The sequence below is a fragment of the Spinacia oleracea genome, chromosome 1 (genome assembly GCF_020520425.1).
Source record: "Spinacia oleracea cultivar Varoflay chromosome 1, BTI_SOV_V1, whole genome shotgun sequence".
NCBI classification, from domain to species: domain Eukaryota; kingdom Viridiplantae; phylum Streptophyta; class Magnoliopsida; order Caryophyllales; family Amaranthaceae; genus Spinacia; species Spinacia oleracea.
In genome coordinates, this window is record NC_079487.1 from 120,928,100 (window position 1) to 121,000,188 (window position 72,089).

A 72,089-nucleotide genomic window follows, 5' to 3' on the forward strand; every position below is an offset into this window, starting at 1 on the left:
ATTCGTAGCATATATGGTGTGCACTTAGGTTCTATTCTGTTCGGCTTATTGTATGCACTAAGAAAAAATAAGTTCAGATAAATTCAGTTAAGTTCAGATAAATTCAGATAATATAAGTTTGACAAAAGTAAGTTTTTTTTCCAAGATATTTTCACACACAAATAATTTTATTTCAGATAAGTTCTATTAAATTCAGATAAATTCAAATAATATAAATTCAGTCAAAATAAGTCTAACAGAAAAAGTTTTAAATCTAGCACTCACCGTCCATTATTTTATACGCAGTACTATTATTTTATACGGAGTATACAATAGTATGATTACGATCCGTGTCTAAACGGTACTACTTTTCAACAAAATTAATTATCAATACTAGTCCTAGTCTAATCTTGTTAACCTTATACGGGGTACCATGTAATGACGTAATAGTTACTCCAGCCTCCAGGCATCATTAGTTTCATTTCTTGCATATAATAGTCCAATCATACTCTAAAATACCTATCTCTAGGTATGTATAATGGTTATTTGGTTATGGAAGTTTCGAAGATATATACTCCCTCCGTCCCGAAATACTCGACCCGGTTTGACCGGCACAGAGTTTAAGGGACTTGAATTGACTTATTTAATTTAATAGGTAGTAATTGATAGTGGGGTATTATTTTAATGTAGTTAGTGGGAAACTAGTATAATATCCGTGCGATGCACGGTTTATAAAGCTCACATATTAATCTTATACTAATCTAAATATTAAGAGTGATGATATTAACTTCTCAATCTATAGTTTAAAAAAAATGAAATAGAGCTGATTGATTAAAATTTAATGATTTAGTATTGACCTACTCGTCAGTCACCACAATACAAAATTTCACATCATAAATTTACTTTACTGTTCCGTATAATATAAACTACGATATTCATTATTAGAACGTATTTGTTTTCGTGACATATTGTACACCATTAGAAGAATTTTATTGCGTATGAATTCAATCTTTATTTAGTATTTACTCCCTCTGTATTTATTTAAGGGATACACTTGTCTTTTCAGGCCGTATTTATTTAAGAGGCACACTTGCCATTTTTAGTAACTTATCAACCCCACCATCTAATTAAATAATATATCTACACCCCGCCCCAACCTCCACCCCCCACTCCCTAAAATGACATGGTCCTCACTTGTTTTTCTTATTAAAATACCTACTCAACCCCACTTGTTTTATTACTTTATTTCATTCAATTTTTTTTCTTAATACGCGTGCCCGACCAAATGTATCTCTTAAATAAATACGGGAGGAGTAGCATTATACTCCCAATTTGTAGTATAGTGATATTTTGAATTGTAGGGTGGAGCAAAGTTAAAAGAAAAATGATAAATTTATTATTCAAAATATAAAAAGTCGGCAAAAGCCTTTATGTATTGATGTGTCGTAAAGTGCTCGTTCTTCACCAGCCATTTTCTCTCTCTCTTCTCTTTTCCTTCTCATTTTAGGGGTTGCATAAATTAGGATTTCTTAGGCGAAAATAGCCAAATTTCTTCAAAATTTTGGCTAATTTTTTTTACCCCTTCTCTGCAATCTTGTCTTGTTTTTGGCGTTTGCTCTTTATAAAACTACATATTTTCAATGTAATAAGTCGTACCACAATGGTGAGTTTGATTCTAATTCAGTTTTGTGTGTTTAGTTTAGTCTAGGTTGTATTTTGGTAAAGATTTGTGTGGGGTCAAAAAGGAGGTCAATATTTCGATTACAATCAGACGAATCAGACGAAAATCATATCTATCACGACTACAACGTATCTATATGCAAGTTTATAGTATAAGAGAAGTAGGCATATTATTTCCCATCACTCGTGGCGAGAAAAATAATATTGTTATTCGGTTGAACATGTTGGAATAAAGTTCATTCAAGTCTAATATTTAGTTGGGCCTTTTATGTATGGAATATCATGCCAAGGGGTTTCTAAATCCATTTCAACCATCTAAAATCTCATACCACCTTCCCTCTTAGATTTTTAGTAGGCATATTACTTCCCATCACTCGTGGCGAGAAAGATAACATTATTATTTGATTGGACATGTTGGAATAAAGTTCATTCAAGTCTAATGTTTAGTTGGGATTTTAGTTATGGGATATCATGCTAAGGGGTTTCTAAATCCATTTCAATCCTCTAAAGTCTCATACCACCTCCCCTCTTAGATTCTAAATTCACCCCCTTTGATTGTACAATCCATTATATGATTGAACCACAGACATATATAGAGTGGCATATCGTTTTACATACGTACAATACATACCAAGATCTATAGTACGAAACAGAGCAATCCAGACACTCTACTTTGACTTCAGATGAAGCAAATGTATTATACGTATCATCTATTAAAAATGAAAGGTCATGAACATCAGATTATAAAAAGTTACTTTAGCTTCCATCATACAACGTATTAGCAATTCTTCTAATGATATGATCTCATACACTAAACAGATGAATACCTTAACACATTTATTAACATCTAAGATCATCTATCTTTAAATCACTAATAATGTGTACCAAGAAGCTCTTGTTCAGGTTTCTTCAATACGTAAACATCGTAGAAAAAGTTATATTACAAAGTATTAAACCTTTCTAAGCTTAATTGTAGACTCATTAGTCATCATCCAAAGCATATTGTGAATCCATCACATCAAGTGAGTTGCATATTTTTGTTGGCTGCAAGACACCAATATTTTGTAACAATGTGTATATTCCAGCACTTCCTTCATCTTTATTTCGATCCCGTAAATCAAATTGATTAGAGTAAGTGCATTAAGATACTAAGAAATGTACAGTAATAATCATCAACTAAAAAAACAAAAATTATTAAATGATTTAGATCACCACAGCAATGTCCATATTGCATCGCTTCCTTCTTCTTTCTTTCTATCCTTACAAATCAAATTGATTGAGTATAATACAAAGATTGTTCTTATGTCATGTTAATAAACAAATATCTTCAAAATACACGGCATGATAATATCTTCCAAATGGTACATATATGTCGTGTATTTGATAATATGACAAATAAGGAAATATCATTTGCGCAGTTATATTACCATTCATGATAATGATACATTTATTAACATCAAGGTTTTCAAAAAGTCTGGACACGTACAAGGTATACAATAAATTTATTGTACATCGGGATAAGTTTTGGCTAGTTTTTGTAACTTTAATAAGTTTTGGTTAACTTTTATATCATGAAAAAAAATATTGATGCTTAAATATTTTGAGGGGTTAATAGTTACCAGAATTTATTAGTGATTTTGAAACAATAATTTTTATTAAAATGACAAAATTTAGTAAAGTACTCCGTATACTACGTAATAGATCACTTTCACATATATTGGGGCAACTTTTACATATATTGTAATCTATGTAAGGGTCTTCCATGGCCTTAGTTTAGTTTTTGTTTGTACTTTTAGTTTGTAATCTTTTTAATTTTATGAAAATTAAGCTTATGTCAAAAAAAAAAAAAAACATATATTGGGGTTATTTTTATACACTTGGAGTTAACTTTTACTCTGATGTACAATATTTATGTACACCACTTTTAAATAAGAATTTTTGCAAGGTTTTTTTACTTGCACCATTACAATTATAAATTTATATTTATGTTCTATTATATTTAGATGATAATTAGGTTTTGGCCCATCATGCACGGTTTAGTTATCTAAATATTAATTTTATGAAAAGTTAAAAATTATTTTAACTTAATTAAAAATAATAGGCACTCTTAGGATAATAGCTTAATCATTATTCGTTACTCCCTTTGTGTTTTTTAAAGTTATACTCACATTTCGTTTTGATGTGTTTTTCCAAGTTCTATTCACTTTTACTTGCTTCTTTTATGTCAGTCTTTTATTCATATTTTATCATCTCTCACCATATAGTTTGGTATGCTAATTAAATTAAAATCACAATATAGCATCTCGATAATGTATTTTTTTTAGAATACCATTGATTATTTTTATTGTAACCTAATTTTTAAATCACCGGTAGCAGCTTGTAGTTAGAGAATGTTTATTCTTACCCCTCAAATGTTGTACCACCCTCTTTACCATAGCTAATATAATTTTTTTTTATTCCTAACCCTATCCATCAAGACCATCACCACTCATCCCCTTATTGTAAAAGAAAATCTACAACCATCACCGTAATCCACTCGATTCGAGCTCGTATTAGCCAGTCTATGGTCATGCATTTCCAAACAAATTCATGCACGGTGTATCTCTTAGCTAGATCTTTTTTAACATAATTAGTCAAATAACGCTAGTAGTATATGATTATACGTTTGGCCTAAAACCTTACGAATCGGCTATAATTTTGTCTTAACTTTCATCATCAAGTTCCTGATATTTAAAGGAATACTTTACAAAATACATGATCTGGACTTAGCGATTTAAACTATAATGTTACTATATCATGAACTTACCCGTGTAGTATAATTTTCTTATGATAAGTAGTGTTAGCGGTTTTGTATTATACATTAAAAAGTCTCTAAAAAAATGGCCTAATCATATCCAAATAACAAATCTATAAGTTAAGACAAATCCGTTAAGACAACTAACTATAAAGAAGAGAATGTATATCACTTATCAAAATAACGAATCATAAATGTTAAGATATATTATTAAGCGTATAATTATATACATATGTATATATTTCTCAAAATAGCGAATCATAAATGTTAAAAGATAAATTCATAAGTGTATAATTATATATAAATATGTATATATGTGTATGTAATTCGTTATTGTTACCATAAATACAATAAGTTAAATATGATAAAAAAATATTTATAATTAATTTATATATTAAAAGAGAGGCCAATCAATGGATGACATTTGTCATCACCACATTGATTTCCTCTCTTTTAGTATAATATATAGATATGTAAAGGGGTGGGGTTGGGAGAGTAGGGGTTGAATTTTTAATTATTTTTTGTATGGAGTAGGGGGTAGGTGGGTTAGTAGGGGTGGAGTGAGAAATAATATAATATTGTTAGAATATTTCCATTTTTAGAAACAGGTCAAGTATTAAGGGACGGCCCGATAAGGAAAACAGGTCAAGTATTCCGGGACGGAGGGAGTATATTTTTTAAAGGTGAATTAATAATTTGATGATTTTAAAAAAGTCAGTGAAAGTGTTTGGTTATGAGAGGTTTGTAAGTTAGTTTTATGATGAAAAAGTTAATTTTAAAAATACTCAATATAAGAGCTTATCTGTATTAGAGGAGGTTTACATGAAACTTCTGGAAGGTATTCCGAGAAATGGGGGTAAAAATGACATGTGTGTCATAATATCGTCTAAAATTACAACTGTTACCAACCTACATCATTTTATTTTAATGTCGTAATTTCGTAAATGATAATTTTACATTAAAAAACAACTCCGTAACAATTAACTTATAATTTTCCAAATACTTCGCAAACAACTAATTCAACCGACTAGGTAAGCAAACCAGCTAATGCAAATAACTACTCAGCTAATAACTAGTCAAAACAAAAACTAATTGTCAAACAGACCAGACCATAGAGTAAATTGTGATGCATCCAGGTACATGGAGCACACAATTGCACAATAATCACCTATTCACTTATTCAGTTGTCAATTGTCACTCACTCACGATCTCAAAACATTACATTGACAAAACGAGGATATGAATGTGTATGATTAGTGTCTTAGACTATTAAGTACTGTTCCGGTGTTGTAAAGATGGAAACAATGGGCTTCGAATGAAGGCTCTTTTGTATGTGTTGAAGATCTTGCTTGTTTGAATGAGTAGAGTCCGAATTCACCTGCACAAGAGCAAAGTCACTAGCCTCGGGGGTGTTTCCGAGGAAAGCCCCTCCGATGCCTAAGTAAGAACGATGCTCGGATTCTAGAGAGAAGTTCTCTAGAAGAGTAGTCTTAAGGCGATAAATTGGACGTACCTTGAGGTGTGAGCCTTGGCGGCCTATTTATAATGTTTGCATAATAAATGCCCATAGGTCATTTATTGCTATTGGGCCTTGGGCCTTAATGGATGGCTGAATAGCCATTGGTAGGTTTGATGTTGTTGTTTAGAGCCATTGGGCTTTGGACTTAGTGGCCCAATTGAGAGTCAATTGGGAGCCCAAACAACATGCCCCCCAGACCCGGTCCATTTAGAATTAAATGGGTGGGTTTCCAGCTGTCAGAAGTCCGAAAGTTCCCTCTCTTTTTTGAAAAGGGATGATTTGCATTGATGACAAGTGTTGGGAGTTGTATTGTGTTGTGGAGATCGTGGGTTGAGGAAGTTGATGCGCCCCTTTTCTTTTCTATAAATACGGGGTGCTTTGCTCTTTTCGAACTTTTTACTCCTTCTTTCAAACCCATTCTCTCTCTAAATTCCGGCGATCGCAGTGCAATTTGTTTCTTCAGATCTACGAAATTCGGCCAACTTTAGACTTCGGGAACTTGTGTTGTTCGTTTTATCGGCGAATTCCGCTTCGGAAAAAGGTAATTTGTTTCTGAATTCTCCTTTTTTCTTCGTTTTTCCTTCTACCCCTCAATCTCAACCCTAGACCGAGAATTCGCGGCCATGGCAAAGAATAGGGGCAAGAGCAAGTTCGTCGTTGGCTCCTCTAGTGAGAGGGAGAACGTGCCTTCGGGAAGGTTACCGAAAACTTCGAGGGGTCGGCCTTCGGAGAGGCCGGTGGAGAGGCGTTCGACTGGTTGGGATGCTTCAAAAGATGATGTTGTCGGCGGGTCTAGCGTGTCTGAACGCGCAACTTCTGGTAAGAAAGCTGGTTCTTCGGGTGTGCGCCGCTCTTACCCTGAGTTTCCAGTTCATTGGACTGAAGCTGATCCGCAGGGCAAGTATGCCCCGATTCTGCATGAGACCACTAAGATCGATGGTCCCTTGGAAAAATCGGTCAGTGGTGACTGGTTGGTGGAGGCGAAGCTGGGGAACTACCATCGGAGAGCCGAAGAGTTATACGGAATCCAGCACGCCTTGGGGTACTGGTGCGAGCTTCCCGACCAGGAGCGTCCTCGGGTGACTCATCCGCCGAGGGGGTTCATCTCTGTGTATACTCATCATTTGGAGAACGGTCTCCGCTTTCCTTTGGATCCCTTCGTTTCCGAGCTCCTGGTGTCGTACAACATCAGTTTGGCCCAGCTTACCCCCAAATCTATGAGGCACATCATCGAATTTAGATGGGTATGCGATTTTATTAACTTTCCATGTTCTGTTGCCGTGTTTCGGGATCTGCACGATCTGTCTTTCAACCACGCTTCCAAGGGGGATGGGTATGGTTGGTGGACCATCATCAACAAAAGATCCCGAAGGAAGGGGGAGCCGAACTACATTACGGCCTACCCTTACCTCAGCTCTGATCATAATTGGAAGACGGAGTGGTTGTTCGTTCGTGTGCCGACAGATCCGAAGCATCCACATTTTTACCGCCCTCCGAAGTGGTTTGTGACTCCTGATCCTGATATGCGAAGCGTGGCTGCTCCGGATCGGAACCATCACCACTACGTGGATCTCCTCCAGTGGTTTTTGGCTCGGGAGGACAACTACAAACTGCCGTCCAACTGGCTCCCGAACCTCAATTATATCTTGCGGGAGGACATTCTTGCTGTTGCCGGTCTCAGCAGGATTTTTGACAGGGGTAGGCGTCTTTCGGCTGGGACCGTGCTTTAGTAAGTTTGTCCTCCTCCTTTTTGTCTCGTTTTATTGACTTTGTTTTGTGCTTTGTTTCTGCAGAGTACGGCTTTAGCTGCGTTGATCCTGTGGTCTTGGGCATTTCTTTGGATCTGAAGACCATTCACGACTCGGCCCCTGATTACAAGTTCGGGAAGGAGAATCCTCGTAATCCTCGCTTGAAGGATTACGTGCTGTCTCCGTCGGGTGTCGCTCGGATATCTGAAGTTCGAGCTGATCCGTGGGATTCTGCCTCTTCTCCCGAAGCTGTTCCAGTGAAAGTCGTACTCCCTGATTTGAGGACAACCTCGGATCCGGTGAGTGTTTCTATATCTCGAAGTCTTTTGTTTGTCTTTCTTTCTGGTTGGCCGTCGGCTAACGTCTTGGTCCTGGACCATCTTTTTAGGGTCCTGGGACTGACGCTGTGCCGCGTGCCGTTCCTTCGGTTTCATCTCCGGCTCGGATAGATATCTCTTTATCTAGGAACCGGGTACTTCGCGATTTTTCTTTATTCCTTCCTTTGTCTTCTTTTACATTTATTGACCCTTGGTCTCCTCTGTTTAGGATCAGCGCAAAAGGAAGGGCAGCACTCTTTTGAGGCCTTCTGCGCATCCGAAGAAAGCGAAAGCTTCTCAGTCTTCGGAGAAGGTATTTGTTCTGACTTGGAGTTTTTTGTGGTCCGTTCTCTCTTTTTCTGAAACTGACCTTTGAGCGTTTGCCCTGTAGGAAGCGGTTTCGGAAGTCATGCCTCCTCCCAAAAATCTCCTTCACTTCATGCCCTTGCCAGGGCAGAAGTTGAAGAGTGTGGTGGTTGCGGAACCGCCGCCCGTGGACCAACCGTTGGCTGAGGAAGATACCATCCCCTCTCCGCTGAAGCCGTCTGCTGCTTTAGGGATCGAGATCCAGGATATAACCAAGGTGATGGAGGCAATTGAAGCCGACCTTGTTCCTGGCTCGGATGTCCCTATTGTGGCCGAGCAGAAGGAAGAATCTGCTAACGTTTGTCTCGAAAGGGAGAAAAATCTAGATAAGGAGATGGTGGATCTCACCGAAGCTCACATACAGGTTCCCGAAGCTGAGAAGGAGGTCCCTTCTGCTGAGGAGGAGCAACCCGAGCAGGGTCTGACGAGGAAGAGGCGCCACTCGACCTTGGGCTCTACTTCGACCTCGGCCCTGGATAGACTGATCCACGCTGACCCTTGCTCGGATGTTCCGCTGAAACGGATCCCCGAGGAGGTAAGGGAGGCGATGGCTCGCTATGCTAGAGCTCCGGTTTTGGGGGAGAACCCCATGGCTCACGTGGGATCTTTGGTGGGTCCCGAAGCTGCACGGGAGAATCTTCTTCGGGCCAACCCGCAGTGGAGGGTTCCTGGAGCTGAGGAGAGGAACCCAGCTATGATGGCCCAATATTATCTGAATGAGGTAAGTGTTGGAAATTTTGTTTTGAGTTCCGTTTTAGGTTTGTTGTTTTCTCCTTTCCTCATCTTTTCTCGTCTTTTCTTCTTTCCCAGGCTGTTTTCTGGTCCTCGTTCGCTTCCGAGTGCAGCTCGGTTGAGGAGAGGCAACTGAGGAGGTATCAGGAGGCTTATGCTCGTGATATCCCTGTCTTGGACCAGAAGGCTGGGCAGCTCTTCGCCGAGATGGTGGACCTCAAGCAACTGTACCTTCAGTACAGTCGTGAGGCTAGGGAATCGGCGGAGCAGATCGGGGCCGAAGTTGGGAAGCTTATTTTTCGAGTCGAGGAGGATGCTGAAAAGATAGCTTCCTTCGACAAGGAGAGGAAAGAAATGGCCGCCAAGTTTGCGAGCGAACTTGAAGAAAAGGACAGTCTTCTCACGGAGATGACTTCTAAATTTGAGGCGGCCATTAAGCAGAGCCAGGAAGCGGAGGCGAGGCTTCAGCAGTTTGTCAAGCATCGGGAGATTGTTCAGAACCAAGCTGACAAGGTGCCCGTTCTTCAGCTGAAGATCCGAGAGAAGGATGCTGCCATTCGGAAATTGGAGCAAGAGAGAGTTGACCTCTACACTGCTGATCAGTGTAGGGAGCAATACTGGAATGGCATCCTGGGTGCTCGGCGGATGTTCGCGAAGCATATGCCTCATTTCCCTTGGAATGAGAAGGTTCCGCTCTGGATGAGGGCCCAGGATCACTTGGTGGAGTGCCAGGCCGATCGAGACGAAGCTGAAGCTGAGCGCCAAGCTGCTCTTGCAGAGGCTCGGGCCCAGAAAGCGACTTCCGAAGGTGATACTACTGCTGGGGGTTCTTCGAAGGATGCTCCCCTGGGGGATGCTCCTGAGACTCCCAAGAGTTAGGGATTCGGGCAGTCGTCTTCTTCAGAGTCGGTCGGTTCCAGTTGAGGACTTCCGAACATGTGCTTGCCTTTCCCCCTTTTGCCTCGGCGCTGCGTTGTACTCATTTCTTTTTGTTTTCTTTAGTACTTCGGTAGGCCGGTATTGTCTGTTGATGGCTGCCGATTTTAACTGTTTCATTTTGTTTTCAATTTTTGAGGCTTTCAATGTATTTGTACTCCCCCCAAATATTGAATAAAAAATGAATGTTTGTTACTTGGCTGCTTCTTTTCAACTTGTACTTTCGCAATTTTAGGTCTTTAAATCCGTAGATTTCTCGAGCTCCTCTTTCTGTAGACTTGCTAAAAACCTTTTGATCTTGCGAGCTCTTTAAATCCGTAGATCTGTTAAGAGACTTTTTAACTTTGCGAGTTCTTCAAATCCGTAGATCTGCTAAGAGACTCTTTGATTTTGTGAGTTCTTCAAATCCGTAGATCTGCTAAGAGACTCTTTAGTTTTGCGAGTTCTTCAAATCCGTAGATCTGCTAAGAGACTCTTTAGTTTTGCGAGTTCTTCAAATCCGTAGATCTGCTAAGAGACTCTTTAGTTTTGCGAGTTCTTCAAATCCGTAGATCTGCTAAAAGACTCTTTAGTTTTGCGAGTTCTTCAAATCCGTAGATCTGCTAAGAGACTCTTTAGTTTCCAGACTCTTCAAATCCGTCGATCTGCTCAGAGGTTTGGATTGTTCTTCCGATCTCTTGTGGTTCGGAAACCTGGGCAAGAGATCGCTAGTCTGCCTCTTAGTTATGCCTTCGGCGATCCGTGGATCTGAGCCGGAGTTTTATAACTTGATTCGAGCGACTGTTTGTTGCGAACAAATTTTATTAGGGTACCGCGAATCCGAGGATTCTGGACGATTCCCTGAAGTGTATGATTTGGTCATTTCTTGCATTTTATCAAGGAATGGGCAAAGTCAATCCTGTTTTTAGTCTCGGATTGATCAGATCCGAGGCTGCATGTATATATAACGGGACAATAAATATAGAGATAAGTTTAATGAAACTCATGGTGCCAATGGCTTTCCTCTTCTCATTAAACAACTTACTTGGTTTACAGACAGAGATCATACAAAATATTTCTTGAGAACATCGGCATTCCAATGGTTCTTCAAAATTGTTCCATCTAACTGTTTCAGCATAAACGTGCCTGGCCTTTTTTCGGAATGGATGATGTATGGTCCTTCCCAAGTGGCTGAGAGTTTGCCATGGATCCGTCCTTTCTGAACCGAGGCGGCGTTTCTGAGTACTAGATCACCGACTTTTAGGGGTCTGGCGTTGACTCTTCGGTTGTAATGCTTGTTGACCCTCTGCAAATAGGCTGTGTTGAGTGTCCTTGCATCGTTCCGAGCTTCGTCCAGTAGATCGAGAGCTTCGGATAGAAGTTGGTTGTTGCTCTCTCCTTGGAGCCCATCATACCTGTTGTATGCCTGGATCCTCAGGCTTTCTGTTCCGATTTCCACAGGGATTACAGCTTCGGATCCGTATACAAGGTGGAACGGTGTTTGCCCGGTAGCTTCTTTCTCAGTGGTCCGAAGGGACCATAGCGTTCCGGGTAGCTCTTCTAACCATTTGTTTTTGTCATCCTCGACTCTTTTCTTGAGTGCATTGAGGATGAGTTTGTTAGCAGCTTCGGCTTGCCCGTTGCTTTGTGGGTGACAGACTGCCGAGTACGCTAGGTGTATGCCGAACTGTTTGCACCATTTTTGCAACGGGGTGTTGTCGAACTGTTTCCCGTGGTTGAAGACCATCAGTCTTGGTATGCCGAACCTTGTGATGATGTTCTGCCATATGAACTTGCGGACCTGAGGTTCGGTGATGGAGGAGACAGCTTCGGCTTCGATCCATTTGCTAAAATAGTCGACTCCTACAATCAACCACTTTTTCTGGTTCGTCGCTGAGGGGAAGGGACCAATGATGTCTAACCCCCACTGTGCGAATGGTAAGGGATACAGTGTTGATTGTAGGGTTTGAGCTGGTTGATGGATGGCTGGTGCGAACTTTTGGCATTTCTCGCATTTCCTTGCCATCTGCTTTGCCTCGGAAACCATAGTGGGCCACCAGTACCCAGCCCGAAGAGCTTTATGTGCCAATGTCCTGCCTCCGATGTGGTTTCCGCATATCCCGAGGTGGATTTCCCTTAGGATGTAGTCAGCGTCTGTTGGACCCACACATTTTAGCAGCGGAGCAGAGAATGATTTCTTCATGAGCTCTCCTTCGGCGCTGATGATGAACCACTTGTTGAATCTTTTCAGTTTTCTTGCCTGCAGCTTATCCTCGGGAAGTTCTCCCCTTTCTTTGTATGCAACTACTGCGTCCATCCAGCTGGGTTCGGTACGTAAGCTGCATACTGTGGTGGGTGGCAAGTCAATGCTTCTCTCTTGGTGAACCTCCACGTGGACCGACCTGTTTAGGTCGATGAGTGTTGAGCTTGCGAGTTTTGACAGTGCGTCTGCTTGCGTGTTTTGTCCTCGGGGGATGAGAATGACTTCAAAGGATCTTAACTTTGACGTTAAGGATTTAATTTTTGCTAAGTAAGCTGTCATGCTGGGCCATTTGGCCTCATACTCCCCTCGGATCTGGTTGGCTACAAGCTGGGAATCAGTTTTGAGGCAAACATGCTCGGCCTCCAGGGATAAACAAAGCTCTATCCCTGCGATTGCGGCCTCATATTCGGCCTCGTTGTTAGTTGCTTTGAAGCCGAACTTCAATGCATACTCTATGCTTTTCCCCGTCGGGGGGATTAGTACAACTCCTGCTCCTGAGCCGTTTATTGTGGAAGATCCGTCAGTGAAGACCTCCCAAGTGCTTTTCGTATCATCCAGCATTTCCTGGTATGAGCACTCGGCCAAGAAGTCTGCCAATGCTTGTGCTTTGATTGCTGTCCTCGGCTGATATTTGATGCCGAACTCTGATAGTTCGAAGGCCCAGGCAGCCAATCTTCCTGACCTCTCTATTTTGTCGAGTACTTTTTCGAGCGGTTGGTCAGTTAGCACTGTGATCTGGTGGGAGTCGAAGTATGGCCTCAGTTTTCGTGCAGCTACCACTACTGCATATGCGACTTTCTCGATGAGTGGGTACCGGGTTTCGGCCCCTGTGAGTGTTCGGCTGGTGAAGTAGATTGGCTGTTGCTTCTTTTCTTCTTCCCGAAGAAGCACTGCGCTGACGGTTCCAGGGCTAACTGCGACATATAGGTACAGGGTTTCCCCCTCCTTTGGTCTGGCCAGTGTCGGCAGTTGAGCTAGGTGGGCTCTGAGTTGCTGAAAAGCTTCTTTTTGCTCCTGTTCCCATATCAGTTCGGGATCCACTTTCCTCGGGACCCCCTTTTTCTTGACTGGTTCTGCTTCTCCTCCGGGGAGGTTCTTTGGTTTCAGTGCTTTGAAGAAGGGGGCTCCCTTGTCCGAGGCTTTTGATATGAACCTTGTTAGTGCGGCTAACCTGCCGGTTAGCCTCTGCACATCTCTCTTGGTCTTCGGCTCGGGTAAATCCAATGCCGCTTGGACTTTGTCTGGGTTCGCATCAATTCCTCTTTCGCTCACCATGAATCCGAGGAATTTCCCTGACTTCACCCCGAAGACGCATTTTTTTGGGTTCAGCTTCATGCTGTATTTCCTCAGATTTCCGAAGGTCTCTGCCAAGTCTTTGACGTGGTCTTCCTCCTTGATGCTTTTTACGATGGATTCATCCACATAGACCTCCACATTCCTCCCTTTCTGGTCGGCGAAGACGTGATCAACTAGCCTCTGGTAGGTGGCTCCGGCATTTTTCAAGCCGAAAGGCATCATTTTGTAGTTGAACACTCCTGCGCTTGTGATGAACGCCGTCTTTGCTCTGTCATCGGGGTGCATGAATACTTGGTGGTAGCCTGAAAAGGCATCCATGAAGCTGAGCAGTGCATGGCCGCTGGTGGAGTCAACCAATTGATCTATCCTTGGCAGGGGATAGCAGTCTTTGGGGCAGGCTCGGTTCAGGTCTGTGAAATCCACGCACATTCGCCAGGAGCCGTTCGCTTTTTTGACCATCACCACGTTGGCCAGCCATTTCGGATACATGCATGGTTCAATGAATCCGGCCTCCTGCAACTTTTTCACCTCCTCGGCGATGGCTTTGTTTTTCTCCGAGGAGTAGTTCCTCTTTTTTTGCTTGACTGGCCGAGCTTCAGCGTTGACGTCCAGCTTGTGACAAATCAGCTTCGGATTTATCCCTGGCATATCTGCTGCTGACCATGCAAAGATGTCTTTATGATCCCTGAGTAATCGGATCAAATCGATTCGGAGCCCCGAGCTTAGGCCCTTGCCTATTCGGACGCTCCTGTCTGAATCCTCTTCGAGGAAGATATCCTCCATTTCTTGATCTGGTTCGGGAGATAGGGTTTCGGGGCGGGCATCAACTTTTGCGGGAGACAAGCTGCTCGTGCTTGCTCTTCTCCTTTTTGCCTCGCTTTCCTCTCCCGTAGCTCCTTTTTCTTCCTCGGGGCCGTCCCCTAGTTTGGGCTTTCGGACAGCAGTGTGGCAGGTTCTTCTCGCCACTTCTTGATCACCTCTGATTCGTTCGGCGAATCCTGCATCCGAGACGTATATCATCAGCTGGTGGTATGTGGAGGGGACTGCTTGCATCTTGTGAATCATGGTTCTCCCCATGATTACGTTGTATACGGAGTCGCAGTCCATCACCAAAAATTCGTCCCGAAGGGTTTTTGCTGCCTGGCCTTCACCCATTGTGACTGGCAGGGTGATCTTTCCTCGAGGGATAGCTGCGGATCCGTTGAATCCGATCAGAGGATAACTGACTTTCGTCAGTGCTTCCTCTGGGTCTTCGAGGATCAGCTGCTCGAAGCAGTTTCTGAAGATGATATTGACGGCACTTCCTCCGTCGACTAACACTCGATGTACGTTGTGGTTGTTGAGGTCCATGGAAATGACCAGAGGATCGTCATGTTTGTACTGGACTCCGAAGCAATCATCAGCAGTGAAGGTCATGTTCGGGGGGTGTGGCTGGTTGTCTCCCACCGCGCTGAAGTTGACCCGATGGGAGAGGGCTCTTAGGTGTTTTTTGCTGGCCTGGCCGGACTTCTGTCCCCCGAACACCACTAGGATGTCATTCTTCTTGTGCCCTGTTGCTTCGTAGACCCTTTTCTGGGGTTGCTCGTGTTGTTTGCCGCTTGCGGCCTTTTCTTTTTCCTCCCTTCGGTCTAACAAGTACTGTTTCAGGTAGCCTCGGCGAATGAGGTCCTCTATGTTGTCTTTCAGCGAGTTGCATTCTTCGGTGTGGTGACCGAAGTCATCATGAAACTCGCACCATTTGTTCTTGTTTCTCCGAGCTGGGTTGGACTTGAGCTTCCCAGGTAGTTTCCACTTTTCGTCATTTCTGTTGAGGCTAAATATCTCTTTTCGGGGCAGAGCTAGTGGAGTGTAGTTGGTGTACTTGGGTTGAAGTTCACCCCTTCTCCCGTCTTTCTTCGGGCTCATCTCTCTAGCTCCTACTTTCTCTTTCCCCTTCCTTGAGCTGCCCTCGGGCTTGCTCTGGGTATTCTTTATGTCTCTCGGGTCCGACGATCCTTTCAATCTTGCAGCGGCCTTGTTGAACTCTTCGGTTCTGATGAACGCATCAGCCATTTGGAGCACGTCAGCTATTCTGGAGGGGTTCTTCATTGAGAGTTCGTCACGGAACTTCCCTTCCTGGAGCGCGTGCTTCAAGGCGAAGATGGCCACGTCTGGCTGCAAGTTTGGTATGTTTGTTGATTCCTTCATGAATCTGGCCATGAATTCTCTCAGACTTTCGTCTCTTTCTTGTTGGATTGAGGTCAGTTCTGCTGTGGTTCGCTCGGGGCGATTGTTGCTCACGAACTGTGTGCAGAATCTCTTTTTCAGCTTTTTCCAGCTCTTGATCGATCCCTTCGGCAGCGATCTAAACCACTCTCCCGCCACTCCGGTTAGCGTGGTTGGGAAATATTTACACCAACATGCTTCGGAGTAGGGACTCAAGAACATTTGCTGCTCGTAGGAGATGACATGATCCCTCGGATCTGTGATTCCGCTGTAGGTCAGGTGCGCTGGCAGTCTTACCTTCGGTATTTCTTCCATGATCAGCTCGTCCGAGAAAGGGGATGACGTGGGAGTCATGATTCTTTTCCCGAGTCTAGCCCTGATGCCTTCGTTTGCCGAGGTTCTGTGATTAGAACGTTCGGGCGTACGATGGGGGCTAGGGGTTCGATCATGCCTCCTGTCTCTTCTTCTCTCTCGGCTACTGACCTCGGGTCGTTCGCCAGATCTGCTTGGCTCGCCCACCCCGAGTCTCGTATGGATCGAGGGTCTTAACCTTGAGTGGACCGAGGGCCTCAACCTGCTGAGCACCGAGCTTCGGACCCGAGTGTTACGAGTAGTCGATTCGCTTTGGAGAGCTGTTGGAGTAGGCGATGGTCTCGCAAACCAATCTGGTTGCTGTTGTGCCCTTTTTTGGGTGTCCCACGTGCTTTCCATCCACCTCGACGTCAAGTGTGTACCTGTCAAGGGAAGGAGTTCTCGTTCGGGTCTGGACACTTCCGCACTGGGTGGCTCGTTCAGCCTTCGCCTGGTCCTCCTCTCTTCTCTGCGGTCATTTGCCAGTCCTTGCTGCTTCTCATTGAAGAGGAAGTTTTGCATGATGGTCATGGCCGCAGTGAGCTCTTCCCTAGTTGGAATCGGAGGTCCTGCATTTGTGGCGGTCGTAGCTCTGCTTGGCTGTGACCTCGCCATCGATCGAGGGTGCTCCTCTTGGTCAGATTCTGAATCTGACCGCACCATCATATCGTCGTCATTGTTGTTAACAACATCATTCACCATTTTCGCGGAAAGAGGTGATTGATGTCTTTCAAAGGCTTTGAAGTGTTCTTCCCCACAGACGGCGCCAAATTGTTCCGGTGTTGTAAAGATGGAAACAATGGGCTTCGAATGAAGGCCCTTTTGTATGTGTTGAAGATCTTGCTTGTTTGAATGAGTAGAGTCCGAATTCACCTGCACAAGAGCAAAGTCACTAGCCTCGGGGGTGTTTCCGAGGAAAGCCCCTCCGATGCCTAAGTAAGAACGGTGCTCGGATTCTAGAGAGAAGTTCTCTAGAAGAGTAGTCTTAAGGCGATAAATTGGACGTACCTTGAGGTGTGAGCCTTGGCGGCCTATTTATAATGTTTGCATAATAAATGCCCATAGGTCATTTATTGCTATTGGGCCTTGGGCCTTAATGGATGGCTGAATAGCCATTGGTAGGTTTGATGCTGTTGTTTAGAGCCATTGGGCTTTGGACTTAGTGGCCCAATTGAGAGTCAATTGGGAGCCCAAACAAGTACAAAGTACTACGTATCAACCAACAAACTCAGTTGCAAGCAGTTTCAAAACCTTTGATGATCGATCACATTCATACACAGCACGTGGACAAGCATCGTAAAAGAAGAGCAAACGCACATACGAAACGGAAAAAGCACAAAAGAAAATGACAAATTATTACACAACCGAATAAAACTTACACCTCAAAATCTCAAATAGTACGTGTTCAGCTCCTGCAGTATATAAATAAAATAAAATAAAATAAAAAGTGAAATAAATTAAAAACTTAAAGAGGAGAGAGAAAAACAAAACCAAAAAAAAGATGAGGAAAAAATGTCGACATGATCGTGCTCATTCTCCCCTAAAAAAGTCATCTTGTTGGTTGAACTTTTCTCAATTCCCAAACCTTCTTCTTCATAAATGTCGACATTTTCATACCACCATCTTTCTCCCTCTTCTCTATCATTCCCTGCTACAATCAACTTCACATAGAGAGAAACTGAGAAAAAACTATCCCCTTCTCTTTTTCTCTCTCTTAACTATCCTTAATTTCCAATTGAATTACGCAAATTTTCCGTAATTCGAGAATCGTGATTCGTGTCCACCCTTTTATAAAACCCCCTTTTTATCCCCTCTCTTATTTTCCCACCCATGTCATCCTTCTTCCAGGTTTGTTGTTTTTCCCTCTCTCTCCCTTAAATACAGAAAATACTTCGCAGTTCAGTAGCAGTAGAAAATCAAGTAATTACTGTAGTGATATTTTGGGTTATTTTAATTAATCAATGGATTTTATTTTTGAAACAGGATTTCTTGTTCCCATTACTCGGCCTCATACCCTTCACAGAGCACTTTAATGTGTTTTCAGGTATTTTTTTTTACTTATATGTTCACATTTGTGAGTATTTTTCTGGATTGTTTAAAATGTTTGCCCGTACCCTGTTATTATTCTTTTTCTTTGGTATAAAAATCTATGTTTTGTGTCTTGTATACCAGTATCTATCATGGGTTTGGGCCCATTTCAGTGCGAATTTAACTCCAACTAGAACACCTCGACAAGCCAAATTCCCCATAACAAAATAATTGATACTCCATAAATGAGCACTATATTATATATACGGAGTATTTTCTTGCCACTTTGATGGAAGAACAATAACAGCACTCTGTTTTCTGTCTAACTAAGTAAGGAAATAGAAGATTCTAACTGTATTTTTTTTACTACAATTAGGTACCCTTTTGAGGCAATTTCAAGAAACAATGTCGAATTCCACCTGCAAATTAAGAGATTCAAGTTTATGCCGTGACGAAACGGCGGCATTGACTCTGAAACTAGTGGCAATAGGGTCAATTCTGGTGGCAGGAGCGACGGGTATTGCGATCCCATTGCTCGGTCGCAGGAAGAGTTTTCTTGCAACGGATGGGAATCTATTTATAGCAGCAAAAGCATTTGCTGCGGGTGTTATACTTGCTACTGGGTTTGTACATATGTTGCCTGATGCAGGAAACAATCTTACTAACTCGTGTTTACCAACTCACCCGTGGTCCGATTTTCCATTCTCTGGGTTTATTGCTATGATGGCTGCTTTGCTGACTTTGCTGGTGGATTTTGTGGGGACACAGGTGTATGAGAGGAGAGCGGAGAGTATGAAGAGGAAAGGGGATGGACTCGGTCTGGATGGGTCACTTGACTCGGTTTCCGCTGCTGGGGTTTTGCCCGCGGATCGGTTGGTGGTTAGTGGTGGTGGAGGGGGTATTGTGGGGATTCATTCTCATGATGATCATGGTCATGGTCATGATGGACATGTTGTTGAAGTCTATGATGATGGACATGGACATGGACATGGTCATTCTCATAGCTTTGGTGGAGATAGTAATGCCCGGAATGTGGTCATTTCTCAGGTAATTTTACTGCCTTTTCTGTACAATTGTACATTGAGAGCCATTTTTTTCCTTTAATCAGTTTGATGGTGAATTATAAATAAGTTATGTTTTTGGTATTTGACTATTTGATTATGTTATCTTGTACTCCCTCCGTCTCTTTTTTGTTTTTTATGTTTTCCTTTTTGGGTGTCCCAAAATGTTCTTTACATTTTCTTTTATTTTAGCACATAAATTATTTAATATTCTATTAAAATTTGTGTCAAATTATTATTTTAACCAATTAAATCCATTGGTTCATTTAATATCTCACACTTTTCCATTGGAACATTAACTTTTTCTCATTTTCCCAATATCAAAATTTTGATAAGAGTGAAAACATTATAAATAAACGTAATTTTCCTCGTTTACATAAAAATTTAGAAGAATCTCAATGCACATTAATTAATCGTTAAAACGCGTGTAAAATATCAAACGTAAAAAACAAAAAGAGACGGAGGGAGTACTTGGATATGTGAAACTTGTATGATGTGCATTTTCCATAAGTCACCAATTTACTTGAATGGTGTGCACGTGAGAAGCATGTGTTATACTGTCTCTTTGACCCCTTTGCACCATCTTTGCTTTTTCTGTTTAAATTTCAGTTGACATTTGAAAGGCATTTGTATAGCAAAATTTTCTATGATGTCTCAAGGTGACTATCATGCGTGGGATTGATTTGCTGAGATTCGTTGAAGTGTTTTCTTTAAGCAAGTAGTCCTTTTCGGTAATGTAGAAATATTCAACGGTTGATATAAAAAGTAAACAAGTGGCACATTTACAAATTACAATCACGTCACGTTAACAACCTAGTTTCTTGGTTTTCCTTTCACCTAAAGAAAAGGTCACCTAAGATTTGAGTGACGGGGTCACGGTAGATCATGACCCCCTTAAACCTATTGAAAATCATTAATTATGTAAAATTTTTATAAATATTTTGCTCATTGTATGTATCGTGAAGAATTTAGTGAGTACAACTATACAACATACAAGTGACTGCTTAAAAGAAAGAAAAAAACAATACAACCTAATTGACTTATTAGATAATGTCTTTCACGTTATATATTAATGTTAAACTTCTTTAAGGATGCTCGGAAAAGGGTTTAGTGGGTCATTTCTGTGATATATCTATTCTTAAAGGGGGTTGTTCATGCAAGTAAAAAGTTCTTTGAACGAAAGAGGTTGTTTATGACACAAAGCTACTAAGCCAAATCTTGTGGCATATACTGCTTAATTAGTAAACAGCCACATATGGTCCTTTCTGAACTTTAAAAAAAAAAAGATTCTAATGCTAAAGATAGGGTTTTTCTTTTTCTTTTTCTTTTAAATGAATGTAGTCCAAAGGCTATATTAGCGGATGATCTTTTTTCCCCCTCGGCATATGGTTCGTTGAGCAAAGCTAGGAAAAGATAGATAGTCTAGTTGAATAACTGATGCTCCATTAATAAGCTTTAGAATCTTGGACCAATTTATTTTTAGGGGTTTGGAGCAAAAGGAAAAAAGAGAGTAAGTGGAACATAATCTACCATCTTGTCGAATTGGTTTTTGTATTTTGTTAAACTACTTTTGTGTCTTTCGTCTTTTCGCGATCCTCAATGACCAGGAAGGGATGTTCAGTAAGATAGAGTTGAAGATACTAACTTTAGTATCGAATGTCATACACGAATAAAGTTGTCATGGATGCTGAGTACCGTTTAAGACGGACTGATCTTTTCTTATTTTTTATTGTGAGTGGTTATGGCCATTTTTGATGAGAAAATGAGTGAAGTCTATACACGGTATGTTTCTGGCCTTTGTCTTGCTTCATGTAGTACGTGAAGAATTAAAACACCCCGACCAATATGGGAAGCAATGCCATCAATGTATAGGAATTGCCTTAATTTTAAGCTAAAATGATGAACTTGTGAAATGCTATTATGCACTTCCTTGTCAAGCTTTCTTATAATCATTTGTCAAAATTTGATTATTTCCCAATGTCGTATATGCAGGTTTTGGAGCTTGGGATTGTTTCACACTCGGTACTAATTGGGTTATCTTTAGGAGTATCACACAGCCCATGTACGATAAAACCATTGGTAGCTGCGTTATCGTTTCATCAATTCTTCGAGGGGTTTGCCCTTGGAGGATGCATAGCTCAAGCCCAATTTAAGGATAAGTCAACCATGATCATGGCCTGTTTCTTCGCCCTAACTACCCCTGCAGGAATTGCTGCAGGCATCGGGCTCGCTTCCTTTTACAACCCGGCTAGCCCAAGAGCTCTCATCGTAGAGGGAATACTCGACTCAATATCTGCCGGTATCCTTGTGTATATGTCCTTAGTTGACTTAATTGCAGCTGATTTCATGAGCAAAAAGATGAGATCTAATACAAGACTCCAAGTTGTGTCTTACTTTGCTCTTTTTATGGGGGCTGCTTTGATGTCTGCCCTTGCCGTCTGGTCATGACAAATTCGTAACTAAACGTGATCGTGGAATTTGTTTGTGCTAGTCATAGTCACAGATTATTTATTTTTATTCGTGCTTTGAAGAACCTGGGAAGATTGAACAAGTATTATCCTGCTTGAAGGGAGGCGGGGTTTACAGGGGGATTGAACCGGGGAAGAGTGCTCTGCTCGTGTTAAGTGTGAAGTTTTGGACCGCCTGTACAGTGCTGCGTGACTGTGTTATTGTTTAGTGTTGTCACTACTGAGCTTGACCCTGAAACTGGGTTGTTGTTGTTGCTGTGCTAACAAGGAAAAGGAGGGTGAAGAAAATGAAGACGAAAAAATACCCGATTAATACAATACTATACCATCTTATACTTCGTATTCTTATACGAACTTACCGAGTTACTCCGTATCTCTTTGTACATATGTACTTCACTTCATAATTTTTTGCCATTACATGTTGTTGTAATATGTGTTTTTACAACTACCAAATATGTTTTACATACACTGTTAATCTCTTACTAATGCAAAGTTTCGTATTTGACTTATTTAGTTGAGTTGTACAATGCATCTCAGCATTTGTTTGGTCCTTTTGGTGTTAAACATGTGAAGGGAAATACTCGCTCTATCTCATTTTACTTGCTTTGTTTGATCAATTTTTGTAAGAATTTTTTGATCAAAAATGGAACAAGCTAGTAATTGAGATGTAGGGAGTATGCTTTATCCCAGTCGAGTCATATTTACTCCGTCCCAAATTAGTTGTTTGCATAGTTTCTGAGATATGAAATACGAGTTCAAGGTGTTAGATAATATTTGTTTCCATCATTTTCCTATCTTGTGATGTGATACCCAAGCTAGTTTAACGAAAGAACAAAATTTCAAAATGCCCATTTGCTTTCATCCGCCGATGTAGGAACCGCCGATTTAGGAAATGGTGTTAAAATGTAAATCTGTAAAAATGTAAATCTAGAATTACTATATAAAAATTAGTAGTAAAGTGTGTAGATAAATCTAGTCAAAATAATGTCTAGAATTTACTTAAAAAATATCTAGTAAAGTGTCTAGAAAAATCTAGTTAGTGAAGAGGTAGAAAATTCTAGAGAATGAAGATGACCTATATTGAACAACTATAAATAGGTTGTATTTGCATAAATTTAGGATGAGCAAATCAAGAGAGCTCCCACAAAAAACATGAGTGAGAGGTAGAAACAAGAGTTCTACCAAAGATATAAGTGAGAGAGATGGGCTCTCGCAAATATTGTTGTACAATTTTTATTAATGAATCAATGATGAAAATACAATTTTGTTATACAATTAAGGTCCATCAAAACTTACACGTGCGTCCTCAAATTTCTATCAAATGGATCATCTAATTCTTTTAGGAATTAGAAAGGGTAATACATAGTACAAGTTCGTAAGATTGTTGAATATCTTAGATTGAGGCATAAGGTACAATTAGCCAATTAGGTGATGGGAAAATGTATTGTACGCTTTAGCAAATACACATTAGTGATTAGTTATTGACATATCTTCCATCGTTAATCTTCAAAGTTACTATAGATACATAAACTTATGAAACATAAGCTTGTCTAGGATAAGCTGTGCGGATTTACGTGGCGACTAACATCGAAAGGATCAAACTCAAAGCTATTAGCTGAATCTTCAGACTCATCTAGCATGTAGAGCCCCTATGGTAGCTTTCTCATCCATGCAGGCACAAAACTTGGAGAACCCTTCATATTGTTTTAATCATTCGTCCAGCCTTGAATAAATGTACTTTGATCCGAGTACATTGACCTAAAATAAGATCCCAACCTTAAAGTTAGATTGAACATGATATTAGTTCTCATTTACAAGCATTAAACTCGGCACATAATCAAACTTGTAAGCATTTCATTTTCATATTCACACAATTAGTAACAAAGGCAAGACTAGTCCACTACAAGATTATGCATTATTAAAGACGGAATTTGAAAAGGATAATATAAGTATTTCGAACTTATAGTGATAAACCAACATAATTCAATTAAAAAGGAAAAATACTTCAATTAAAACTTTAATTTGTAAAGAATGAAAATGACAAAAGAGATTAGACTGGAGGATGTGAAATTTCATTGATGTCGGGACTAAATGTGAGGAACTTGTTGAACTACCTTACAAACAATATATAGAATTGCGAGGGGAGAAAAGAAACCGATGGATCCACGTCATCCACCTTATTGTGAACAAGATTATTATTTTTGGAACCTAATTATCAAAAACTAGTCGTTTGACCCGTGCAAGGCACGGGCTAGTCTTAGGATATAGGATAGTTTATATGTGTGTTATTTTTTTCTTAATATTTGGGTGGTTGATGAGTGTTCGTATTTAGTTTTTTACTCCGTATGTTTTATTGTTATACGTAGTACGAGTAGTTATTTTGTAATTTAGCCAAAATAGGTTATAACTACACTAAAATAAACCTATGAAACGAACCTAACATATCTTTATTTTATGGACAAATTAGTTATCTTAAAGATATTACATGTCTTGTTAATTGTATAAGACTTCTACTACAAATATTTTTTGGAGTCATTGTATTTCATTAGTAAGGATAATTTCAGATAATTCGCCTAATTTTTTATTTCCTCATAAAATAAAAAATAAAAAGTACAAGAGTACGTTGTACGACAAATATAATGCAGGCGCGCACCTGAGGAACATAAATGCGGATTTCGTATAATACGTGAATTTGTTCATGCCCAAACTTGAACCTCGCTATTTTCACGAGTCCTGAAATACACCATACACTATAGTCATGTACAAATATTTAACCATCAAAATAATCATATTACTACCTCATAAATCATAAGAAAATACAGTACAGATAAGTGCAACTCTAATAAAGTTTTTGGTATGATATCTTAACTAATATTCAAATCCAGGAAGAACCTATGAACAACTTTTTTGTGCTTACTTCTATCATCCATCTCCGGTGTATACGTGATGTGATTGGGTACGTAATACTAATACGACCATTAAACTCAAATAATATCACTTATAATTTGAGTGCAAATTTTTTTTATGGAGTATGGTTCAATAAAGTAGACGCCCCCAAAAGTATAATTGCGAATGGAAACAACCTGAAATTGTTTTGAATATGTATGTACTCCGTAAATCATTTTATTCAAATGTTGAAACTTCACTTCTTATAAAGAAAAAGTCAGAAGGTGAACTACTAACATCAATGTCAATCTTGCCGAACTTTCCCCGCTTTCTTCTTCTGTTAATTGACCCATGTTTCCGTTGATATCTGTCTCGACAGAGCCAAGGCAAGATCGATGATGATTGACTCTGACTTATTGGCGATTAGTAGTCTTGTACTCTTGTATATGCATTTAAAGTTGCTCTTTCTGGAGAAGGTCAATCTTTCTTTTTAAATGAACCATATATGCATGCTAAAATTTCAATGGTAAAAGAAACATTTGCAACGTACATTGTAAAATTAGGCATTATTAGAGAAGAATTTTGAGACGGATACTATAAGCATCTCAAATTTGAGACAGATTATTAAAATTTTGTCTCTAAATAAAAATTGATATTGAATTGTATATGGAGTTTCAAAGTTCCTCTCAAATTTATAATGGATTTGCCAAAATTTCGTCTCAAATAATTTGAGACACCTTCTATAGGGGGACCCTATTTTTGTCTCAAATCCGCCTCTAATCATCATTTTGAGATGGAATTGGACTAATTAGAGACGAAATTCCTAAATGAACAATTACGATACTTTTCTAAAACACAGGTATTCAACAAAAAAACTCAATGAAACTAAGTAAAACACAAAATCAAACCCAGTGAAAATTATTAATTTTAGGTAATACCAAAGACAAAGTCGCAAAAAAGTATGAATTTTTGCATAGGGGTTATATCCGGTGACTTATATTTTCGTTCACTTACCTGAAAAAATAATAATTCAGTATTCTCACCAATCAATCATATTAATAGCTAACTACTCCAAACTCACGAACTCCAAACGTACGTCTTGAATTTATGTCCTTGATGAATCAATTATTTGATTTGCTAAAATGGTGCAATAAATAATTGGGAGGAGAAGAGTGAAATTTGAGATATCAATTTGGAGAAACGAAGTAATTGTCAATTTTAACTAAAATAAATAAATAACACTTAATTTGAAGGTTGAATGAGTGAGCCAATTTAATGGAAAATTAATTGGTTTGGAATGTTGAAAGGGGGAGAATCAGAAGATGGAGTTGGTTTTTTTTTTTTAGGAGAGTGATAGATGAGACACGTGTCTTTCTAGGTATAGAATTTTTTGAGAAAGTTTGGTTTTCTTTTTTAAATACCAGGTATTGATGATTGATAGTAAAGTGAAAGGAGGGAGCAGAAAGGTGAAAGGAGATGTTTTAATCCAATACGAACTGAATCAAATCGACATTAACCCAAACTCCAGACACAATCCCGACTAACCTGACCATCGAAAAACCAAATTAAACCGGATTAGGCTTGATCTATACCCGAATCCGGCCCGAAGTTAAAGTGATCCGAAATAACCAATTCTGACTGAAAGCTATCCGAATCGATCCAAATAACCCGTTAGTCAGGTGTACTCATATGGTTGCACCAACCAAAAACGGGCACTAGTACTGTAGTACAGTTACGACAGTGAACTAATGAAGTAAGAACACAGTCGACTACCATTGACGAGTGACGACACTCAACACAAGATCTTCTTCTTCCTTAGATCTCTCTTTCTCTCTCCTCCCTCAAAAATGCCGCGAACTTCTCCTTTGCTACCAACCGCCGACAACCAGCCATACTCCAAATCCGAAAAGACCAAAAGGCCCTTCATCCCATCTTCTCACACCTCCCGCCCACCCTTACCCTTTATCGTATTTTCCATTGTCTGCCTCCTCGTCGGAATCTCCGGCACCATTTTCTCTCTCCTCACTTTCTCCCGCTCTAATTCGCCCCCCGTCTTCCGCTGCGGCCGCGTCCAGGATGCTTTCCGTGGTCACTACTTATCGACGGTTCAGAATCGACGATCCTCCAAGATCAAAGATGGCGGGAACTCCCTTGATCGGCCCAAGTTCTTAGGGCTTGTTGGGATTTTGACTGGGTTTGACTCATTTGATCGAAGGGAGGCTTTGAGGAGTACTTGGTTTCCGTCTGATCCTGAAAGTCTTTTGAGGTTTCCCCCATTTATAATCTGCTCTAATTTAATTTAATTTTAGCTAATTTCTGATACAATGCAGTGAGAATTGCGTGATTTTTGTTGGGATTACATTGATTTTGTTGCGAAATTTGTGTGATTCATATTGCAGATTTGCAGCTAAATTGTGTGACTATTAGTAGATCAATGTTGCATTTAGATTTGAAACATAGATTGCACATTGTTTTTGGTAGAGAGAAACCACCCCCCGAATCTTTAACCAACCACTGATTGCACGTTGTAACTTCACTACTAAATTATAAACTAAGCAACTATTATGTGATCCAGGATTTATTTTCTTTATTTAAAGATCGTTTTGGATGCCTGAGGAGGTATTATGATAATAGATGCAGATGATTTTGTATTGTCATTGGCATGCTTTATCAGGCGCAACTTCTGTCCTATATCCGGTTAAAGTTTTACACTGTTTCACATTCTCATGTCGTTGTGAGAGGTTGCTATTTTAAACCGGGTGTGGGATGGACATTCTGCCTATTGGGTGGTTTATGATTAGGTAATGGAGTCAAGTTTCTTGTTGGGTGTGCTTTGAAGGGCACTTAGTATGTCCATTTTTGTACCCTGGAAGCCATTGTAAGAGGAGCTAGCTTAACATAATGTTTTCCATTTCTTTGACTAGGAGAGTTCATGTCTTTGCCACTTGACTTGCTATTTTCAATTATATTTTTGCTCCTCCATTTGTTTTTCTTTTTTTTGTTGCGAATGAGGCACGAGGGCAATATAAATTACAAAGGAGTAGGGGGAATTCGAAGCTGAGATCTATCGTCTTAACCACATGGCCAAGACCTCATTGGTGTTGCTCCTCTTTTTCTGAAATAGACTATCTTGCCCCGTTAATCATGATTCGTATGTAGCTTGTAAAAGTTCCTTCACATAAAAAAGCGGATTTAATGCTTTTGTTATCTTCCCCTTACTTTTGTATCTTGTCAAGTTTATTTCTTCAAATTTGTTTCCTGGTGTTTTTTCTGGAAAGATTTAGGTTTAGTCGACAGGTCAAAGCTGCAAAACTGACTCCATTTTCAATATGCCAAGCGAGGCACCCATTTTAAAAAGAAGACGGTTAATCAACTAAGATATAAGTAGTGTATGAAGGCGTGCAACCTTTTACAACAATACTTCTTGAGGTTATTCGTTTTTGGCCTAAAATAAGGTTGTGTGTAGTTCACTGGTGTTTTTCGGTGATCAGGTTTGTCCCGATCCCATCATGAAATACAAAGTATTTTGAAAAGTAGATATGAGTTTTTCTATTGTGATTATGTTTTTTTATGTGATATGATCTAATATGATCTCAAATAATCAAATGAATTATAATGTCATGCAATTAGGTGAACTAAACATAGCCTCAATCTGATGGTAAATTCCAGATGAAGAGAAATAAAGGAATGCTTTGGAAGTTTCAACCTAAACAAATCCATTTCTAGTTTTTAACTTATTTTATTTTATGTTTGCGACTTTTTGGGTTGAGAGGAAAAAATATGGATGTAGACTAATTTGAAGCAAAGTTTTGTGACATTGCGGTTGAAATAGGATAGTAAGATATACTTCAGAAAATGGGAAGGAAATGTAGGATATTGTCATTAAAAAAGATTGGAATTATTCTGTAACCTTGCTTGGTAAGGTAAAAAATTGAGGAGATGGAATATATGTCAGGAATTATTCATAGATAAATTAGAAGCAGAATTCCAGAAAGTTCTACGTAGAATGTGTTGATATTTTCGGCCTTTTCCCCCTCTTTCATGATGACAATTCGGATTTCTACCTGATGCAAGTACCCTTTTTTTTTTTGACATGATCTAGTGCAAGTCCAGTAATTGCTTGAGATGTTGAACTCCAAAGTTCTATATTCATATGGTAGATAATCTTGTATATTATGTTCACTGTTGTATTTTGCCGCCTGTAGGTTGGAGCAAGCTACTGGTTTAGCTTTCAGATTTGTGATTGGGCGTTCTAAAGATGCTAAAAAGATGGCTGCCCTTAACCAAGAGGTGGATAAGTATAAAGATTTTATGCGTATAGATGTTGAAGAAGAACATGCTAGCCCTCCACACAAAACGTAAAAGTCGTATGCTTTGTGGTTTGACAGTATCTTTAACCCAATCGAGTGGAGAGACACCCTAACACCTGTTTCATCTTGTCCTTTTCTCTTCCTTTGCAGCCTGGCATTTTTGATAGCAGCATTTGAACTTTTTGAAGCAGATTATTATGTTAAAGCCGGTGATGACATATATTTACGTCCAGGTATGCATATGTAGTTTCACAATTTACAGATATGGGTGTAAATTAGATGAATTTTTTAGAATTACAAATTTAATATGAAATATTTTATTTCGATTTAATGGGTCCAAATTTGGGCCACACTAATAGCAACTAGCAAGTCCAATCCAACAAGGTCCAAATACTTCTTTTACGAGTCTTAATGTACGGAGTAATCCAATAATATCCAAAATTCCAAATACTTATTTATGATTCTAAATCTTATCCAAACTGCTCTAAATTATAAGTTCACTTCTCTATTTCTTCTAGGCCTGTAAACAAAGTAGTCTAAATCTAGTCCTTGACTTTGTCTACAGAGACCTGCAGAAAGGTAGTGGAGTCCTTCAATGTTCAATAAGAGGTTATGAGAACATCACGAGCAGATTTTAATCTTCTCGCCGACATCTCTACATGATTCCTTATGCAAAAGCTAACCCCTGCACTTCCAAATTAATACTCTATGCTAAATATAAAAATATCAATGTTATAACAACTTAATTTAGCTAATCATTTTCCAAATTGAAATGAAATGAAATTATGTATTTATCCAATATTAAAACTAATACGAAATACGAAGTGTGTTTTTCTGAACTTTGGACTCAAGTTAGGAGTTTGGTCTATAAAGGGTCTAGTGAAAACCAGTAATAAAATCCAAAATTCTTTAATTATATTCCAAACTTCATCAATATATTTCTGAGTCGAGTCTGCTCCTGCCATTCTCCTGACTGGACTTGGAAAGTTATCTAAATAGCACACGGAGTACATGCCATTTACAGATTATAATTCCTGAAACAGGGAGTACAAAATAACACATTAACACTCTATCTTGACTTTGTCAGACAGGCTTGCTACACTTTTAGCCAAGGAGCGAACTGATGCTAGGACTTACATAGGCTGCATGAAAAAAGGACCTGTCATCACTGACCCAAAAATGAAATGGCAAGTGAAAATTGAGTTCTATAGTGTCATTGTAAAATTGAGATTAGAATTGAAGTCTCAAACTGATTTGTTTGTCATGCAATTGTTTTTCAGGTATGAAAGTCAAGGACACCTTATTGGGAATGAATACTTCTTGCATGCTTATGCTCCTTTGTATATGCTATCTGCTGAAGTCGTTGCTTCATTGGCTTCTTCCAGGAATAACAGGTAACCCCTTCCCCCTCCCTTTTCCTCCCGCTTCTAGTGTTGCTTCCTTTCATATCTTATGGCTCACTTAATCTTCGGTCTTTCTTTCTTTCACTTACTGATTCAATGTTGGATTCATATTTGTTGGCCTGATTGAAAAGTTAGTGGCTTTGATTTAATTCCCCCCCTCTTTAGCGAGATTTGGTATGTGTTATGTCATGGTCATAGTTTACGCGTAACATTGCCTTAAAGTTTCCTTGCATTGCACGGATATATTACTAATTGTGAACGTGAAGAGTTGGTATATAGGTATTATTGAGTGGTTGAACATTAAGTAAATGGTTTAGAAGTTTCTTAAGAGGCTTTCGAGATTTATCTTTTGTTTGAATGGTGAAAGTTGACAATTTGTGTTATGGACTGTACTCTAGTTAGGATCAGGAAATAATGTCATTGGTTTTGGAATATGATTTGAAAGATGTTAATATTTTACCTCGACATATATTTGAATCAAATAAAGGCCCGGAAGATCCTGCTGAGTAGTTGCTGGAGGTATTTGATATTGTGTAATTGAGCTGTATGTGAGAGTTAGACTTCAGAAGCATGCAAACAAAAGCTGTGTAGATGTGAAAACATATAGATGAAGGTCATAAATCTCAAAATGTTGAATGATAAAAAGTAGCTTATGAACTTGTATAGAGCAAACTATGATCATCAGTGGTGTGTCTCATTGTCGTTGGGGCTAGAGACAACTCTTAGAAGTGAGACAATAAAGATAAAACTGAATTGCACGATAGCGCTTTAGCTATTAAGAAAGTGGTTGGATATTTCGGCGAGTCTGCGTGATGTGAAGCCTTACCATTGTGAAGTTGTTGTGTATCACCCACTGAGGGCGCTGCAGTTTATCTGCCCTCAACAGAATGAATTCTCAAATCTAGAATACCATTTTGATTGAATTGCTGGGCATGCCATTATTTGTTACCTGCTTATACTGAGATTAGACTCCGAATTTCCCATTTTGTTTCTAGTCTTTTCTCCCCGTTCTTATGCATTGCTTAAAATGTGTTTCCCTCGCAGTTTGAGAATTTTTAGCAATGAGGATGTAACCATTGGCTCATGGATGCTAGCCATGAATGTTCATCATGAAGATAACCGAGCTATATGTGATCCTCGTTGCACGCCAACATCGATCGGAGTGTGGGATATTCCAAAATGTTCTGGTGGGGACCATCTTCCTCTCGTCACTCTCTCTTTCTTTCAGATCAATTATGCTTATATAGTATCTTTAAAGCTATGTTCAATTGGTTGATTTATCTCTTTGAGATATTACATTTCGTGGTTTGTGTTTGAATAGCATTTGTATTTTGTACTTTTATGACAGTATTATTAATGACAGAATCTGGGATTTGCTGAGCAGGTTTATGCAATCCAGCCGCAAGACTAAAGGAACTTCATGAGACTAGTATGTGTTCTAAGAGTCCAACGCTCCCACCAGACGAGGATGATGATAGATAAGTTTTTATATGTTCGTTCAATTAACCCTTTCACTTCAAGCATGGCTTTGTTCCTATTACTCGAAATGCAATCAGAATGGATAAATGTCACAAGAATGAGTAGATTTTCAGAAGGGGATTATGCCATTGAAGTCCTGAAATTTCATATAATGTACAATAGGCATTCTTTACCCGGGTGATCCTTGTATTTAGGGTATAGTAGAATTTCTTTTACAGGTATTAGGAGGAATACTGGGTTGTGTTAATATTCAAATAAAAACGCATGGGTCTTTTTGAAAACTGAGTTTATTCTCAGTTTGCTGTAACTAATCCCACTTTAAATTTTCAGCATCGTTAAATTTTAGGTGATAAAACCCTTGTTATATGCATCCTTCTCCGATGGTTGATTCTGCCTGTGCCTGCAAGATGCCTAGACTATCAGCTGCGGCGTTCTGCAAGAAAAATTACAGGTACAAAATTGTTTGAAGATTACATTAGTTCCATGTTTTAGTTAATAAATGTACTCTAGTCTATTCATTCATTTTAGTTTTAGGTCATTGACAAGGTAAATCTTGTATTGGAACGGTTTCACGATATAGTCATTGTGAGATTAGAGCGACTTTCGTGTATTATTGTGAGATTAGAGCATAATTTTCTATTTTTTCGATGAACTTGCACTTTTAGGGGCCAACTTTTGGTGTCTCGTGTAATAAGTTAGTGTAATATACCGAAGATTCACAAATTCTTATTTACAATGGGTATACAATAAATATTGTACATCGAAGTAAAAGTTGACTTAAAATGCTTTAAAGTTACATTTATATATGTAAAAGTTATCTATTTTTTAATGATAAATTTTTTTATTTGAATAAAAAATTATTTCTTCAAAATCACTAATAATGTATAAATTAATCATTTAACCCTTTAAAATGTTTATCTATCAACTTTTTAATTTTATAATATAAAAGTTACAGGAAAATAGGTTAAAGTTACGAAAAACTGCATAAAAGTTATCTTGGTGTACAATAAATTTATTGTACACCTTGTGCGCGCAAGACCTTTTGCCGAAGATTTACTTCTTTAATTGTCGTTACCCCTATGATTTTAGTGACGCGAGGGTAAAATTAGAATTTATTACGGAGTATATTTGTTGCCTTGTTTTGAGTTGATAATGTGATGAGTATTCCCAAAAATGCGCATATATTCCCTAGTAATAAAATAACGGTTGTTTGTGTTCGACGTCTTCAATCGCTAAAACGCCCTTGTATTTATGGTGAAATGACGATTTTAACCTTCTAAACCAGGGTTGGGCCGTCCGGAAATATAAAACTTTATATTTTCTATATGCACTAGAAATCAAACTAGAGAAAACAGTCACTTTCCTGAGAGATCCGTGTGTATTTTGATATTTCTTTGAATGTTCATTATGAGAGCATAATTTTCTGCATTGTTCTTATAGAGGTATGCTAAAATCAATCTAAGGTTCGCCGAAAAAGTTTCCAACATCATTGGACCACCTCCTGTCATTCAGTTTTAGGGCCGAGCCTGTAGTAGAATAGTAGTATTGCTGAGGATAGCGCGATCAAGTTCGTATATATATTTATATAGTGTGTGGTCTGAAGTTGGCCAACACTCTTGTTGTATCATAAACAAACAACAAATTGCTTGTTTTCGACAGAAATAACGCCAAATTATTTTGGACGTATTTTTTCATATACCATAATATATTACCATACGAACCTATCTCAAATATCAACTTGCATGTATTTTTTAATAAATATAAAGTTTATATTTGTATAAAATCAATGATATGATGAATTTGATGATTCATATAGTCATCGTTGTTTCTACATCTTACACTACTCTGCTGCTAAATAAATTCTCTTTGTCCCATTTTCTCAGAGATTTCAGGTTTTAACTTGACTGATAATATCCCAAAGACTTATTTTATTTATTTATTTATTTTTTGGGTGTAATTTCTAAGTTGTAGCTGAACTTAGCAAGTCTAAGACCAATCATATTTTGTATATATGGTTATATTGATGCGCATTTAACTTAGCTAAGTGTATTCAGAAACAAGATAAATTTTGTTTAGGTATCAGAAAATAAATTGTTTTCCGATAGCTAGCTATGAATTTTAATATGGGGTAACCAGTAATTACATGTACAATAGCTATTTAGAAATATGGGGTAATAGTAATACATGTACAATCTCTTACTCCGTAGTTTAATTCTTCCATTGCAATATACACTCTTACGACCTGTTTGGTAGTCAGTAATAAATGGTGTAAATGAGAATGAATTTATACTTATTTTGTTCATTAAATATCGTACTATCTTGTTTTTTATACACTATGACTTTGTCATTTTTTTATGATTCATACGTAAGGAAATTTGTAACCATGTGGGATCATGTTAGATTCATATCGATATATATTTTCTAAATATCAAATTCTTATAGCTTTTACTTATACATGATTTCAGATATTAAGAGTCAAAGTAGTGTGTTGGAGGAGTAAAAGTAAATCATGGTGTAATATTTAAGGAACATAGGAAATATGTAAATTTATGGGGAAATCAATTTCCATTCTCATGTTAATGCTACTTTACTCAAAATTATCTATTTTTCCTTATAAATTCCATTAACTTTCATTACCATTTGGGAGTGGTATTAGGTGGAAATGCAAATTTATGAAGAAAAACACATAGTTTGAGACAAAATTCCATTACCATGGACATCATGATGTTCTTCTCTTGCCAAATAACACTTAGATTTATTCTCATTCCCACCATTATATTACCGACTATCAAACGGCTCATTAGTACAAAATTGTACTTCTTATGTCCCAAAAATCTGTTTTTCCCCATGATTTTCATATTTTGAAGTGTTTTATACTTTTATAGAACTCACTTTATTTTTATTTCTAAATACTCTTTTACTCTCTCTTAGATTTTTTTAGACTCAATAGAATTTGATCAATCCTTTTTTCTGTCGTTAAAGTGGAGAACTGAACCAAGAATTCTCTTTCTTCATCATCAATCGAATCACTGCTTGCGACCCAGGATTCTATTTTATCATCAATCCAATCACCGTTCACCCTTTTTCTTTTTTCTTATCAATGAATAGATCTCTTTACTTGTCAGAAATTCCTCGAGTGACTTTACCATTTCCATAAAGGATATAATTGACAACTCGAAGTTGCACATTATCCCTTTCCTGCAACAAATCCCGAGGGAAAAGTGTTGCTAAATTGATACCGTCCGTTATTTCATATGGGACTACCGGCCGAACCAAAACAAAATATTTTTTCTTAGTAGGGGTGATCCGTTGGACATAGATCCATTTTTTAAAATTTTTTGTGTCCTTGAAATTTTTCCCGCTTGGTGGTATCAAAATGCCACTGTGTCGGGATGTCTTATCTGTCTCCCCGGGAAAATGGTATATTCTGGTGTCCTAGGCGTAGAGGAACCACACCAATCCATCCCGAACTTGGTGTTAAATTCTTGGTGGATGTGGTTGTATTTTAAGTGGGTAGGTTGCGCAATTTAGAAGGTGAACCATGGTGCACGATAAGCATGGTGCACCTTAAGAACACTAGTATATAATTAAAAGAACATCTGGTTACGTGAAAAGAACATGAATATATTTTTTATTTATATTTTTAATAAATAGTGAAAATAATATATTATTTTTTATAACAAAAAAGTGAATTATTATAACACATGTTCTTTTGTTTATGCACATATGTTCTTTTGGTGCACCATACTCACTATACACCATGGTCCATTGTCCACGGATTGGTTTTTCCGCGGCTGGGTTGGTTGTCGGCGGGTGTAGTAGGATTTTCGGCGGGTGTAGTAGGGTCTTCGATGTGTGGGTGGGACTTTTTGATGGTTAAGACGGGGTCTTGTGGTGGCTTGTGAGGGTGGGGTCGTGTCGGTGAGAGTTCCGGTGGTGGAACGGTACAGGTAAGGGAGACGGCGTGTGGGTTGGGCCGTGAATGGATGGGTGGTGCATGGTGGCTCAGGGAAAGGGAATGACAATATATACTAGACATCCCACTAGCCTTACCCGACCCAACCGAAAAAGTGCAGGTTTGGAAATCCTCAAAATACGCGTTTTTAGACAAAAGCTCTAGCCTGGCCCGAAAATACCGCTTTGACCGAAAAACTTGTAATAAATTTATGGGTTCGGTCATGAGTTTTTGTGTTAAAACCCAACCTATCCCGATTTTTGATCTCCTCTAAATAGCCAATACCTAGGGCCCGGGGGTAGGGAATGAAAAAAGTAAAGTCGTAAAGGAAATGATTAAAATAACATTATAAACAACAATAACATGTAGAACTAATCCTTCTGATTCTCTTCCCTTTCCCGGATACCCCATACCAAACCCCCCTAATTGTTATTAAGTTCTCCCATTAATGTTTGTATGAGGAAGACATATCTGAACACCTTTTTCTTGGCACGATCAGAATTTCTCTAGGTTAGGACTCAAAGTTAAAAGTACAAAATTAATTGCCATTTCTTAGCGCCTATAGAAATCTAAATGGAAGAACACTTATCACTGTTGGTAAGCCTCTAATTTTAAGCACAAAAATATTTTGCAAGCGTAAGACTCTCAAAAAGTCAATTCTCTTTTATTATTTTTTAATCGAATCAAATAAAAACTTCCTTTCACCATAGCTACGATCGTATTATATGAAACATTCTGTATACCCTCTTTTATATCGCTGTATTATTTTTCAATTTTGTTTAGAAAAAAATAAAACTTTCCTTTGTTAACGGTTATAAAAAAGGACAATTATTGTAGTTAGTTTTTATAACTAGTTTATCGGCTTTTGAGCCCTTGCCCGAGCATCATGCAAATTGGGGATGGTCTAATGTCTATTTTACAATGACTAGGCCTTTTAATTGAATTTTGAGAAATATATGTGTTTGAGATTCAACCATTCATTTAGACCTAACCGAAGTCCAACATATACCGAGACCAGTTATAGGACCGCCTTTTGGAAAATTCGGCCCTAGCTAGCTCATGCTCAACATTAGAGGAAGAGCTTGAGGTTCTCAAATAATAGCCTTTACACAAAGATTATTTAATGATCGAATTTTCTTTTACGCAAGCACATCTGGCAATCCAGGGCCTAGCTAATAGATTCCGTTTAATTCCGATTCGAGTTGATTCATGCCAATTAGGAAGCAATACATTTTCCCAACCAAAGAGTAGTGTTATTTGTTAGCCCTAAGACTTGCTTTAATGATGAAACATATGATTAAGGAGTACAAATCTAGCATGACCAATGAAATATGCAAGTGCTAGATAAGGTTTGCATAGTAAGTTGCTAGAATAGAGGACAATAATAAACAATCATACATCCTTAATTTCTTGTCCTTATTACGATTTGATTGATTTCTCTATTTATAGTTTTCCTTTATGTGTGTTCGTGTGTTTCCCATAATGATTGAGCATATACATTTCCACGTCGATCGATTTTAAGATGTTATATGCATCACTAAAAATAATTTGTGGTTATCTAAGATATTAATTTTATGTGATCCAAAAATCTTGATATAATATATAGATTAGAATGAAATTTGTCTTAGCACATGGAAGATCACATTTGGAGGTCACTTTGGGAGACCATTTGGGGGGATATGAATCAACTTGATTTGATAGTCTATAATGTTAAAACCACTTGGTTTATATATAGGCCAAAATTGGTCTTTTAAGCTATATTCATGACTCTAATAAAGCCACTTATCCCCTTTGTATGGAAGAAATTTTTTATGGGATGAGGATAATCTCGAATTAAAGGTTTTAATTAATATAAAAACACACACCTAATACATTTTGTGTTGCATTGGATATTTTGGACATAAATAATGATAATAGTTAAGTAGGGTCATTTATGACCTTTTAGAGATCTATATGCGAAATAACAACCATTTGAAATGGAGATTAGTTTTACCACCCTAAACAAATTATCTATAGTTTGTTACAAATAAATAAAAATTACTTCTATCTACTAAAAATAGTCAATTTCATATATTTGGTCATATGTTTGTTACAAGGAGATTGAGTTTTGGATGATGGGAAAGGCGCCATTTTGTCCCTCCCTAGAAGAAGAGACTGGGCAACGCACACAAATGCGCGCATTACACTTTGTTTCTAAGAAAGGAAAATATTAAATAGATAGTACGGGAGGGGGGAGGGGAACAAGTTCACTTATTTAATAACTAGTCTTATATGCACACTATGCGTGCGAGATTATATAAAAACTAAGAATTGCGTTATGTCAACTAATCACAATAAATAATATGCTAAAAAAATTGTTCAAAAATTTTATATGAATCAAAATTAGATATAATCTCTAGTTAAAAGCATTTACATAGTTGTAGTACTAAAGTAAAGAAAACTAACATATAAATAATGTGTTTCTTAGAGAAATTGGAAAAAAGGATTACGAAAATTGATTGACTTTTTCCTTAGAGAAATGGGAAAAAGGATTTAGGTTTTGATAGCGAGGAGAGAAATAATGTCGTTGAGTGGATTATTTGGATTGCAACATTGAGCGACGTTCCACTATTTGGACTGCATCATTGGTTTTTTTAAAATGGAGAGAAATTAAGGGGTTATGAATTAAAATGGATATAATTGAGGGGTTATGAATTAAAATAGAGAGAAATAAGAGATTTTATCATCTTTTCCCAAGTTATTAGCTATTTAACATTAACAAACATAAATTATGGAGAAGAAAATTAAGGGGTAATTGATTGACTTTTTGACTTTTTTTTTTTATTATTATTTTTGTCATTACATGGGTTAGTTTGTTGTAATTAAGTATTTGGTAAATAACAAATTCCTTTTAAAAGTTTCTGACCCTGATTTTGGTGGGTTAAGTTAGCTGTAATTAAGTACTTCGTATTTGGTAAGAAAAAATTCATTTTTAATACTTTTTGCCAGTTGTTACTTGTTGTTTCATTAGTGGCGTAATTTTGTGGGTGGGCCTATGCTATCTTTACTGTGATTAAGTTAATTTTTTGTAGTTTTTCTTATTATTTATGACTTTTTCTCTTTATGACGTTTTTTTTATTATGGTTATTGACTGATTTTCTCTTTTTCCTTTGTATTGTATTTAATACTTATTGTTAATATAATTTGTTGTTAGTAAGGGCATATTAGTCTTTTCTATAGGGGACACCAAAAGTGTATTTATTAAAATAACCTCATGTGTTCCCTTATATAATAGAGATTAACTGGTATATAAACTTTTTCTGCAACGCCTTTTATTCTTTTAATATATTAGTATAGATAGGGGAATGAAGGGGATGGGAGGGAGAGGTCGGGCAAAGGGATGGAATGGACAGTTTCCTTTAATAAACACCACCCTTTTAAAATGGGGATTACTAATCTCTATATATTAACTAAAGGAAATAATGCCCTTGGTCCAAGTATGCATTCTATGTTAAGTCTAATAAATGCGGTTCAGTATTAATTAACAAGTTAATAATTCAGTGAGATCAAGTGAGCTGAATGCCTAGCTAGAGGCCGCTTCAGTTCAAGTGTAATTAATGATATTAATCCACAGCTTACTCTTGACTGAACCCGTAGGGTCACACAAATAGTACGTAAACGGATCAAGTATTTAAAGGCATTAGATACTCCATCTATGGATATTCGGAATCGACGGATCTTGGTTTCAGTGGGAGCTGAGATCGTCACAGGCAAGAAATGAATACTCCGGAAACGATGATATTGCCGGAAACGGAAATATGGATCGTATCGGAAATATAAATATTATCCAAGTCGTAGATGTTGCCGGAAACGGAAACATGGTACGTATCGGAAAATATTATCGGAAAATGGAAATATTGCCAGAATCGGAAATATTGCCGGAAACGGAAATATTGTCAGAATCGGAAATATTATCGGAATCGGAAAATAATTACGGAAACGGAAATATTAAATATTTGTTCGAAACGGAAATTGATTCCGGAATCGGAAATATTAAATATTGTTCGTATCGGAAATGAATTCCGGAATCGGGAATTTAATCGGAAGCGTATCGTACGAATTAGCATCGGACGAGGCCCGCTAGACGAAGGCCCAGCACGAAGCCAGGCCGTCGCCCAGCGAGCCAACGCACACCAGCGCACACCAAGCCTCGACCAGGCCCAGCGCAAGGCCAGGCCCAGCCAAGGCCTTGGGCGCGCGCGCGCGGAGCGCAGCAATGGGCCGAGCGCTGTGCGCCTAGCGTGGGCCGCAAGGCTTGCGCGGGTGTACGGTGCTCGTGCATTGCTTGTGCGGGAATCCTGAAGCAATCAGGATTCGAAGTGTGATTAAATCCTAAAACTATTAGATAATGATTATTTAATTAGAGTCCTAGTAGGGTTATAATTAAATAAATTAGTATCCTAATAGGATTCCAAAACCCTTTCCATAACTCTATAAATACGTGCCTAGGGTCACATATTTTAAGAGATAATTCAAGTATTCAAAGTGAGTTTTTGAGAGAAAATTCAGACACATTTCTTACCTAAGAGTGCCGAAAATCTTTAGTACCTTAAGGGCGATTCTAGTTGGTCAATCTTAAGGCGGATCCGGACGTGCTGTGGACTATCTACGGAGGGACGACACTTGGAGTCCTAAAGACTTGTTCTTGTTCGGTTCGGGCGCAGCTAGGGAAGGCACGCAACAAAGAGTATGCATCTAAACTATGCTATATGATTATGTGTAAATAATATGTATTCCTGGCTAAATGGTTTTTCCACATGATTTATGAATTGTCATATGTATCATAACCTAACAGTGGTATCACGAGCCCCTTATTATTTTCATAATCTAAATTGCATGAACATGGTTAAATATTACAAATTTGCATGAATTAAAAGGGGTGATTAATTTTCGTAATTGTTAATTAATTGCAAATTGCGTTTATTTAATTATACGTACGCAGTTTTTCGGCAGTTTCTTCGTTACTCATCCAAATCGAGTGATTTTTGTGTCAATTCCGCATGTAAAAGGCATTCTAAAATTTTGACAAAATTAATATTTTTCTGCCGAACCCAGAATTCTAAAATTCGAAGCCTAACTATGACTTTTCGAAGGTTTTAGTTTTTCGAATGCAAAATTTCGTAAATTTAAGATGTTAAATTAAATATTTGCGATTCTTGTTGATAAATCTTGAATTTTTTATTGACCTACTGTATATGTTTAACAAGTTTGAATGCCTAGCCTTGTTAATTATGCAATCTAATTTGTAATTATGATTAATTAGTTGAAAATTAGAATAATTTAGAATTAATTTGATTTTCATAATTAATTATAATTTAATTAGAAACCTATGATTAAAAACCACCATAAAAATTGTAAATTTATGATAAATTTTAAATTTTTATGACCTAGGTTTGAATCCATAATAATCGGAAATCAATTGAATAATAAATTTTCGATTTTTCGCCCTAAAATTATGAAATTAATATTATTTATTAATTTGTCATTAATTTTAAATATAAATTTTAAATTTTTTATGCGATTCGTTCATATAACTTGCACGCACAAAGCAATGGACGCTTCGTGTTACCCTTAATGGGTGTTGTATAGTGCGGGCATGCGACGACGAGCAAGGGAGCTCGTCGCCCGTGCGGCACGAATGCAATGAGCAGGGGCATGGTGCACGAGCACAAGGCAGCAGCCCTGCCTTGTGTCGTGGGCCACGAGCTATGGATGAATGGGCATGGGCGAAGGCAAGGCACGGCAGTCGCGTGTGGGCAGCAAGCGAGCTGCGCCACAACGCGCACTGCCTCCTGCAAGCGCGCGCAGCCTCGCGCACAGCGAGCGCAAGCTCGCGTGCCACGAGCGCTGCGCCCAGCGTCGATCGCGCGCAGCGAGCAATTGCTCGCGCACAGCGAGCGATGGCTCGCGCACAGCGAGAGATGGCTCGCGCACAGCGAGCGATGGCTCGCGTGCATCGAGCGCTGGAGCGCGCGCAGCGAGCGCTGGCGAGCGCGCACAACGAGCGATGGCTCGCGTGCATCGAGCACCACTTGTGCGATGGCTTGCGATGGAAGATGCAGCAGCTATGCAACGAGCGCATGGGCTGCGCACACATGGCCAGCGATGGCTGTGTGCGTGTGGCCCATGGGCGTGCGATGCGTAGGGTGTTTGCGTTGCGATTAGATCGTTTTGAATGTTTAATTTGAAATTTTTCAGTTTACGTAATTTTAATTAATTTTAAAATTAATAATTTAAATTATTTTCTTGGATTTTAATTTTAAATATTGTAATTATAATAAATTTTATTTATTCTAATTATTTTACTAAAATTAAAATCATGAATTAATTTAAATACGACTGAAATTAAATTAAACTTTTTGGATTCAATTATAAATTTATATGAGCTTTAAATTTTAATTAAATTTGTATGTTTCCGGTTAGACTAGAAATACATTTTTATGTTTAAAATTAGTAAAGTATATGAATTTATTGGTTTAAGTGGGAGCCCTTTTAGTCATAAACTCTTGATTAGGTCTACAAATCCTTAAGGTTAAAACAACTTGATTAGAATTAATAAGGACTGAATAATTGGTAGATTATTGGTGCCCTTGATTAATTGCTGCAAATGTTTAAGTGATGCATAATGTGTTTTACTAACCAGCTATGTGGGCCATTCATGATAATGAATGGGTGAATGGTATATATTGTATATGTACTGTTTTGCAGGTTATGAAGTGACTAGTATGGCCCAAATAGGATAGAAAATATGGTCTGCGTACCATTAATTTGAATGTAATTGGTCTAAAGTACCAAAGTTGTTTTTCAATTCAAATATGGTCTGCGTACCATCAAATAGTTGTAATTAGTTTTAATTATAGCTTATCCTATTTGAAGAAAATGGTGCCTCCCACGGAGATTTTCAAGACGGACTTTGAAGTCAAAGCTTCAAGATGAAGTCGGGCCATACTAGATCACCTTTATCTTATGCATGCTTTAAGTTATTTATTGCTTTAAATATGTCTTAATTATGCATAAGATTATGGCTTGATTATGTTGCATGATTAAGGATTTTAGTTCACTTAAAATCTAACCAACATAGTAAGAGCCTTAAGTTCCAAACTTAAAAATTGAGTTAAAAGGTGCCATGCCAAAATATACACTTGCTTGGATATCCTTTACATCAATCTAGTAATAGTTTTCGCTCAGCGAGGTGTTACTTATTGGTCCTAAAGGGGCAAGGTACACAAATAATTGTGAGTACATGTTAGTTTTGGTGAAACTCAACGATATAAGTAAGGAGTCCTTTTATGTCGTGGCAAAATCGATAGGTTTACCTAATAAGTTCTTAGACGTACCTATCAACCAAGAATAGTTTCTAGACTATTAGCAAAAGGCTTTTGCTTACCTAAGATGTTCTAGGATTAAGTCGACAAACTGTGCTTAGTTCTTCAATGATTTTAGGATCTTGGAATCATTTTATTCACACCTGCCGGAACAAATAACTTGAATAAAATGCTTAATAAACATTGAATTATGCATGTATGCTAGGATTTAAGTTTATTAAGAGAAACTGTGAATGGTTATTTATTTGTTTATTCTTTTCAATTGTAGTTTTTAATATGGAAAACAACAATTCATTCAACATTCGATCAATTCTCGAAAAGGAGAAGTTGAACGGGAAAAACTTCCTTGACTGGCAAAGGAACTTGCAAATAGTTCTTATGCAGGAAGAAAAGGAGTATGTCCTAGATGAGGCGATGCCCGAAGCCGCAGGCGACGGGGTCACTCAGGCAGCCCTCAATCGTTGGATTGATGCCAACAAGGATGTGAAATGTCTAATGCTCGCCACCATGAGTGCGGATCTGCAGAAAACGTTCATCAACTCAGATGCTTTCACAATCATCAGTGAGTTGAAGAATATGTTCCAAGATCTGGCTCGAGTCGAAAGATTCGAGACTCATAGGCAAATTCTTGAGACCAAGCTTAAGAAAGGCGAGCCCGTAAGTCCACATGTTCTCAAAATGATTGGACTCATTGAGAATATGAGTCGGCTGGATCAGCAATTTTCTCAGAAAATGGCTATAGACACCATCCTCCATTCTCTTCATAGCGGGTATGATCAGTTCAAACTGAACTACAGTATGAATAGTCTGGAAAAAAAACGCTCACTGAGCTTCACGGTATGCTGAAAACCGCTGAAAAGACGCTCAAAAGTGATAAGCAGGATGTGCTTATGGTGCGTGGGGGCAAGTTCAAGAAATCTGGAAAGAAGAGGAATGCTAAGAAAGGTGGCAACAAGGCCAGCCCAACTAAGCAAACTGGCGCCAAATCTGTAAAGAGGAAGGTCAGTCAACCCACTTCTGAATCCGGATGCTTCTACTGCAAGAAGAAGGGGCATTGGAAGAGAGATTGCTTGAAGCTAAAGGAAGATCAGAAGAACGGAACAGTCGTTCCATCTTCAGGTATTTTCTTTATAGACTGTATACTTGCTAATTCAACTTCTTGGGTATTAGATACAGGTTGTGGCTCACACTTATGTTCCAATCCACAGGGACTAAGAAGAAGTAGAAAGTTAAGCAAGGGTGAAGTCGACCTACGAGTGGGAAATGGAGCACGGATTGCTGCATTAGCCGTAGGAACTTACTATTTGTCGTTGCCCTCCGGGCTAGTTTTGGAACTGGAAGATTGTTTCCATGTTCCAAGTCTTACTAAAAACATCATTTCAGTTTCTTGCTTAGATGCTAAGGGATTTTCCTTTTTAATAAAAGACAATAGTTGTTCGTTTTATTTTAAAGAGATGTTTTATGGATCTGCTAGATTAGTCAATGGACTTTATTTATTAGATCACGACAAACAAGTATATAACATAAATACCAAAAAGGCCAAAAAGGATGATTCAGATCTCACCTATCTGTGGCATTGTCGATTAGGCCATATAAACTTGAAACGCTTAGAAAGACTTCAAAAGGAAGGAATTCTAGAACCATTTGACTTAGAGGATTATGGTAAATGCGAATCATGTTTACTTGGCAAAATGACAAAACAACCTTTCTCTAAAGTTGGAGAAAGAGCAAATGAACTATTGGGTTTAATCCATACAGATGTATGTGGACCAATGAGTACAAATGCTAGAGGTGGTTTCAGCTACTTTATCACTTTTACTGATGACTTCAGTAGGTATGGTTATGTCTACCTAATGAAGCATAAGTCTGAATCCTTTGACAAATTCAAGGAATTTCAGAGTGAAGTAGAGAATCAATTAGGCAAGAAGATTAAGGCACTGCGGTCTGATAGAGGCGGTGAATATCTGAGCTATGAATTTGATGACCATCTGAAAGAATGTGGAATTCTATCAGAATTGACTCCTCCTGGAACACCACAATGGAACGGTGTGTCAGAACGGAGGAATAGAACCTTGCTAGACATGGTCAGGTCAATGATGGGTCAGGCCGAACTTCCATTAGAATTTTGGGGACATGCACTAAATACAGCTGCACTCACTATAAATAGAGCTCCGTCTAAAGCTGTCGAAAAGACTCCATACGAATTATGGTTTGGAAAGCCTCCAAATGTGTCTTTTCTTAAGATTTGGGGATGTGAAGTATACGTCAAGCGATTAATTTCAGACAAACTTCATCCAAAATCTGACAAATGTATCCTTGTGGGCTATCCAAAGGAAACAAAGGGGTATTACTTCTACAATACATCTGAGAACAAGGTGTTTGTTGCTCGAGATGGTGTCTTTTTGGAGAAAGATCACATTTCCAAAATGACAAGTGGGAGAAAAGTAGACCTCGAAGAAATTCGAGTCGAACAACAAACTCTAGAGAATGCTCAAGATGACATTCAGGATGAAACTCAGAGATCTTTAGAAGAATCTGGTGAGAATCATGGTCAAACTAGAAATGTTACCCCGCGTAGATCGCAAAGATATAGATCTCAACCGGAAAGGTACTTAGGTATTCTGACGAACGAGAGCTATGACGTTCTATTACTTGAAAGTGATGAACCTGCGACTTACAAACAAGCTATGACGAGCCCTAGCTCCAAGCAATGGAAAGAAGCCATGCAATCTGAATTAGACTCCATGTCTGAAAACCAAGTATGGGATTTGGTCGATTTGCCAGATGGCTACCAAGCCATTGGAAGCAAATGGGTTTTCAAACTGAAAAAGGACAAGGATGGGAAACTTGAAGTTTTCAAAGCTAGATTGGTTGCAAAAGGTTACAGGCAAGTCCACGGTGTGGATTATGATGAAACCTTTTCACCAGTTGCAATGCTAAAGTCTATTCGGATAATGTTAGCAATCGCTGCATATTACGATTACGAAATATGGCAGATGGATGTCAAAACTGCTTTCTTAAACGGCGTTTTAACAGAAACTGTGTTTATGACACAGCCTGAAGGTTTTGAGGATCCAAAGAATGCTAAAAAGGTATGCAAGCTAAAGAAGTCAATCTACGGATTGAAGCAGGCATCCAGGAGCTGGAATATACGTTTTGATGAAGCAGTCAGTGACTTTGGTTTCATCAAGAACGCAGACGAATCTTGTGTATACAAGAAAGTCAGTGGGAGCAAAATTGCTTTCCTAGTATTATATGTCGACGACATATTACTTATCGGAAATGACATTCCTATGTTGAACTCTGTCAAGATTTGGCTTGGGAAATGTTTTTCGATGAAAGATCTAGGAGAAGCACAGTACATATTGGGCATCAAGATTTACAGAGATAGATCTAAAAGGATGATTGGACTTAGTCAAAGAACTTATATCAATAAGGTGCTTGATAGGTTCAAGATGGCAGACTCCAAGCGAGGCTACCTACCCATGTCTCATGGAATGACTCTAAGCAAGACTCAGTGCCCAAAAACACTTGATGAGCGTAGACGAATGAATGAGATTCCATATGCATCATTGATTGGTTCAATAATGTATGCTATGATATGTACACGCCCGGATGTTGCGTATGCACTCAGTGCTACGAGCAGATACCAGTCAGACCCAGGAGAGGCGCATTGGACTGCTGCCAAGAACATTCTGAAGTACCTGAAAAGGCACAAAGATGACTTCCTGGTCTATGGTGGAGATGATGAATTAATTGTTAAAGGCTATACGGACGCAAGTTTCCAAACCGACAAAGATGATTTCAGATCACAGTCTGGGTTTGTCATCTGCCTCAACGGAGGAGCAGTAAGCTGGAAAAGTGCTAAGCAAAGCACCATTGCGGATTCTACAACTGAAGCGGAGTACATTGCTGCACATGAAGCAGCAAAGGAAGCTATATGGATAAGGAAGTTCATAGGTGAACTTGGTGTAGTCCCCTCCATTAAAGGACCAATAGCCCTGTATTGTGACAATAACGGAGCTATTGCACAGGCAAAGGAGCCTAGACACCACCAGAGAGTCAAGCATGTACTTCGTAGATTTCACCTTCTACGAGAGTTCGTTGAAAGAAAAGAAGTCGAGATAAGCAAAATTGGAACTGATGACAACATATCAGATCCATTGACTAAACCTCTGCCGCAGGCGAAGCACAACTCGCACACTGCAGCTATGGGAATCAAGCATATTGGAGAATGGCTTTGATGTCTCTGTTTAATGTTTTAAAGTTTTAGAGTTTAAATCTTTGTAAAACATTATTGGTTAATCATTCACAATAAATGAAAAGAATTCATTTTTCCATTTAATTTGTGGTTTATTAAATGATGAGTCCCTTCAATTTGACGATATATTCAAGATAGACTGTCAGGACCAGTCCTGTGACTAAGAAATGTCTATCAAGTGAACTTGAATGTCAAAGGTTGAAAATGGTCCCTAGTCGGAGTTTTCTATAAAATTGGACGCATAGAAAACGTTAGACGATTAGAATGCAAGATGACCAGTAGTTCTGTTTCTTGAACTATGTGGACATGGCAATGTCATAATCATTTGCATAGATACTTACTTTGGGAAGACTAGTATCGGACAAGACCTAAGAAACTTTACTGTAAGAGATGAAAATCTGTCATAAGTAAATTTCATTAAAATTATTAGACACTAAATCCTCAATACCTGAGTGATTTGAGATTACTTGTTTGAGAACTGGTTGCTTTGACGTTGACCAACCGTCGCACCGTAAAAGGAGGCTATAAAGGAAACGCTCAGGTAATCACCTATCAAACGAAGTCTAATCTCAAGATCGCAAGATTGGGATTGTCCTCCCATAAATCGGGATGAGATGCTTAAAAGTTGTACAAGGCCACTCGGAGAGCTAGAAACTGTGAAATGCATGGCCGTGCTCGGATGAATCATAGGCTATGATTATCTGTTTATTTGATCAGTTGAACTCTGAAACCGAGGAACACCTCTGGACATAATAAGGATGACAACTCTTACCTTATGTTCAAGAGCAAGCATCGAGCGACAAAGGAATTAGGAAATGCACACTTGTCCCTAAGGACAAGTGGGAGACTGAAGGAAATAATGCCCTTGGTCCAAGTATTCATTCTATGTTAAGTCTAATAAATGCGGTTCAGTATTAATTAACAAGTTAATAATTCAGTGAGATCAAGTGAGCTGAATGCCTAGCTAGAGGCCGCTTCAGTTCAAGTGGAATTAATGATATTAATCCACAGCTTACTCTTGACTGAACCCGTAGGGTCACACAAATAGTACGTAAACGGATCAAGTATTTAAAGGCATTAGATACTCCATCTATGGATATTCGGAATCGACGGATCTTGGTTTCAGTGGGAGCTGAGATCGTCACAGGCAAGAAATGAATACTCCGGAAACGATGATATTGCCGGAAACGGAAATATGGATCGTATCGGAAATATAAATATTATCCAAGTCGTAGATGTTGCCGGAAACGGAAACATGGTACGTATCGGAAAATATTATCGGAAAATGGAAATATTGCCAGAATCGGAAATATTGCCGGAAACGGAAATATTGTCAGAATCGGAAATATTATCGGAATCGGAAAATAATTCCGGAAACGGAAATATTAAATATTTGTTCGAAACGGAAATTGATTCCGGAATCGGAAATATTAAATATTGTTCGTATCGGAAATGAATTCCGGAATCGGGAATTTAATCGGAAGCGTATCGTACGAATTAGCATCGGACGAGGCCCGCTAGACGAAGGCCCAGCACGAAGCCAGGCCGTCGCCCAGCGAGCCAACGCACACCAGCGCACGCCAAGCCTCGACCAGGCCCAGCGCAAGGCCAGGCCCAACCAAGGCCTTGGGCGCGCGCGCGGAGCGCAGCAATGGGCCGAGCGCTGTGCGCCTAGCGTGGGCCGCAAGGCTTGCGCGGGTGTACGGTGCTCGTGCATTGCTTGTGCGGGAATCCTGAAGCAATCAGGATTCGAAGTGTGATTAAATCCTAAAACTATTAGATAATGATTATTTAATTAGAGTCCTAGTAGGGTTATAATTAAATAAATTAGTATCCTAATAGGATTCCAAAACCCTTTCCATAACTCTATAAATACGTGCCTAGGGTCACATATTTTAAGAGATAATTCAAGTATTCAAAGTGAGTTTTTGAGAGAAAATTCAGACACATTTCTTACCTAAGAGTGCCGAAAATCTTTAGTACCTTAAGGGCGATTCTAGTTGGTCAATCTTAAGGCGGATCCGGACGTGCTGTGTGAAGGAAATAATGCCCTTGGTCCAAGTATGCATTCTATGTTAAGTCTAATAAATGCGGTTCAGTATTAATTAACAAGTTAATAATTCAGTGAGATCAAGTGAGCTGAATGCCTAGCTAGAGGCCGCTTCAGTTCAAGTGGAATTAATGATATTAATCCACAGCTTACTCTTGACTGAACCCGTAGGGTCACACAAATAGTACGTAAACGGATCAAGTATTTAATGGCATTAAATACTCCATCTATGAATATTCGGAACCGACGGATCTTGGTTTCAGTGGGAGCTAAGATCGTCACAGGCAAGAAATGAATACTCCGGAAACGATGATATTGCCGGAAACGGAAATATGGATCGTATCGGAAATATGAATATTATCCAAGTCGTAGATGTTGCCGGAAACGGAAACATGGTACGTATCGGAAAATATTGTTGGAAATGGAAATATTACCAGAATCGGAAATATTGCCGGAAACGGAAATATTGTCAGAATCGGAAATATTACCGGAATCGGAAAATAATTCCGGAAACGGAAATATTAAATATTTGTTCGAAACGGAAATTAATTCCGGAATCGGAAATATTGAATATTGTTCGTATCGGAAATAGATTCCGGAAATGGAATTTTAATCGGAAGCGTATCGTACGAATTAGCATCGGACGAGGCCTGCCGGACGAAGGCCCAGCACGAAGCCAGGCCATCGCCCAGCAAGCACGCACGCCACAGCCCAGCGCGCACAAGGCCACGCATGCGTGGGCCGCGCTGCGTGGGCTGCTGCTCGCATGCGTGGGCAGCCCTTGTGGCTGCCGTGTGTGTGTGAGTTTGAGCTCATGCGAGATTCCTGAATCTGCAAGAGTCAGTGTATGATTAAATGTCTATTCCTATTGGATAAATTGATTAAGTAGAATTCATGTAGAATTCTAATTCCAATTAATACGCATCCTACTAGGATTACGATTCCTTTTCCATAACTCTATAAATAAAGGCCTAGGGGTCATAATTTATATACAAGTTTCAAAGTATTCAAAAGTGAGTTTTTGAGAGAAAATTCAAACACCCATCTTGCCCCAAAAGTGCCGAATTTTCTGAGTACCTTAAGGGCGATTCTAGTTGGTCAATCTTAAGGCGGATCCGGACGTGCTGTGGACTTTCTACGGAGGGACGACACTTGGAGTCCTAAAAGACTTGTTCTTGTTCGGTTCGGGCGCAGCTAGGGAAGGCACGCAACAAAGAGTATGCATCTAATTATGCTATATGATTATGTGTAAATAATATGTTTCCTGGGTTAATGGTTGTTTCCGCATGATCTATGTAATGTCATATGTATCATAACCTAAAAGTGGTATCACGAGCCCCTTATTATTTTCATAATCTAAATTGCATGAACATGGTTAAATATTACAAATTTGCAAGAATTAAAAGGGGTGATTAATTTTCGTAATTGTTAATTAGTTGCAAATTGCGTTTATTTAATTATACGTACGCAGTTTTTCGGCAGTTTCTTCATTACTCATCCGAATTGAGTGATTTTTGTGTCAATTCCGCATGTAAAAGGCATTCTAAAATTTTGACAAAAAGAGTATTTTTCTGCCGAACCCAGAATTCTCAAATTCGAAGCCTAACTATGACTTTTCGAAGGTTTTAGTTTTTCGAATGCAAAATTTCGTAAATTTAAGATGTTAAATTAAATATTTGCGATTCTTGTTGATAAATCTTGAATTTTTGATTGACCTACTGCATATGTTTAACAAGTTTGAATGCCTAGTCTTGTTAATTATGCAATCTAATTTGTAATTATGATTAATTTGTTGAAAATTAGAATAATTTAGAATTAATTTGATTTTCATAATTAATTGTAATTTAATTAGAAACCTATGATTAAAAACCACCATAAAAATTGTAAATTTACGATAAATTTTAAATTTTTATGACCTAGACTTGAATCCATATCAATCGGAAATCAATTGGATAATAAATTTTCGATTTTTTCGCCCTAAAATTATGAAATTAATATTATTTATTAATTTGTCATTAATTTTAAATATAAATTTTAAATTTTATGCGATTCGTTCAAATAACTTGCACGCACGAAGCAATGGACGCTTCGTGTTACCCTTAAGGGGTGTTGTATAATGCGGGCATGCGACGACGAGCAAGGGAGCTCGTCGCCCGTGCGGCACGAATGCAATGAGCAAGGGCGTAGTGCACGAGCACAAGGCAGCAGCCCTGCCTTGTGTCGTGTGCCACGAGCAATGAACGGATGGGCATGGGCGAGGGGCGAGCCAAGGCAGTCGCGTGTGGGCAGCAAGCGAGCTGCGCCACAGCGCGCGCTGCCTCGCACAACAGCGCGCAGCCTCGTGCGCAGCGAGCGCAAGCTCGCGTGCCACGAGCGCTGCGCCCAGCATCACTCGCGCGCACCAGCGAGCGATCTCGCGCGCCAGCGCGCGATCTCGCGCGCCAGCGAGCGATGCAGCGCCCCAGCGAGCGATGGCTCGCGCGCACCAGCGAGCGATCTCGCGCGCCAGCGCGCGATCTCGCGCGCCAGCGAGCGATGCAGCGCCCCAGCGAGCGATGGCTCGCGCGCACCAGCGAGCGCGGTAACGCGCGCGCGCTGCGAGCGATAGCTCGCGTGCGGTGGGCGCTGTGCGGAGGCTTGCGTATGGGACAGCAGCAGCTATGCTACGAGCGCATGGGCTGCGCGCACATGGCCAGCAATGGCTGTGTGCGTACGGCCCATGGGCGTGCAACGCGTAGGGTGTTTGCGTTTCGATTAGATCGTTTTGAATGTTTAATTTGAAAATTTCAGTTCACGTAATTTTTAATTGATTTTAAAATTAATAATTTGAATTAATTTCTTGGATTTTAATTTTGAATATTATAATTATAATAAATGGCATTTATTCTAATTATTTTACTAAAATTAAAATCATAAATTAATTTAAATGTGACTGAAATTAAATTTTTGGATTCAATTATAAATTTATATGAGCTTTAAATTTTAATTAAATTTGTATGTTTCCGGTTAGACTAGAAATACAATTTTATGTTTAAAATTAGTAAAGCATATGAGTTTATTGGTTTGAGTGGGAGTGCTTTTAGTCATAAACTCTTGATTAGGTCTACAAATCCTTAAGGTTAAAACAACTCGATTAGAATTAATAAGGACTGAATAATTGGTAGATTATTGGTGCCCTTGATTAATTGCTGCAAATGTTTACGTGATGCATAATGTGTTTAACTAACCAGCTATGTGGGCCATTCATGATAATGAATGGGTGAATGGTATATATTGTATATGTACTGTTTTGCAGGTTATGAAGTGACTAGTATGGCCCAAATAGGATAGAAAATATGGTCTGCGTACCATTAATTTGAATGTAATTGGTCTAAAGTACCAAAGTTGTTTTTCAATTCAAATATGGTCTGCGTACCATCAAATAGTTGTAATTAGTTATAACTTATCCTATTTGAAGAAAATGGTGCCTCCCACGGAGATTTTCAAGACGGACTTTGAAGTCAAAGCTTCAAGATGAAGTCGGGCCATACTAGATCACAAATATCTTATGCATGTTTTAAGTTATTTATTGCTTTAAATATGTCTTAAAATGCATGAGATCAAAAGCTTGATTATGTTGCATGATTAAGGATTTTAGTTCACTTAAAATCTAACCAACATAGTAAGAGCCTTAAGTTCCAAACTTAAAAATTGAGTTAAAAGGTGCCATGCCAAAATATACACTTGCTTGGATATCCTTTACATCAATCTAGTAATAGTTTTCGCTCAGCGAGGTGTTACTTATTGGTCCTAAAGGGGCAAGGTACACAAATAATTGTGAGTACATGTTAGTTTTGGTGAAACTCAACGATATAAGTAAGGAGTCCTTTTATGTCGTGGCAAATTCGATAGGTTTACCTAATAAGTTCTTAGACGTACCTATCAACCAAGAATAGTTTCTAGACTATTAGCAAAAGGCTTTTGCTTACCTAAGATGTTCTAGGATTAAGTCGACAAACTGTGCTTAGTTCTTCAATGATTTTAGGATCTTGGAATCATTTTATTCACACCTGCCGGAACACATAACTTGAATAAAATGCTTAATAAACATTGAATTATGCATGTATGCTAGAATTTAAGTTTATTAAGAGAAACTGTGAATGGTTATTTATTTGTTTATTCTTTTCAATTGTAGTTTTTAATATGGCAAACAACAATTCATTCAACATTCGATCAATTCTCGAAAAGGAGAAGTTGAACGGGAAAAACTTCCTTGACTGGCAAAGGAACTTGCAAATAGTTCTTATGCAGGAAGAAAAGGAGTATGTCCTAGATGAGGCGATGCCCGAAGCTCCAGGCGACGGGATCACTCAGGCAGCCCTCAATCGTTGGATTGATGCCAACAAGGATGTGAAATGTCTAATGCTCGCCACCATGAGTGCGGATCTGCAGAAAACGTTCATCAACTCAGATGCTTTCACAATCATCAGTGAGTTAAAGAACATGTTCCAAGATCTGGCTCGAGTCGAAAGATTCGAGACTCATAGGCAAATTCTTGAGACCAAGCTTAAGAAAGGCGAGCCCGTAAGTCCACATGTTCTCAAAATGATTGGACTCATTGAGAATATGAGTCGGCTGGATCAGCAATTTTCTCAGGAAATGGCTATAGACACCATCCTCCATTCTCTTCATAGCGGGTATGATCAGTTCAAACTGAACTACAGTATGAATAGTCTGGACAAAACGCTCACTGAGCTTCACGGTATGCTGAAGACCGCTGAAAAGACGCTCAAAAGTGATAAGCATGATGTGCTTATGGTGCGTGGGGGCAAGTTCAAGAAATCTGGAAAGAAGAGGAATGCTAAGAAAGGTGGCAACAAGGCCAGCCCAACTAAGCAAACTGGCGCCAAATCTGCAAAGAGGAAGGTCAGTCAACCCACTTCTGAATCCGAATGCTTCTACTGCAAGAAGAAGGGGCATTGGAAGAGAGATTGCTTGAAGCTAAAGGAAGATCAGAAGAACGGAACAGTCGTTCCATCTTCAGGTATTTTCGTTATAGACTGTATACTTGCTAATTCAACTTCTTGGGTATTAGATACAGGTTGTGGCTCACACTTATGTTCCAATCCACAGGGACTAAGAAGAAGTAGAAAGTTAAGCAAGGGTGAAGTCGACCTACGAGTGGGAAATGGAGCACTGATTGCTGCATTAGCTGTAGGAACATACTATTTGTCGTTGCCCTCCGGGCTAGTTTTGGAACTGGAAGAATGTTTCCATGTTCCAAGTCTTACTAAAAACATCATTTCAGTTTCTTGCTTAGATGCTAAGGGATTTTCCTTTATAATAAAAGACAATAGTTGTTCGTTTTATTTTAAAGAGATGTTTTATGGATCTGCTAGATTAGTCAATGGACTTTATTTATTAGATCACGACAAACAAGTATATAACATAAATACCAAAAAGGCCAAAAAGGATGATTCAGATCTCACCTATCTGTGGCATTGTCGATTAGGCCATATAAACTTGAAACGCTTAGAAAGACTTCAAAGGGAAGGAATTCTAGAATCATTTGACTTAGAGGATTATGGTAAATGCGAATCATGTTTACTTGGCAAAATGACAAAGCAACCTTTCTCTAAAGTTGGAGAAAGAGCAAATGAACTATTGGGTTTAATCCATACAGATGTATGTGGACCAATGAGTACAAATGCTAGAGGTGGTTTCAGCTACTTTATCACTTTCACTGATGACTTCAGTAGGTATGGTTATGTCTACCTAATGAAGCATAAGTCTGAATCCTTTGACAAATTCAAGGAATTTCAGAATGAAGTAGAGAATCAATTAGGCAAGAAGATCAAGGCACTGCGGTCTGATAGAGGCGGTGAATATCTGAGCTATGAATTTGATGACCATCTGAAAGAATGTGGAATTCTATCAGAATTGACTCCTCCTGGAACACCACAATGGAACGGTGTGTCAGAACGGAGGAACAGAACCTTGCTAGACATGGTCAGGTCAATGATGGGTCAGGCCGAACTTCCATTAGAATTTTGGGGACATGCACTAAATACAGCTGCACTCACTATAAATAGAGCTCCGTCTAAAGCTGTCGAAAAGACTCCATACGAATTATGGTTTGGAAAGCCTCCAAATGTGTCTTTTCTTAAGATTTGGGGATGTGAAGTATACGTCAAACGATTAATTTCAGACAAACTTCATCCAAAATCTGACAAATGTATCCTTGTGGGCTATCCAAAGGAAACAAAGGGGTATTACTTCTACAATACATCTGAGAACAAAGTGTTTGTTGCTCGAGATGGTGTCTTTTTGGAGAAAGATCACATTTCCAAAATGACAAGTGGGAGAAAAGTAGACCTCGAAGAAATTCGAGTCGAACAACAAACTCTAGAGAATGCTCAAGATGACATTCAGGATGAAACTCAGAGATCTTTAGAAGAATCTGGTGAGAATCATGGTCAATCTAGAAATGTTACCCCGCGTAGATCGCAAAGATATAGATCTCAACCGGAAAGGTACTTAGGTATTTTGACGAACGAGAGCTATGACGTTCTATTACTTGAAAGTGATGAACCTGCGACCTACAAGCAAGCTATGACGAGCCCTAGCTCCAAGCAATGGCAAGAAGCCATGCAATCTGAATTAGACTCCATGTCTGAAAACCAAGTATGGGATTTGGTCGATTTGCCAGATGGCTACCAAGCCATTGGAAGCAAATGGGTTTTCAAACTGAAAAAGGACAAGGATGGGAAACTTGAAGTTTTCAAAGCTAGATTGGTTGCAAAAGGTTACAGGCAAGTCCACGGTGTGGATTACGATGAAACCTTTTCACCAGTTGCAATGCTAAAGTCTATTCGAATAATGTTAGCAATCGCTGCATATTACGATTACGAAATATGGCAGATGGATGTCAAAACTGCTTTCTTAAACGGCGTTTTAACAGAAACTGTGTTTATGACACAGCCTGAAGGTTTTGAGGATCCAAAGAATGCTAAAAAGGTATGCAAGCTAAAGAAATCAATCTACGGATTGAAGCAGGCATCCAGGAGCTGGAATATACGTTTTGATGAAGCAGTCAGTGACTTTGGTTTCATCAAGAACGCGGACGAATCTTGTGTATACAAGAAGGTCAGTGGGAGCAAAATTGCTTTCCTAGTATTATATGTCGACGACATATTGCTTATCGGAAATGACATTCCTATGTTGAACTCTGTCAAGATTTGGCTTGGGAAATGTTTTTCGATGAAGGATCTAGGAGAAGCACAGTACATATTGGGCATCAAGATTTACAGAGATAGATCTAAAAAGATGATTGGACTTAGTCAAAGCACTTATATCAATAAGGTGCTTGATAGGTTCAAGATGGCGGACTCCAAGCGAGGCTACCTACCCATGTCTCATGGAATGACTCTAAGCAAGACTCAGTGCCCAAAAACACTTGATGAGCGTAGACGAATGAATGGGATTCCATATGCATCATTGATTGGTTCAATAATGTATGCTATGATATGTACACGCCCGGATGTTGCGTACGCACTCAGTGCTACGAGCAGATACCAGTCAGACCCAGGAGAGGCGCATTGGACTGCTGCCAAGAATATTCTGAAGTACCTGAAGAGGCACAAAGATGACTTCCTGGCCTATGGTGGAGATGATGAATTAATTGTTAAAGGCTATACGGACGCAAGTTTCCAAACCGACAAAGATGATTTCAGATCACAGTCTGGGTTTGTCTTCTGCCTCAACGGAGGAGCAGTAAGCTGGAAAAGTGCTAAGCAAAGCACCATTGCGGATTCTACAACTGAAGCGGAGTACATTGCTGCACATGAAGCAGCAAAGGAAGCTATATGGCTAAGGAAGTTCATAGGAGAACTTGGTGTAGTCCCCTCCATTAAAGGACCAATAGCCCTGTATTGTGATAATAACGGAGCTATTGCACAGGCAAAAGAGCCTAGACACCACCAGAGAGTCAAGCATGTACTTCGTAGATTTCACCTTCTACGAGAGTTCGTTGAAAGAAAAGAAGTCGAGATAAGCAAAATTGGAACTGATGACAACATATCAGATCCATTAACTAAACCTCTGCCGCAAGCGAAGCACAACTCGCACACTGCAGCTATGGGAATCAAGCATATTGGAGAATGGCTTTGATGTCTCTGTTTAATGTTTTAAAGTTTTAGAGTTTAAATCTTTGTAAAACATTATTGGTTAATCATTCACAATAAATGAAAGGAATTCATTTTTCCATTTAATTTGTGGTTTATTAAATGATGAGTCCCTTCAACTTGACGATATATTCAAGATAGACTGTCAGGACCAGTCCTGTGACTAAGAAATGTCTATCAAGTGAACTTGAATGTCAAAGGTTGAAAATGGTCCCTAGTCGGAGTTTTCTATAAAATTGGACGCATAGAAAACGTTAGACGATTAGAATGCAAGATGACTAGTAGTTCTGTTTCTTGAACTATGTGGACATGGCAATGTCATAATCATTTGCATAGATACTTACTTTGGGAAGACTAGTATCGGACAAGACCTATGAAAATTTACTGTAAGAGATGAAAGTCTGTCATAAGTAAATTTCATTAAATTATTAGACACTAAATCCTCAATACCTGAGTGATTTGAGATTACTTGTTTGAGAACTGGTTGCTTTGACGTTGACCAACCGTCGCACCGTAAAAGGAGGCTATAAAGGCAACGCTCAGGTAATCACCTATCAAACGAAGTCTAATCTCAAGATCGCAAGATTGGGATTGTCCTCCCATAAATCGGGATGAGATGCTTAAAAGTTGTACAAGGCCACTCGGAGAGCTAGAAACTGTGAAATGCATGGCCGTGCTCGGATGAATCATAGGCTATGATTATCTGTTTATTTGATCAGTTGAACTCTGAAACCGAGGAACACCTCTGGACATAATAAGGATGACAACTCTTACCTTATGTTCAAGAGCAAGCATCGAGCGACAAAGGAATTAGGAAATGCACACTTGTCCCTAAGGACAAGTGGGAGACTGAAGGAAATAATGCCCTTGGTCCAAGTATGCATTCTATGTTAAGTCTAATAAATGCGGTTCAGTATTAATTAACAAGTTAATAATTCAGTGAGATCAAGTGAGCTGAATGCCTAGCTAGAGGACGCTTCAGTTCAAGTGGAATTAATGATATTAATCCACAGCTTACTCTTGACTGAACCCGTAGGGTCACACAAATAGTACGTAAACGGATCAAGTATTTAATGGCATTAAATACTCCATCTATGAATATTCGGAACCGACGGATCTTGGTTTCAGTGGGAGCTAAGATCGTCACAGGCAAGAAATGAATACTCCGGAAACGATGATATTGCCGGAAACGGAAATATGGATCGTATCGGAAATATGAATATTATCCAAGTCGTAGATGTTGCCGGAAACGGAAACATGGTACGTATCGGAAAATATTGTTGGAAATGGAAATATTACCAGAATCGGAAATATTGCCGGAAACGGAAATATTGTCAGAATCGGAAATATTACCGGAATCGGAAAATAATTCCGGAAACGGAAATATTAAATATTTGTTCGAAACGGAAATTAATTCCGGAATCGGAAATATTGAATATTGTTCGTATCGGAAATAGATTCCGGAAATGGAATTTTAATCGGAAGCGTATCGTACGAATTAGCATCGGACGAGGCCTGCCGGACGAAGGCCCAGCACGAAGCCAGGCCATCGCCCAGCAAGCACGCACGCCACAGCCCAGCGCGCACAAGGCCACGCATGCGTGGGCCGCGCTGCGTGGGCTGCTGCTCGCATGCGTGGGCAGCCCTTGTGGCTGCCGTGTGTGTGTGAGTTTGAGCTCATGCGAGATTCCTGAATCTGCAAGAGTCAGTGTATGATTAAATGTCTATTCCTATTGGATAAATTGATTAAGTAGAATTCATGTAGAATTCTAATTCCAATTAATACGCATCCTACTAGGATTACGATTCCTTTTCCATAACTCTATAAATAAAGGCCTAGGGGTCATAATTTATATACAAGTTTCAAAGTATTCAAAAGTGAGTTTTTGAGAGAAAATTCAAACACCCATCTTGCCCCAAAAGTGCCGAATTTTCTGAGTACCTTAAGGGCGATTCTAGTTGGTCAATCTTAAGGCGGATCCGGACGTGCTGTGGACTTTCTACGGAGGGACGACACTTGGAGTCCTAAAAGACTTGTTCTTGTTCGGTTCGGGCGCAGCTAGGGAAGGCACGCAACAAAGAGTATGCATCTAATTATGCTATATGATTATGTGTAAATAATATGTTTCCTGGGTTAATGGTTGTTTCCGCATGATCTATGTAATGTCATATGTATCATAACCTAAAACTGTGGACTATCTACGGAGGGACGACACTTGGAGTCCTACAGACTTGTTCTTGTTCGGTTCGGGCGCAGCTAGGGAAGGCACGCAACAAAGAGTATGCATCTAAACTATGCTATATGATTATGTGTAAATAATATGTATTCCTGGCTAAATGGTTTTTCCGCATTATTTATGAATTGTCATATGTATCATAACCTAACATTAACGCCCTATTAAATGACATAACTACCCTTTTTTATATTTCTTCCATCTTTTACACTCTGTACCCCATTTTAATTAACATATAATCAATAATTAATAAACTAATGAAAATAATAATTATTAAATTTTTCTGAATTCAACATTAAATTACAAAACACTAACTAAAATCACAAATAAAAATTATTTTTGTTATTTTTTTTAACATGGAGACTTCCACAGTATGAGCTTCTACCGTGGTAGAGACTTCTTTTGTCTATGCTCCTACCATGGTATGAGCTCAAACATCAAAAGTCTCAACCATGGTAGAAGCTCAAATCGTGGAAGTCTTTGTAAGTTTTGCATGGAGAACTCTACAATCCGAGCTTCCAATATACATGGTGGAGATTTCTTCTGTTTGAGTTTCAACCATGGTGGAGACTTCTTCTGTTTGAGCTTCAACCATGGTGGAGACTTCTTCTGTTTAAGCTTTCACCATGGTGCAAGCTCAAACTGAAAAAGCCTATGCGAAGTACCATTCTTTAACAAAAAAATTGAGGGAACCAAATTTATTATTATTATTATTATTATTATTATTAATTATTAACTGGATTGATATTTATTATTATCATTAATTAAAATTCGATTATTTTGTTTAAACACGTGGACTTCTTCATTTTGAGCTTGGTCCATGGTTGAGACTTCTGCTCTTTAAGCTTCTACCGTGGACGGAGCTTAAAACGCAGAAGCCACTACCATGGACCAAACTCAAAATGAAGAAGTCTATATTTCTTTAAATTATTGATTTTAATTTTTATTAAATTTATGGACCAAATTCATTAAATTTTAAAAATACATTAACTAAATTTATTAACAAGTTTGATGGAGAGATTAAGAGTGAGATGGGGTAAAATGGGGGAGAGAGAAAGTTAATATAATCAAGGGTATTTTAGTAACTATATAGGGCGGATGAGTAATAATGGGGTTGGGTTTAGCGCTCCACTTTTAAAATTGGAGAGATATTGATAAACACAAATTTGTATTTAACGGTGGTGACGTGGTGTGCAATAAATATTGTACATCGGAGTAAAATTTAAGTTCAAATTAATGTTTAAAAGTTATCTTTATATAATGTAAAGTTATCTACTTTTTAGTGACAATTGTTTTCGCTTTAATAAATCTTATGCTTTTAAAATCACTAATAATGTACTTCGTATAAAAGTAACTATGTAACCCTTTAAAACGTTTATTCATAAAAAGAAAAAAATTATAATATAAAAGTTAATCAAAACAAAAATGTTAAATATTACCAAAAATGAATAAAAATTATCCCAATATACAATAAATTTATTGTACCTTGTGCGTGCAAGCCATTTTATTAGATGAAAAATCACTAAATTCTTAAATGGACCTGGTCCACACTAAATTTATTGTGGACCATGTCTAAAAAATGTTAACAATGTTCTAATTTAATTTGATGTGTTTATTAGAATTGTTTTGAAAAAATTATCACATTGGTGTTGTTAGTACTACTTCCGTTTCTGAAAGTCCTTTACACTTTGGAATATGTGTCCAATGTATGAAAACATTGACAATAAATTCTCAATATTATATATATCAAAACGTTACAAGTAAGATCTTGTTAGATTTGGTCTCGATATGTATTTTCAGAATATCAACTTTTATAATTTTTTCACATATGAAATTGGATATATTAATAGTTAAATATTGCATTAGAGTTCGTGCAAATAGTAACTGTAAAGAACTTTAAGAAACGGAGGTAGTATATGTTGTGCTTGAATAATGTGATTTTAAGTCATGATTCTCTTTTAAAAACATAGGGTTATTTTGATACAAAAATTGTTACTATATCTAAGAAAATTGGTGTTTAATTTATCACAGTTAATATGTGAACAATAAAAGTCACTATGTAATTAAAATCAACGATAGAGTAAATTGTTTATTTTAGGTCCACAATAATGTTCTTCACTTCCCTTCTTGGCCGGTTGTCTTTCTTTTCTCTTCCTTTCCTTTTTACACGACCAATTCCGTTATTTTCCCTTTTATATTTGTTGTTATCCAAACAAAAAAGTATTTCCTTTCTTTTTCCTTATGTATAGAATTTCGGATTATACTTGCGTGGACCTGTTCCATAACAAAATAAGTGTGGACCCAAAATCAATAGTTTTCTCTAACACCATTTTTACGCTTATAGAGTTATAGTGACCTTTATTGTTCATGTAGTAACTATAATAAATTAAACACCAAAAATTTTAGACATAGTAACCATTTTTTGAAGCATAGTAACCCTATGTTTTTAAAAGTAAATTGTGACTTAAAATCACATTATTCAAGCACAACATGTATCAACGACAGTAATTTGATATTTTTTTCATAATAATCCTAATAAAATGCCAAAATAAATTAAGAACAAGTTGTTGACTTTATTTTAAGTCACGATCCACAATAAATTTAGTGTGGACCAAGTCCATTTAAGAATTGGTGTAGAATTTTCACTTTCCCTTCTTCTTACCAGATCATAGTGTTAATGCATCTGAACAAAGATCAACCAATAAACTGAAATTATATACTATTTGCTCCGTTCCATAAATATTACACCATTTTGTTTTATATACTATTCACACTACGACTTTGACCATTTTTTTGTGATTCATACGTAAGAAAATGGTAGTTATACGAGTTCATATTAGATTCATATCAATATATATTTTCTAAATATCAATTTTTTTTTAAAAAATAATTTTTACATGTTGTGATATTTAAAGAACGGTGAAAGTATAATACTTGAATATCTAAATTTATTACTCCGTAGTAACTAAATGACACCGACCAACTTTAGCAGCCTGGTTCATAAAAAAAAGAATTTTTTCAAAATTACCACCTTATAAAGTCCACCTTTTCAAACTTACTACCTTATAACACTACAAGAATTTGTATCTTTAACGACAACCTAATTACGACGGGTCAAAAATCCCGTCGCAAAAGCCTTTTATGACGGGGCTAACAACCACACAATGACGGGAATAACCGTTGCAAAATGTCTTTTATGACGGTTTACCGACGGTATTTTCTATTAACGACGGCCCCCTTTTATGACGGGTTCACGACAGGAAATCCAATCGTTAATCAACGATTATTGGCCTTTCGCGACGGGATTTCCCGTCGTTAATAGTACAATTTCTTGTAGTGTAAAGTCTACATTTTCTAACTTACTACCTTATAACATTTTAATTTAAAATTATCACCTTATAAAATCACAGACCTTCAAAGTTACCACATATTAACGGATTTTGTCAATTTTTTCCTTAAAGAAAACCTATAGAACTCAAACTAAGGAGTAAAATAATACAAGTAGGACTCAGAAGAAGTAAACTACGTGTAGTAATAGTAATTTAGTACTTCGTAAATGTTATTGGTTTTGGTTCCTTTGAACAAAGCAAATAAAAACAAGAATAAACACAAATTAAAAAGGGGGGGCTAGCTAGGGATGCCACAGCAGGTTGAAGGACCCGCCATTCCGGCCCTCTCACGGCTGATAGGATTGATGTTGTTAATTTAGCGCCACCAAAATCCAAGGAGTTGCTCCGTCGCATAGCACGGCCCATAGTCAAGGCCGTGTCAGGCTGTTAGCAGCACATGGGACGACTTTACCAATAGTTTCATGCTTTTCCCTTCCAACATTGTGGCCTTAACTGGAACCATCCACTACCCAACAAGCACAGTCGCAAGGAGCCAGGCCCGGCCATTCTGGTTCAGTCCTAGTCCTAGTCCTAGACTATAACTTGTCCCGTGCTGGGCTCGATTGACCCGCCCAATGTGTTACAGAGTATGTGTTATACTACGTACGTACTTGTTTAACGCATGACTTTTTTTTTTTGTTCTTTTACTCAACAAGATCATATCATACGATACATAGTACGAGTACTCCGTATACTACATTCGTTTCATAAAGATCTTTATAGCTAGTATTTACACCAATATTAAGACCAAAATAAAGTTTTTTGTTGAATACAATAAAATATGGATAAAGTAAGAGAAATGTGTAAAAATGTGGGTAGGTGTAAGAAAAAAAAAAAAAGGTAAGAGAAAGTGAGTAGAAAATTGTAAATATTATGGGTAAGAAAGGTAATGTAGTAAATTTTCATGTCCAATAATAAAATAAAGCAAAGTGTAAATAACATTATTAAACAGACTAAAACGAAAAGTTTAAAAATATTTTCATGTTATAATGTATTCAAGAAATATAAATAAATAACGCAAACCTTCAACATAATATCCTCGTGTTGGCCGGGTTGTCCGTTATATACTTAGCCGATTCAAGATATATTCTAACAATACATGTTATTCGAAGTACATACATTATTGAGATAGTTGATAGCACTCAATGAGATTGATAAACTCTACTGGGCCAAGTCGAGTCCAATGTCGGATGAAAGATTGACCATATATAAGTCTGATATGCATGGTTTCATCCTAAAGACAATTGACAATCTCATATCAATCTTTCTCTATTTCTTTAATATGAGTTAACATAATTAGTCCTACTCACATGTAGATTATATTCTTAACGAGGATTGATCGGTATCATGCATAATACGAAGTAGATCCATTATTGAGATCACATGCATACGCCAAGGTGATCGATCCCCCAAGGTTGTACGAGAAAGTTTAATTATGAAGTTAAAGATAGTAGTAAAAATTAGCAAAAAATGTAGGTATGACATTCACATGATCGATAGTAGTAATTAGAATTCAAAATTTGTCATGAAGCATTTGTTTGTTTCCAAAAGTGAGGTGGAATTGAAAGAGAAGGGTAAACGAGATCAAGGGGGCCGGGACCAAATTCAAAATGGGTTGTCAATGTCTTTCCTGCCTGTACCAGATCGATGCATCTTCACCATTTTATGGACCAATCCACACCATAACCTTCCTTCATGTCAATACGTACTTCTGTTAGATCCGATCGATCTGCTCAATTCTCGATCTCTCATCATTTTAATTGCCTTTTGTTGACTCTAAAGTTTTGATGATGACAAAGCAAACTCCTGACAATTGGTTAAGTTATGTTGCATAATAGGTTCCGAGATCCTTAGAGGGATAATGCTAAGTTAAGGAGATCCTGAGTTGGATAAACTAAGCAACGTGGAATATAAGCAAGTAATTGATCCATGTCAGACACTACATTGAAGAAATAATCATTAAGCAAGGCGAGATCCTCATATATTATGTGGATCCTCGATGTTCCAGAGAAGGAACAAATTGGGAAGTCTTCGAGTGAAGCTTCTAAAGGTGCAACATGAAGACTACAACATATGAGTTTATGTTTAGGATTTATGTAAGTATTTAATATTGTTTATACGTAATTTGGAACGAAAGGAACCTAAGTATTTTGGTACGTTTTAAATTGAAATATATTAACTGTAATTATAAAAGAGTTTTAAGTTGGAAAATCTTTGTTAATAAATAAAATGAATTTAATTAATAAATGTAAACATAGGATTATGTTTTCATTCTCCTTGTTTCTCAAGCAAAAGATTTTCCATGATCCTTAAAACTCTCCCACGTATTTCTATTTAAACGTGCATTTAGTGTTTTGATTTGGTCTCCCTGTTTCTCTCCAACTATGCCCATGTTACTGAGCAGTAACTGTTAGTGGGTAGTTGAGGAGAACATGGGTACCCAACCTTAGGTAAAACTCTCCTATAAAAGGAGAAGAGTTTTGGCTTTTCAAAATACAACTGATTTCTACAAAATCTATCTTAAAGAGCTTAAACGTTTTAAAAGAATCAGTTGGCAAAATAGAGTGTTCCTTGAGTTCCTTATTACTATAAGCTTTATTACGTACTAGAATCTATCTATCATATTGTATTTTGGGTTTAAGGATTGAGTGATCCTTGAGTGACTTAGAGTTAAGTCAAAGAGAGAAAGAGCGACTAAGAGTTTAGTCAAAGAGAGAAACAGCGACTTAGAGTTAAGTCAAAGAGAAAAGGAGCGACTTAGAGTTAAGTCAGAGAGAGAAAGAGTAGCACAGTAATCGAAGGGGATTGCTGTGGGGAACTCGTGTTCGAGAGGAACTCGAGTTAAAGAGTGTATTTGTAATAGAGTTATTGCATTAATACAAAAGAGTAGTGAGGTTCTTCTTGATTAGGGTCAAGAAGGTTCCTCCGTTTTATATCTTTCTTCGCTCATTGTTCTCAGTCTCTTTATTGTTTAAATTCCGCAAGAAACTTACTCAAGTTCCCAAGAAACAATTCACCCCCCCCCTCTTGTCAAGTGTTCCTACTGAACTATCAGTTGGTATCAGAGCAGGATCTCACAAAAATACAGGAAACCCTGTTGAGAAAAAGTTCCTGGAAAGTATGAACGCTTACGAGAAACTCGAGGAAGGTTATTCCACTCAAAGACCTCCAATGTTCAACAAGAAATTCTACACCTACTGGAAGAACAGGATGGAGATCTATATCAAGGCAGAGAACTATCAAGTCTGGCGAGTCATAGAAGTCGGTGATTTCAAGGTAACAATGACCAATGCTCAAAATGAGGTAGTTCCTAAACCCATGTCTGAATTTACTAAGGAAGATTTTGAGAAATTAGAAATCAATGCAATGGCTGTGAAAATCTTGCATTGCGGCCTTGGACCTCACGAACATAACAGAGTTATGGGGTGCAAGAGCGCAAAGCAAATCTGGGATCTCCTTCAAATAACTCATGAGGGAACTAATGAGGTCAAACGTTCAAAAATTGATTTATTAATGTCTAAGTATGAACGTTTCGAAATGCAACCAAGAGAAACAATACAGGAAATGTTTACTCGTTTCACTAACATTACTAATGAGCTAGTTTCTCTTGGAAGAATTATTCCCTCTGATGAACAGGTTAGGAAGATCCTAAGGAGCATGCCTCAGGATGATAGATGGAGAACCAAGGTCACTGCGTTATTTGAAACAAAGGACTTCACCAAATTCAATATTGAACAATTGGCGGGATCCTTGATGACTCATGAATTACATCTAGGAGCAGCTATTCCTGAGAACCGAGGCCTTGCTCTTAAGGCTGAGGAACAGGAGGACTCAGAACCTGATGAAGATGAGGTTGCTACGTTGGTCAGAAGAATGAAAAGATTTTACAGGAACTCTAAACCTGGAAATCTAAGAGGAAGGAACTCAATGAGAAAACCAAGCGGTTCCAAGTCTGACCAAGGATGTTTCAAGTGCGGTGATTCTGACCATCAAATCAAAGACTGCCCTCAGTGGGAAAATGAAAAAGGGAAAGGCAAGGGAAAGGATCAATATAAGGAAAGATTCAACAAATGCACCTTTGCCAAGCCCAACTTCAAGAAGGCAATGATCGAAGCTTGGGAAGAAGCCACTGACTCGGAAGAAGATGAGGATCAACCAGAAGAAACAGCAAACCTTTGTCTTATGGCAAAGATCGATGAATCAACACAAGATCCATCAAGTGAAGTAAGTTCCTCAACTCTTCAATCTCTGTCTGTAAATAAATTAGTGGAATTATTGATAGAAACTCTAGACATTTTTAAAAAGCTTATCGTAATAAAGGCTCAAAGTGACAAGGCAATGGAACTTAGCAAAGAACACACAACCTACCTCGATAATGTTAAATCTGATGTACATGGTAGGTTCTTTCAGTTGCCTGACAGGAACACCTCTCTTAAAGACTCTTTTAAAAGTGTTGAAAATGTACATATTATGCTTGATGAAACTAATGAAGTTCAGGAACAGAAGGATTTCGAAAATGGTTTGATTCACTTCACAGATAACAATGAGGAAACTTCTCCAGCTAGAAAACATAAAGAGACAGTTGAATCAGGAGTTCAAGAAATCAAAGTGAATCAGGGAGTTCCTACTCAAGAGGAACAAGATCTTAGAGTTCATGATCCAGAAGTTCCTGTTCCTGAGGATCACCCTATTATTCAACAGGAACAAGGAACTCGAGGATCTCAAGGAACTCAAGAAACAGAAGTAACTGAGGAAAGTTTGAATATTCCTGTGGCTCAATCTCAACCTAAGCCATGGAAACATCAGAGTTCCTCTCCAATGGATCTGATCGTCAGCGACATTGAAAGAGGAATTGTGACAAGATCTGAACTAAGGAACTTTTGTACTTTCCATGCGTTCCTCTCCATAATCAAGCCAAATAACCAGAAGGGGATAGAACTCAAATGGATGTACAGGATCAAGCTTGATAAATGTGGAACAATGGTCAGGAACAGAGCAAGGTTAGTTGTTAAAGGCTACAATCAACAGAAAGGTACTAATTTCGAAGAAACTTTTGTTCCTGTTGTTAGATTAGAAACTATAAAAACTTTAATTGTTTTTGCAGCCTTTACAGAAATTAAGTTGTACCACATGGACGTCAAACGTGTCTCCATAAATGAATTTTTTAAAAAGGACGTCTGTGTGGAACAACCTCCCCATTATAAAAATCATGAATTTTCAAATCACATCTATAAGCCTGACAAAGCTCTCCATGGGTTAAAGCAAGTTACAAGATCGTGGTGCGAAATATTATCTAAAATCCTTCTGAAAAATGATTTTAAACGAAGCAGATATGACAAAACTTTATTCTTAAAATCAAAAGGAACTGACTCACTAGTTGTACAATTTTACGTTGATAATATACTGTTTGGTACAACTAATGAAAATTTGTGCAAGGAACATGCAAAGTAAACAAGCAGAAAGAAGCACGGGAAAATGAGATTGGACCTCGGGATGATCAAGCTGAGATAAGTAAGCAGGAAAGTTCCTCACAAGGTATTACTTTTATAGATTTATGCATAACTACTATATACCATTATAAATACATGTGCGTGAAGCATAACTGAAGTTTACCATTGTTAAGGAACAACTAAAAATTTAAAATTAAAATATGTATTTAATTAGTCAAGCAATATGAGATACGTAATTAAAACAGTTCCACTAAAATAGGAGGATCATGGATATATTCTTTTTGTTACAATTTTCTTCCATCTTTTATTTTTCCACAAATTATTTTTATTATTTTTATTTCTTTTTATATATCCATATTTTTATTTATTTTTTTCATTGAATTTTATTTTTTTCAAAATTAAAAGCTAATGGATCACACCTATGGATCTCTCATACCCAATTCCACCACCAAATTCAAATTTCACCAATTCAAACAAAAGAAACCCTAAAAATCAAAAACCCCCAAATTCAAACCCTAAATATCAAAAATCCCCAAAATTAAAACACCAACCACCACCGCCGGCGGCCGGATCCAGCAGGCCACGACCACCGGCCTAGTTGCACCCAGCCCAGCGACCGGACTCGACCCGGCCAACCGACCGAGCCCAGCCGCTAGCCTCGAGCCCAGCCGCGAACCACCACACATTCGTTCTTCTACCCAGCCACGAATCACCACCTCTCCACCCCACAACAACCAGCGACACCGCCCTCCCAACCGTCCACCTCCACCGTCGTCGCCGAAACCCACCGGTGACCGCGAACTTCCAAAACAGCCCATTCTCCTGTTCGCGACCCACATTCCATTCGCCAAGTTCGCACACCAACCCGACCCCTCTGTTCTGTTCAGTTCGCCGAGGAGGATGAGGAGTTGCAAAATCGAAAAAAAAAATAAAAAAAAAAAAAAAAATACGGATTGTTCTAAGGGGGAAATTACCTCAGTCCGTGTTCCTTCGGTTGTTGATGCAAATATGGTGACGAGGTTTACAATTAACATTGAGGATTTATGGTTTATGTATTATTTTTAAAGGGATGCCGTTGTTATACCGAAAAAAAAAAAAAAAAAAAAAAGACAAAAAAGAGTATGACAGGGTTCACAAAGTGGTTCCTAAGGTGAACAGTTCTCTGTTGTTTGTTGATATATATTATGATAATGAGAATGATGATGAGAAAGTGGAAGAATGAAAAGACGCAATTGAGAAAGGATATGGATCTATATGCAGTTGAAAAAGGAACAACCTAAACTTGCTACATACCCAAGCCATCTTTCCTGATCCTATCCATTTGTGTTACATTACGCTTTTGATTTTTTTTGGAATTTTTTATTTTATTTTTTTATTTTTTTGTATGTAACCATCTGTTGGGAAACATACAATTTCTCTTCCTTTATTTCTGTGGAACTCCTAAAAGATCGTATCTCTAAAAACTTGGCTTGTTAATTATTATGTTTTATATTCGAATTTAGTACGTTGGAACTTAACTTTGAGGCTAACTTAGTTTGCCAACTGTTGATCGGAGGGCGCTATAATCGGTATATATTAGTATTGTGTATTTCTACTTTTTGTTAATGCCAACAGGGGGAAATGAATGCAAACTTAACTTAAATTGATCACTTGAGTCCGTCTCACTACTCTCTTCTCGATGTAAGTTTATAAAATTTTATTTCTCGTTCTTAATTTTATTTTCGTTTATTAAAATTAATTTCAATTTTCCTTAATTTCATTTAGGAAATTTAGATTAATTTTTATAAAAATACTTTATTTAATTTATTGCTTTATATTTATGCTAATTGATTATTATTGCATTTAGTTAAAGTTTGCTTATGTTGTCATCACCAAAAAGGGGGAATATTGTTGACCCTAAAGTTTTGATGATGACAAAGCAAACTCCTGACAATTGGTTAAGTTATGTTGCATAATAGGTTCCGAGATCCTTAGAGGGATAATGCTAAGTTAAGGAGATCCTGAGTTGGATAAACTAAGCAACGTGGAATATAAGCAAGTAATTGATCCATGTCAGACACTACATTGAAGAAATAATCATTAAGCAAGGCGAGATCCTCATATATTATGTGGATCCTCGATGTTCCAGAGAAGGAACAAATTGGGAAGTCTTCGAGTGAAGCTTCTAAAGGTGCAACATGAAGACTACAACATATGAGTTTATGTTTAGGATTTATGTAAGTATTTAATATTGTTTATACGTAATTTGGAACGAAAGGAACCTAAGTATTTTGGTACGTTTTAAATTGAAATATATTAACTGTAATTATAAAAGAGTTTTAAGTTGGAAAATCTTTGTTAATAAATAAAATGAATTTAATTAATAAATGTAAACATAGGATTATGTTTTCATTCTCCTTGTTTCTCAAGCAAAAGATTTTCCATGATCCTTAAAACTCTCCCACGTATTTCTATTTAAACGTGCATTTAGTGTTTTGATTTGGTCTCCCTGTTTCTCTCCAACTATGCCCATGTTACTGAGCAGTAACTGTTAGTGGGTAGTTGAGGAGAACATGGGTACCCAACCTTAGGTAAAACTCTCCTATAAAAGGAGAAGAGTTTTGGCTTTTCAAAATACAACTGATTTCTACAAAATCTATCTTAAAGAGCTTAAACGTTTTAAAAGAATCAGTTGGCAAAATAGAGTGTTCCTTGAGTTCCTTATTACTATAAGCTTTATTACGTACTAGAATCTATCTATCATATTGTATTTTGGGTTTAAGGATTGAGTGATCCTTGAGTGACTTAGAGTTAAGTCAAAGAGAGAAAGAGCGACTAAGAGTTTAGTCAAAGAGAGAAACAGCGACTTAGAGTTAAGTCAAAGAGAAAAGGAGCGACTTAGAGTTAAGTCAGAGAGAGAAAGAGTAGCACAGTAATCGAAGGGGATTGCTGTGGGGAACTCGTGTTCGAGAGGAACTCGAGTTAAAGAGTGTATTTGTAATAGAGTTATTGCATTAATACAAAAGAGTAGTGAGGTTCTTCTTGATTAGGGTCAAGAAGGTTCCTCCGTTTTATATCTTTCTTCGCTCATTGTTCTCAGTCTCTTTATTGTTTAAATTCCGCAAGAAACTTACTCAAGTTCCCAAGAAACAATTCACCCCCCCTCTTGTCAAGTGTTCCTACTGAACTATCACCTTTCTAAACTTCTGACCTCTGCTCTACCTATGCACCGATCGATGCTATATTTATAAAACTAGAGTTGTGTTAGTTTAGGAATATAATAGAGTCCTAAACCAAATAGAGTTATGTTATACGTAGTAGTTTCCTATATAAATCAATTATGTAACCAAGTTATCATCCGTCAATATTTCCCTTTAGTTTATCAACTATGGTTTCAAAACATGATGAATTAATTGGGGTTGGATTTTGCTTTTTTTTTTTTTTC

General features: G+C 38.1%; 3 protein-coding genes across 3 annotated transcripts; all 3 read left to right on the top strand.

Annotated features, from left to right (window-relative positions):
• Positions 1 to 8,737: 8,737 nt before the first annotated feature.
• On the top strand, positions 8,738 to 17,893 carry LOC130465647 (uncharacterized). Its single transcript, XM_056834488.1, has 3 exons — positions 8,738 to 9,124; positions 9,214 to 9,417; positions 17,837 to 17,893. Exons 1-3 carry the CDS (start codon positions 8,738 to 8,740, stop codon positions 17,891 to 17,893), a joined length of 648 nt encoding a protein of 215 aa, XP_056690466.1.
• On the top strand, positions 17,657 to 22,231 carry LOC110775983 (zinc transporter 4, chloroplastic). The gene is made up of 4 exons (XM_021980568.2): positions 17,657 to 18,013; positions 18,149 to 18,209; positions 18,570 to 19,240; positions 21,247 to 22,231. The coding sequence occupies exons 1-4, from the start codon at positions 17,996 to 17,998 to the stop codon at positions 21,700 to 21,702; spliced, it is 1,206 nt and encodes a 401-aa protein (XP_021836260.1). The 5' UTR covers positions 17,657 to 17,995; the 3' UTR covers positions 21,703 to 22,231.
• Positions 22,232 to 26,333: 4,102 nt separating this feature from the next.
• Positions 26,334 to 32,583, top strand: LOC110775984 (probable beta-1,3-galactosyltransferase 12). The gene is made up of 7 exons (XM_021980569.2): positions 26,334 to 26,874; positions 28,814 to 28,966; positions 29,069 to 29,151; positions 30,006 to 30,105; positions 30,199 to 30,312; positions 31,366 to 31,508; positions 31,706 to 32,583. Exons 1-7 carry the CDS (start codon positions 26,456 to 26,458, stop codon positions 31,801 to 31,803), a joined length of 1,110 nt encoding a protein of 369 aa, XP_021836261.1. The 5' UTR covers positions 26,334 to 26,455; the 3' UTR covers positions 31,804 to 32,583.
• Positions 32,584 to 72,089: the final 39,506 nt, after the last annotated feature.

What these genes read in the sequence shown, in the direction of transcription:
- LOC130465647 (XM_056834488.1), top strand. Translation starts at nt 8,738, where the DNA reads ATGGTGGATCTCACCGAAGCTCACATACAGGTTCCCGAAGCTGAGAAG. An exon ending in CCCAATATTATCTGAATGAG is followed by an intron (nt 9,125 to 9,213) that starts GTAAGTGTTGGA and finishes CTTCTTTCCCAG; the next exon opens with GCTGTTTTCTGGTCCTCGTT. An exon ending in CGGAGCAGATCGGGGCCGAA is followed by an intron (nt 9,418 to 17,836) that starts GTTGGGAAGCTT and finishes AACTTCACATAG; the next exon opens with AGAGAAACTGAGAAAAAACT.
- LOC110775983 (XM_021980568.2), top strand. An exon ending in GCACTTTAATGTGTTTTCAG is followed by an intron (nt 18,210 to 18,569) that starts GTATTTTTTTTT and finishes TACTACAATTAG; the next exon opens with GTACCCTTTTGAGGCAATTT. An exon ending in GGAATGTGGTCATTTCTCAG is followed by an intron (nt 19,241 to 21,246) that starts GTAATTTTACTG and finishes TCGTATATGCAG; the next exon opens with GTTTTGGAGCTTGGGATTGT.
- LOC110775984 (XM_021980569.2), top strand. Translation starts at nt 26,456, where the DNA reads ATGCCGCGAACTTCTCCTTTGCTACCAACCGCCGACAACCAGCCATAC. An exon ending in GATCCTGAAAGTCTTTTGAG is followed by an intron (nt 26,875 to 28,813) that starts GTTTCCCCCATT and finishes TGCCGCCTGTAG; the next exon opens with GTTGGAGCAAGCTACTGGTT. An exon ending in GCTAGCCCTCCACACAAAAC is followed by an intron (nt 28,967 to 29,068) that starts GTAAAAGTCGTA and finishes CTTCCTTTGCAG; the next exon opens with CCTGGCATTTTTGATAGCAG.